This window comes from Nuphar pumila, chromosome 11, assembly GCF_984573655.1.
Source record: "Nuphar pumila chromosome 11, dmNupPumi1.hap1.1, whole genome shotgun sequence".
In the NCBI taxonomy this organism is placed as follows: Eukaryota; Viridiplantae; Streptophyta; class Magnoliopsida; order Nymphaeales; family Nymphaeaceae; genus Nuphar; species Nuphar pumila.
The window spans coordinates 8162525-8234613 of NC_143259.1; the positions used below are offsets into that span (position 1 = coordinate 8162525).

General features: G+C 34.1%; 2 protein-coding genes and 2 long non-coding RNA genes across 5 annotated transcripts; 3 read left to right on the forward strand and 1 right to left on the reverse strand.

Moving 5' to 3' along the window:
* Positions 1-4043: 4043 nt before the first annotated feature.
* LOC149821834 (uncharacterized) lies at positions 4044-6510 on the forward strand. Its single transcript, XR_016425978.1, has 2 exons — positions 4044-5670; positions 5813-6510. It is a non-coding gene; the product is annotated as an uncharacterized LOC149821834 (long non-coding RNA).
* LOC149821835 (uncharacterized) lies at positions 5141-7111 on the reverse strand. Its single transcript, XR_016425979.1, has 2 exons — positions 7036-7111; positions 5141-6670 (listed from the first exon to the last, which is right to left on the reverse strand). It is a non-coding gene; the product is annotated as an uncharacterized LOC149821835 (long non-coding RNA).
* A 7811-nt stretch (positions 7112-14922) lies between these two features.
* LOC149821836 (WD repeat-containing protein VIP3-like) lies at positions 14923-31973 on the forward strand. Its single transcript, XM_089980887.1, has 2 exons — positions 14923-15533; positions 31199-31973. The coding sequence occupies exons 1-2, from the start codon at positions 15195-15197 to the stop codon at positions 31820-31822; spliced, it is 963 nt and encodes a 320-aa protein (XP_089837013.1). The 5' UTR covers positions 14923-15194; the 3' UTR covers positions 31823-31973.
* A 28439-nt stretch (positions 31974-60412) lies between these two features.
* On the forward strand, positions 60413-67974 carry LOC149821837 (bifunctional riboflavin kinase/FMN phosphatase-like). 2 transcript variants are annotated; one of them, XR_016425914.1, is made up of 11 exons: positions 60413-60523; positions 61864-61986; positions 62182-62368; positions 62620-62750; positions 62907-62976; positions 63114-63179; positions 65597-65751; positions 65839-65934; positions 66952-67103; positions 67515-67608; positions 67715-67974. XR_016425914.1 is itself a non-coding variant. In XM_089980645.1 (11 exons), the coding sequence occupies exons 2-11, from the start codon at positions 61917-61919 to the stop codon at positions 67856-67858; spliced, it is 1155 nt and encodes a 384-aa protein (XP_089836771.1). In that variant the 5' UTR covers positions 60413-60523; positions 61864-61916; the 3' UTR covers positions 67859-67974. The 2 variants fall into 2 exon arrangements, 1 of the variants encoding a protein (XP_089836771.1); XM_089980645.1 differs by having other exon boundaries at positions 67525-67608.
* Positions 67975-72089: the final 4115 nt, after the last annotated feature.

The window sequence follows — 72089 nt, forward strand, 5'->3', positions numbered from 1 at the left end:
GTTTCCTCCCACTGCACCAAGTATTTCTTCGCTTGTCCCAAGTAGTTGACCTTGTGGCGAAGGATCTGACTGAGGTGCTTCTCGGCCCGTTGTGATGCCGGGGCCCTCTGCATGATGGGAGCGCGTTGCGGCACATTGCGTTCCGGGTCTCCATCATCTGGATGGAACTGCTTGAGGTTGCACACGTGGAACACCGGGTGCACCTTGAAGTCTGGGGGCAACTCCAGCTTATATGCCAGCTTGCCCACCTTCTTTGTGATGGTGAAGGGTCCCTCATACTTTCTGAGTAGTCCGCGGTGCCGCCCGCGGAAGATGCCTGTGCGACCAGGATATAACTTCACCAACACTTGGTCCCCAACTTGGAACCCTGCGGGCCGACGGTGTTTGTCCGCCCACTTCTTCATTCTCTTCGCCGCTTTGTGTAAGAATGCCTTCGCCAACTCATTCTGCTCGTGTCAGTCGCGAACAAACTGATAGGCGAAGGATGACCTTCCTTTTTCTTGTGCGGCAAGAGTGTGCGGGGTCAGTGGCTGCTGCCCCGTGGCTATCTCAAACGGGCTGTGGCCTGAAGATTCGCTCTTCTGCAGATTATAACAAAACTGTGCCACATCAAGAAGCTTCACCCATTTTTTCTGATTGGCACTAACAAAGTGCCTAAGGTACTGCTCCAGTATCCCGTTGATGCGCTCTGTCTGCCCATCTGTCTGCGGATAGAAGCTTGTTGAAAACAACAAATCAGAGCCAAGTAACCGAAATACTTCACGCCAGAACTTGCCCGTGAAGCGAGCATCGCGATCGCTCACAATGCTCTTTGGTATGCCCCAGTGCTTCACCACATGCTTTACGAACAACTCTGCAGTCTTCTCTGCAGGGCACTCCTTGGAAGCTGAGATGAAGGTGGCATACTTTGAGAAACGATCTACCACGACTAAAATAGAACTGAGGCCCTCTACCTTTGGCAGACTAACGATGAAGTCCATAGAGATGCTTTCCCAAGGACGTTCTGGAATTGGTAGAGGCTCAAGGAGACCGGCAGCCTTCTGGTTTGTCCCCTTATCTTGCTGGCAGATGAGGCATGTCCGCACATACCCCTTAACATCGTCTCTCATCTGCGGCCAATAGTAGCCGCGCTCAAGGAGTGCTAAGGTCCGCTCCTGACCAGGATGGCCGGCCCATAGTGTATCATGGCACTCCTTGAGTAGCTCTCGGCGAAGGCTTCCCCACCGTGGTACAAAGATGCGTCCCCCTTTTGTTACCAGGATGCCATCCTGTAGCCAAAATCGTCGAGTCTTCCCTGCCTGCGTCAGAGAAACAAGGTGTTGTGCGGTCGGATCCTGCTGTGTACCCTCGCGGATGCGAATCAGCAATGCACCCTCCAAATGCACTTCAGAAGGCTCTGCGCGCGCAACAGCTAATTCAGCCCTACGGCTCAAAGCATCCGCCACAACATTGGTTTTTCCAACCTTATACTCTAAGGCAAAGTCGAACTCAGCCAAAAACATCTGCCATCGAGCTTGCTTGGGCGTCAACTTCTTTTGCGTCTGAAAATAGCTCGTGGCCACATTGTCCGTCTTGACGACGAACTCGGCACCCAAAAGGTAGTGCCGCCAGGTCCTGAGGCAATACACAATGGCGGTCATCTCACGTTCGTGCACTGTGTACCGCCTCTCTGCATCCTTCAGCTTACGACTCTCATATGCGATCGGATGCCCGTCTTGCATAATAACCCCGCAAATTTATTATATCATATAAGCCTTTTAGCAATAATAAAATTACTATCAACCCACAACCTTGTATAATTGCTCATTGAAGAATAATAATTGAATCCTATGAAACTTTTTTATAGAAAATTTGATAAAAAAAATAAATTTAATAAAACACTTTAAAAAAATTATTTAGCAAATTATCAAGCTTGAATTTTTGTTTAATCTGAATTATACTTTTCTTCAGTATTAGATATTCTCCAAAAATGGTTTTGGATCCCTTTTCAGATACTCATCATTGTTCAAGTATCTCACTATCCAACCTACACCCTTTAATAAATTTTATTACAACTTATTTAGGTGTAATAAAAATAATTAGATAATTTACTCCTCAGGCGTTTATTCTGAACTATTTTTGTATATGAAAAATTAACTATTGATAGTAAATGATTTTTTCAAGAAAAAATTCATGCACAATCAGTTAGTGTATAATTAAGCACCCATATGCTAACCAGGATGACAGTATTACCTAATCATGCTTTTAACCCTATGAAAGAGGATACTTATGCTCCACTAGCACAATTTATGTTCTGCACCATTAACCAAAATGACATTTCAATATGGGAAACACGTGGAACCCGTACAGTTTTCTCACTGTATTTCTCAACATTATTATTATTATTATCATCATTTTTTAAGAAATGAAAGGGAATTATGGCACACACAAAGGGCAAAAGCTTTTCCTGTGAATATTGAGCATGCCCTTTGTATTAGGTAAATCATTGATAGCAAATCACAAAAAGCAGCCCTCTGTTAAACAACTACTCCATTATGGTATGGCATTGGTGCCACTTGGTTTGTCTCATGGCCCACCAATGTTTTGGCTCTTGGGCATGGTATGGCATCATAATGGATGGACACACGGACACTTGGCCCCTACCATTATGCACTTTCTCTATTGATGTACAGTGGGCTACCGAGAATCAAGGACAACATTTTCCCACTAATCAAAAGAATCAGTTGACTTGAGAAAGAAGAAATCTGCCTTTGGATTAGAACCACCCTCATGCAAAACCCTTCCCCAAAGTTAAAAAGAAGCAATCCAATACTGTGTAAAGAATTGATTCAAAAGAGTCTTGGTAGTTGAGATGCAAGTTATTTTCTTTAACAGAAATGCTTTTGATGCAGTAACACTGTCTTAAAAGAATTATATCCTACACTGAGCAGCGACATTTGCATGAAAAGCATCTCTAATCACTTTTCATCTTCTCATCATTATTATCCTCATGGAGATCCTAGTGACCTTTTAGGCAAAGGACATCCTTCTTCTTCTTCTTCTTCTTCTTCTTCTTCTTCTTCTTCTTCTTCTTCTTCTTCCACCAGCTATAGTAAAAAAGTTACATGAAAGAAGAGGATGATTGTGAATTTTCCAGAAAAACTAGTAATGCAGAGGTTGGTGCAATGCCAATATAAAGTTGGAAAAGATACTTTCCATGTGTCGGTAGTATTGCCATTGTTTATTAGAGTACCCTCCATTATTGTGTGTGGTCCATGATTTGGAAAGAAAAAATGTGCTTTATGTGGTGGGAACTCCATAAAGAGCTTATGTCACCAATACAGGTGTTCTTATTGGATGGAACTGCAACATGACAATTCCATCAATCACACATGCCTAATGCCTTTCATGGGAAATGCATGGCCAATCCAGATGGAGGTAACATCACTATTGCTGTGTGTTTCTCTTATTCCTTGTGCAGTGATACTACTGTAGTTGCATGTTATTTTTATGTTCGTCATCATCGCCAATAACATTATTTAATTGTTTTTTATAAGAAAATGAGAAAACTATCCTTGGAATTAGAGACCTAGTTACACTGGCTAAGCCTGCTATACTGACGGTCACTTTCTCGATTGTGTAAACCTGTCGCTTACCCCTTATTCCAAGGGAAGGGCTTGGCAGGAGCAATGGTCATAATGCCCTTGTACCTTCGTATAAGCAAAGAGCTGATGCCCGGAATGGAACCCTACCCTAACCACTCATAGAGTGGCCAAGCCCCCCCCCCCCCACCCACCCACCCACCCACCCACCCACCACCCACCACCACCACCAACAACAACAACACACACACTACGCCACGCCAAACTCCTTGAGCTAACATCATTTAAAAGTTAAAGCACCCTATGTCACGTTAACATCACTTAAAAGTGAAAACACCCTGTGTCACTAAAATTTGCAAAGCAAGAAGGTAAATGTATAAAATAAGAATGATCTTTTATTTTCTGTTTTGATAGACAGCTCATGTTTAATATCGTGCGGTTGCTTGATCTGCAGCTTCTCTCTCTCTCTCTCTCTCTCTCTATATATATATATATATATATATATATATATATATATATATCAGGAATTCTGAAAATTTTAAATTTTCCATGACAGCAGAAAATTGTGGAACCATTCTTTCCAACATGACCATGCAAATTTTCTTTTAATCATTTTATTTATCATTCCAGCAACCCTAGTTTTTAGACTTCATTTGTAGGGATAGAAATCAAGCCCGGACTGATATGAGGCTTGATATAGGCTGGACGGGCCTGAACCCGGTCTACCCAGCTGAGCCTGGTCCTAGGACTGAGTTCTCATTTAATACTATATATGTGTGCGTATGGAGATAGATGTTTGAATCAGAGCCAGACTATTCTGAATCTGCATCTGGCTTGCTTGGCCATTGGAAAAAAAAAAAGAAAATGGCAAGAAGCACCTTGAATCTTTTGGGGGGAGAAATCATAACATCTGCTCAAACAATTTAGTCATATTGAATACGAAAAGGCGCATCTAATCAACAAATTGGTAGGTGTACAATTTTTATTTGTTTGCAGGTGAGTAAAAGATATTTTAGCTCTAAAAAATGATAGTGATCCAGATCAAAATTAGCCTAACCAAATTCCGTTTTAAACCATTAATATAAAAATTAATTTTATACGATCACTTAAGATTTGTTTTTGTTTAAGGTCGATCCAGGGCCTCAAAGTTTTGAATCCAATCAAAAGTTGCCACACCTATGTGCCATGTTCAATTCAAGCACTGATGTAGGAGGGATACCATATCTTTGATCACCATTATTGTCATAAGGCTGCTTAATTGATCGAAAACAACAGGTGAAGGAGATATTGGGGTGAAATTTTCCATAAGTTTACAGTTGGCAGCCAACTTTTGGGGACATAATTCTTCAAACTCAAACTGGGGACCTGATGTCCTTTTATAATATCACTGTTTTTTAGGAATAAGTATAATTTCACTGTTAATTAAAGATTATATAAGGGACCACATAATGAAGAATATAGTTAACGTATGCACGACTCTCTCTCTCTCTCTCATTGGCTTGAGGTTGATCATCATCAAACCTATGGCTCTTAAGGAGGATCCACACGATGCTTTTGTTGGTTTCAGGTTGGCTGGTTTTCATGGAAGACATATGAGATTCAGATCAATCGGATGCTCAAATTCATTGGTTTTGGGGTCGACTGAATATAAGATTATCTGGAAAGTTCCACCTGCTGAAAACTCATTTTGCAGTTCCAAAGTTCAGGTTTTAACCTAGTGAGGTGAAGATATGGGTGCAAGGTATTCAAAGGAAAAATTAAAAGATACAGAAGGAAACAGCACCAATATAGGCAAGTCTGAATCTTGGCTTTCTTTTGGGCAAGTCCCATCTCTCAGTTTCGTTTTTAAGTCGGTTTCACTTTGTGCTTTCTGTGGTAGAGAATGAAAGAGAATGATTTTTTTTGTAATTCTATGATTAAGTGTTGCTCGAGTGTAGTTCCTCGTATTGTAGAGTTATGGTAACTGTATAATCAGGGTTCTGGGTTCAAGTTTGAACCTAGCGAAGTGAGGATACTGAATATACAGGGTATTATAAAGAAAAAAGATGCAGGCAAGTCGGTTTATACTGAAGTGAAGATGCAGGCCAAGGTATTATACGACACCAATATAGGCAAGTCGGTTTCTTGGCTTTCTAAGTCAGTCTTATTTTGGGGTTTCTGTGGTAGAGGAGGAAAATTTTGTGATTCTATGATATAATGTTGTTTTCATAGTTCCTCCTATTGTTGTGAAGTTGTGGTAGGTATTGTCATGATTCCTAAGGTTCAGGCTGCAGTACAAGTGCTGAGGCATCTTCAACAACTAGCAGATCTGTCTGTTACTCTTTTGATTCAAGAATGAGTAGTACAAAGATATTCATGATATTGTCTGCAAAGCATGAAACAACAACCCTTCTTGAACTGTTATTGCTTCTCAGGGTCTCATAGTTCAAAGACAAGAAGGAAAGGAGAAGGAAAAAAAAAAACATGGAGAGTATAATTTGCAGTGAAGAATAGGTTCATCTTGGGGAACAGAATTATCGAATAACTTTGTTCTTTGCATTCACGGAATCAATGATTTCTTTGTGGGCTTGATGAATTCTCAATTGGCCGAAAGCTCGTTTTGGAATGTCCAAAATCGAGGTTTCCACATGGTGATGGCATTGAAACATAAGATGATTGAAAGAAAAAGGAAAAAGGAAGCAAAGGAAAGAAAAAAACCACCATAGGCAAGTCTGATCCTTGTCCCTCTTATAGTTCCTTTTTTTTCTCTTATTTTTTCTCCTTTGTTGCTTGAGGGTTTTTAGTGGCGGAGGGGAGGGCATGAAGCCATGAACTTTATGAATGAGAATTTGTGTATTTTCCTTTCTTTTTTTACGATGTTAGCTTCTTTGAGTATTTGAGTGTTACCATTCTCTTTTACATTTAAATGCTGTAAAATTCAGATGTTTTAGTGTTCTTGGTGTCATTGTACTCCCTTGGAAGTGCACTTGGTCCATCTTTCACAGCTTCTGAAACGACGGTACAGATCCGTTTCTCCTTCCAGAGAGAGAGAGAAAGAGAGCTGGTATAAATCTGCTTATCATCCACTTCTTCCATTTTTTCATCTTCATCTGCACTCATCATTTCAAACCATGAAAGATAATGAAAATGATATAAAAACATAAACAAACCATTAAATATGAGATAAAAAGCATTGAGGCATAAATTAGAATCGATTTTGCCTTTTGAATGTGAGAAATCCCAATTCTAAATGGCTAAAATGAAAATACATAAAGTAAATACCAATTTGAATGGATAAAAACGTAAAAAGTAGGAATTACCATAGAATTAAGATATATCTACATTGCTATTACATGATATTGAAAAGAAAATGTAGGAAAAAAGAGAAGAAAGGGGGGAGGGGGGGGATTTGAGAAATTAGAAGAAAAGAGAAAGAAAAGAGAAAAATTAGAAAGAAAGGAGAGAAAGGGCCTACCTTGGCTTCCTTCTTATTTACTCTAGCCACCAAGAGAGGAGAGGAGAATGAGCACTTGAGAGAGGAGGGTTTCTACTTGTTTCTTTTTGAATAACTCGCCCCCATGGGGGCTTTTTATAACCAAGGTGGGGGCATAATGGAAATAGCCCATTATGAGATATTTTCTAGCCCCTAGGGCTGACATGGCAAGGCTCACATGGGGGAGGGTTTGGAACCAACCCCATGTGTGTTTTGTGCTTTGTTGCATGGGCAAGAATGCCCTTTTGTGAAATAATTTGACACATGGCACCCTCTTGCAAAAGGGTGCCCATGTGAGTCATTTTTTGATTTTGTAGATGGGTAAAATGACTACTTATTTGAAAATTTGACACATGGCATTACCTTGTGGGTGATGCTCATGTGGGTTTTTAAAATCAAGAAGGTTCTTAAAGGTTTGTGAAAAAAATAATTTTGATTTTGATTTTGAAAATACCAAGTGGCACCCCTCTTTGAAAATAACATTTTTGATTTTTTATTTTGATAATTAAGATAAAAGGAAAATGGAATATGAACAATAAAAAGATGATTTTGGAAATGATTGGATTTCAAAAATCCAGTCTTGATTTATAAAATCTAATTTGGGCAAAAACTGGATCCAGATTGAATTTTGAGAGATTTTACAAAAATACTATTTTTTGGATTTTGAAATTCAAAGATTATTTTGAAATTGGGGATAAAAATTAGATTTTGAATTTGAAATCCCCAATTTGGCTTTAAATAAAAATTGGATTTTGATACCGGATCTGAATCCATTTTGATATTCCAAAATCTAAACTGAATTTTGAACTGAATCTGGGGTATTTTTCGAAGGATTTTTGAAATTCAGAGATTATCTTTGAATTTGGGGATAAAAATTGGATTTTGATTTTGAATTTTAAATCTCCAAATTGATTTTGAATAAAAATTGAATTTTGAAACTGGATCTGGATCCATTTTGATATTTCAAAATCCAAACTGAATTTTAAACTGGATCCAGGGTAATTTTTAAAAGTTTTTTGCAAAATGATAGATTTGAATTTAAAATTTAAGGACTAATTCTGAATTTAGGATAAAAATTAAGTTTTTTAAAAGGATTTGGATCCAAAGTTTTGAAAAAGATTGGATCTGGATCTCGATTTAAAGAAAAATGGTTTAAAATGGAAATCAAACTTTAAATATGGATTTCTAAAGAATTGAAAATGAAAAAGCCCCAAATTCATAATGAAAATTGGGAATTTTTATTTTGGATCTTGGATTCAGTTCAGAGAAATGAAATTGGATCTTGGATTTGAATCAAAATCCAAAAAGTGAAATTGAATCTCAGCTATTATATTAATTTGAGTTTAGAAATTGAATTAAACTTTTGAACGGATCAGAAGGTGGATCCAGACTGAAATAGATCCAAAATGGTTTAATTAGATCCTGAATATTCGATGGAATATTCCAGGTTAAAATGAATAAATTGGACTCTGGATATGGATTTTTGAATGCATCAGATGAAAAATCCAGGTCTGGGTAGAAATTAGACACCAGATCCAGCATTAGATCCAACATCCGAATTGAAATGGATTGGATCTCATATATTGATAAGATATTAGATGAAGGAATTGATCCGAGTCTGAATTGGGACTTGTCTCAGTTCAGAAAAATATCAAAAACACTGTTATGGAGAAATTTGTAGTTTTTTGTTTTCGCCCTGCAGAGGGTAGAAACACAGTACATAACTGGTCTGAACTAATTTGAATTAGATATGATTGGAATGAACTAAATCTGAAGCCAGTTATACTCAAGTGAACTAAACTAAGAGTTAAAACACTAGCTCAACCAGCTGTAGTCAGTTCAGTTTGGACTGAAGTGAGCTCAAATGAGCTAAAAATGAGCTCAAACGAGCTGAAACGAAGGTTTGAGTGAGTTCGAACTGAAATTGAGCCATTCAAACTCCTGGTGAACTTAGATTAAACTCACTGGGATGGGATTTAATGGATTTGATTAACTTAGAGACAATTTGGTTAAAGTTTGAGCTAAAATAAGTTTATTTCACCTGAAATAAGCAAATTTAACTAAAATAATCAGAAATGATCAGGATTTGCTCATCGTGAGCTCAGAGGAGCTAGAAATGACAGTCATTCTAACTTTTCTAAACTTGAGATAAGTTTGGTTAAACCTAACTGACGAAAAATCTAAGGGTGACTCAGGGTGAAAAGGTAATTTTATTGGTCGAACGAGGTAGGCTGACCTCTAGACTAGAGTAGACCTGGGGGGGACTCTATATCGCTCTTCAGAAGACTGATATCTATGAAATGAGGGTGTCTAGAATGGACTTCAAAAATTTGAGGTGTTTACAACAAGACAGATTTGTGGTATATACAGATGCTTCCGAAACAGGTCTGGGTTGTGTATTGATGCAACACGAAAAAGTTATTACTTATGCATCAAGACAATAAAAAAACATGAGAAAAATTATCCTGAAAAGGCAAATATTGTTCAATTAATTTATATAGAGAATAATTTATATAAAGAATAATTATAAGTGCTTAGCAATCACAAACACCTCAAATATTTGTTCTCACAAAAAGAATTGAATATGTGATAACAATGTTGATTAAAATTCATTGAAGACTATGAATTCACACTTTTCTATTATCCTGGAAAGGCAAATATTGTAGCTAATGCTCTTAGTCGCAAAATTAGAAGTACCTTGGCTAGTCTCATAGACAAACAGTGAAAACTTGTTGAAGACTTCATCAATTGGAAACCCTTTGCAACAGAACCAGGAAGGATTAAATTATCTAATCTAATAATTCGACCTAAAATCCTCACCCAGAATCGTTGTTGAACAACATAAAGATCCTCAATACGAAGAACTTCTAGCTAGAGCCTGACATAAAGATGTTATTTCTTTTCGACTTAAAGAAGATGGGAGCATTTTGATGCAAGATCAAATATGGGTACCAAATAACCCTGAATTGAGAAATAAAATACTTGAAGAGGCTTATAAAAGTAAATATGCTATCCACCCAGGAAGTACAAAAACATTTAAAGAATTGCATAAAAAAAGTATTGGTGGAATGGTATGAAAAGAGATATGGCAACTGTCTCAAAGTGCTTGATTTTCCAGCAAGTAAAAGTCGAACATCAGAAACCCGGTGAAATGATGCAACAAATTGAAATTTCACAATAGAAATAAGAAGAAATTACTATAGATTTCATGGTAGGTTTGCCCAAGTCTCGAAAGCAACATAATGCAATTTGAGTTATTATTGATTGATTAACTAAATTAACCCATTTTTTGCCCATTCGTATAAATAAATTATTGGAAAGTTTGACATATTTATATATTCGAGAAATTATAAGGATGCATAGAATACCAATTTCAATTATCTCTGATCGTGATCCAAGATTTACTTATCCATTTTGGAACCAACTTCAATAGGCCTTAGGAACAAAATTAAAGTTTAGTTTTGTGTTTTATCCCCAAGCTGATGGACAATCAGAGCGTACCATACAAACTCTGAAAGATATGCTATGCGCCTTTATGCTAGAATGAAAAGGAGGTTGGGATGTTCATATTATACTAGCTGAATTCACTTATAATAATAGTTATCTTACCAGTATTGGAATGACGCCATACAAAGCTTTATATGAAAGACTTTGTCAATCACCACTCTATTGGAATAAAATTGGTGAACATAAGCTAGAGTCACCAATGATATTACAACATTATACTCAACAAGTAAATATGATTCGAGATAGATTATGTATTGCTCATAACCGACAAAAGGGTTATGCTGATCAAAGACGAAAGAAACTCGCTTTTGAAGTTGATGATATGGTCTTTGTTAAAGTATCTCCAACCAAGAGTATGTTCAGATTCAAAAAGAAAGGAAAGTTAAGCCCCAGATTTGTTGGACCTTTTAAGATTCTGGAAATGATCGGCAAAACAATATACAAATTTGAATTATCTCCTCAATATGCACAGATTCATAACGTATTTCATGTTTCAATGTTACAAAAATACGTTTATGATCCATCCCATATTATTCAACATCAGAATATAGTGATTCGAGAAGATATGACTATCGAGGAAAAGCTAGTAGAAATCATGGGAACCAACTTCAACAGGCCTTGGGAATAAAATTAAAGTTTAGTTCTACATTTCATCCCCAAATTGATGGACAATCAGAGCGTACCATACAAACTCTAAAAGATATGATACACGCCTGTATGCTAAAATGGAAAAGAGATTGGGATGTTCATATTATACTAGTTGAATTCACTTATAATAACAGTTATCATACTAGTATTAGAATATCATCATACGAAGCTTTATATGAAAGACCTTGTCGATCACCACTCTATTGGAATAAAATTGGTGAACGAAAGCTAGAGTTACCAATGATATTACAACATTATACTCATCAAGTAAATATGATTCGAGATAGATTGCGTGTTACCTAGAACCGACAAAAGGGTTATGCTGATCAAAGACGAAAGAAACTCGCTTTTGAAGTTGATGATATGGTCTTTGTTAAAGTATCCCCAACCAAGAGTGTGTTCAAATTTGAAAAAAAAGAAAAGTTAAGCACTAGATTTGTTGGACATTTTAAGATTCTGGAAAGGATTAACGAAATAACATACTGAATTGAATTGCCTCCTCAATATGCACAGATTCATAACATATTTTATGTTTCAATATTACGAAAATACATTTATGATCTATCCCATATTATTCAACATCAGGATATAGCGATTCGAGAAGATATGACTATCAATAAAAAACCACTATAAATCATTGATAGAAGGGATCAAATATTGAGAATGAAGACTATTCATCTAGTCAAAGTCAGATGGCAGCATCGTGGAATCGAGGAATATACATGGGAGCCTGAAAACAACATCAGAGACAAGCATCCAGAATTGTTCGATTAATTTGTACAATAAATTTTGAGGCCGATTTTTTTTTAAAGAGAGTATAATGTAATATCTGAAAATTTCAATAAGTAATAAAATTCTGAAGAAAAGTCAAGTTTTTTATTCTAATTTATTTTAAATATGAGTTATAGTCTAAGAACATGGATTTCTGAGGTAAATATTGATCAAAATGAAGACTTGAACTTATATTTGAAATCTTGATAAAATCAAGTAGAGAATTGCTCAAAATACAGAATTCAGGGACATTTTTATAATTAATTAAGTTGGCATTGGTGAAATAGTAATTTGCCAATCCAATGGCAACCTTCGATAAAATCCCCAACTATATAAGGGTAAAATTGTAAAAAAAAATTAGGAAATTAATAAATTTGTAAGGGTTAAAGCGGTAATTTGCTACCCCCAATGGTAGGTCCAGTAGTTTTCTAAACTGTAGAAGGGTAAAAGAGTAACTTCTAAATTTCCATATGGCATTTCTGAAAGATGAAATTTGAACAAGGGTAGACTAGGTATAAAAAAATCAAAATCAAAATATAATATAATATAATATAAAATTAATATTTTATTCAAAATCTATGGTTTTGGAAAACCAAAGGTCCAAAACCATGGGTTGTCGTGTGTCACCTCACAGTGAGGAGGTGACACCCAACCCCCTTCTTTTTTTGACAAATGTTGGAAGAAATGACAAGTGTCAAAGAAAAATAATTTTTTATTTTAAAAAGTGACAAATGTTATTTGAAGTGGGGCTCACGGGGGGAGGGGGCACCTCCTATCTCCCCAATAAATACCCCCTCAACCCCTCTCTCTCCCCAAGTTCTGAATTTCCTCTTCTCTCTAACATCTCTCTAGGCTTTCTCTCTCCTATTTTTCTCTCTAATCCTAAGCTCTCTCTAGATTTCAAACTCAAACCTCTGTCAACTTTGATTTTTTTTTGACAAACCCCTTTTAGCCCCTTCCCTCTCTTTCCAGGCGAGATCCATTTCTTTATAGAAGCCCTAATGAGTTAGAATTAACCTCGAAAGTGTTGCGTGCAGGAGTTTTGCTAAATTTAGCAGGAATATCAAATTTGGATCGCGGAAGCACTACCTAAATTTTTCTAAATCAGGTTAGTACCCAAACCCTTCTTCTAGATTCAAATTTATAATTGTAGGACCTCATATTCTCCTCCTGAACCCTAAGACTTTTCTTTCTGGATTCAAATTTTAGCAATTTTGACAAAATTTAATCCAACCCTACCTCTACGCAAAGACAATTTTGTTAATTTTTTTTTTTAAGTATTCAGAACTACTATAGCAATAGTTTTGTCAAAAATTTTCTAAAAGATTTTCAAAAAATAGAACTATGATAGCAGAAGTTCTGGAAAAATCTTTTTAAAAAGATTTCTGAAAAATAGCATTAGTATAGTAGTAATTTTGATAAATTTTTTTAAAAAGGATTTTGAATTTTCAAATTACTTTAATCAGAACTCTGACAACAACTTTTTTGATATTTCAGAAATTTTGAATTAATTTAGTAGGAATTATGAATAAAAATTTCTCGATATTTCAAGAAAAATCAATTTCTATAAAGGAGACTCTTTCAAAAAATTTCAAAATCCTTTTTAGATATTCGAGTCAATTTTTTTGAAAAACCTTTATAAAAATATTTGTAACGCAAAGTCATGTTCAAATTTTTACAACTCAAATTCAAGTTTGAACCCTTTTTGGAATGTTTGAGTTATTACAGAGGAAACTCTTTGAAAATCTCTATAAAATTTTTAAGATCATTTTTAAATAAATTTTTTAAATTTTTAGTAATTCTTTAAAAAGAACTTTCTTTATTTTTATAGGGCAAATACTGCCCAAAATTCAATAGAAAAACATAATCTAATATAATAAATTTTACCGGAATAAATCAAAGCACAAGTGCTTTATTTTGTTCTACCTCATTCTATTAGAAATCAACGTAAGTTATTCTATCAAAATCTTATAATTTTTATATTAGATATGTTTATGATGCATGCATGAGTATTTAAAATTTTATTTATGATCATATGCATATTTTAATATCTGTTTGAGCAATTGCTTGTTTTGAATGATAAGATTTTAAATTTTTATAAGTATTATGATCAAGGCTTAGGCAATTTTCAATTTTTGATAAAAAGAGTGATTATGGTGTAGCATGTTGATTTTTGAAAGATTTTACTGTACGGGCTTTCTAAACTCAAGAGGTGCAATAATACGCCCATTTGTTGTATGAGTCATGTTTACACATAAACTTAAATAGTTTTGCCTTCATAGGTGAGTTCTCGTTTTCACAAAGCAATATTGAATGGGCTGGGTACACATGACCCTAGTGTTTATTTTAAAAGAGTAATTGGGCTATTAAGCCTAGTTTAAAAAATGTAAAGTCATATAAAAGGATCCTTTGGGCCCATTTAGGTCTTAGCGTACCTTGGAAGGAGTAGTGGTGCACTTATCGGGGCGGGGCGGGGGAACGTGCCAATCCATCCCCGCACAGGGATGAATTTTAACCTTCATCCCCGCCTCCATCCCTAGTCCAAACGGGGCGAGGCGGGGCCCCGCTTTCCCCCGGTCCACTGCCATCCGTGTCGCCGCTCAGCCAGGTGAGAGAGAGAGAGATGAGGAATGAGGTGGAGTCAGGGGCATACCCCCTCGTCCCAACAGTTTTGTGCGTCTGCGGCGTCCTGCGATGTGTGGAATGCACAATCAAACACCCTCTCAAGTATTAAGTATCCTTATGACATAGTTCTATAGGAAAAGATCCAATCCTTTGACCTAGAGCTAGGATCCGTACACATCAAGTTAAAAATGTGGATCAATCCTAGCCGTAGCCGTAGATTCGACGGCTATGATTGAACGCAGGATGAAACCTATCCTACGACAAACTATGAGATCCGTACTCTAGTTCTGTACAACTCATCGCACTTGGAACTTGGGCGGCAGGCTCCTGTTTGCCGTAACAGAAGCCTGCAAAACCAGAAATCATTTTCCTCTTTTCAAGATTCCGTGGAAATTGAAAAACCAGAGTGTGTTTTCCTTGATTCAAACGTCCGTGGAATTTTAAGAATCCTTTTCGGACATTACCCACAGCCCCTCCGCCGACGCTCCGTTAGGGTTTAAGGCCTCTCCGTCTGTGCAGACGTTGTTAGGGTTTTAGGGTTTCTGGTGATTCTCTCGGGTTTTTAGGGTTTCGGAGGAGGGTTGTTTGGGATGAAGCTGGCGGGGTTGAAGTCGGTGGAGAACGCCCACGAGGAGTCGATCTGGGCGGCCGCATGGGTGCCGGCCACCGACGATCGGCCGGCCCTCCTCCTCACCGGATCGCTCGACGAGACCGTCAAGCTGTGGCGCCCCGACGAGCTCGTCTGCGAGGCCACGAGCACGGGTCACTGCCTCGGCGTCGTCTCCGTCTCCGCCCACCCCTCAGGTGCCGTCGCCGCCTCCGCCTCCATGGACAGCTTCATCCGCGTCTTCGACGTCGAGAGCAACTCGACGATCGCGACGCTCGAAGCGCCACCTTCGGAAGTCTGGAACATGCAGTTCGATCCCAAGGTGAATCTTTCCCCTCTCGAAATTTCCAGATTTGCGCTCAATTATAAGTTTTTTATGGAACTTCAGGGTTTCCAATTCCCTGTAATTGAAAGAACAAATCGAGTTCTCGAAACCATTGGTCTTTGTTACGTGCGGATTTGGGAATCTGTTCGTCTGTTTGTTGATTCATCTACTTGTTTTTTGAATCTGTGATTGTGCCCCTGACGTTCCGTTTGGTTATTGCGTAAATGAATTCATTATTTGCTTTGTTCACATTGGAAAGGCATCTCTTTCCCCCCCTTATTTACAAGCTAGGGTTTGAGTAATGTAGTCTACTTTAATGCTGGTCTCTTTTTGTCGAAATAGTCTATCTTCTTTTTCTTTTTCTGTGAGAGTGGGCAATGACGAAATATGCATTGAGGGCTAGAGTTTGATCCCATGGTTGATCCACAGTTATATGCATATACACCTTTTATTTCTGTTTGAGATGTTTGGGTTGTGGGCGGAGTGAACCCTTGAACAAAAGGTTTTAAAAAACACCTCCTGTTCGAACATCTTGAGCTTAATTATTTTGACTGACCCTGTACAAACTTCAACCCAATGTACTCCACAGGGAAATGCACTTGAGAAGCACATGGGTAAAGCTCTAAGGAATCGTGCTTTAGTTGACATGGCAAGTTCATGGGAAGTGTGCTTCTTGTCCATCAGAAGTCACTTTCCTTGGTTGAGAAAATATGCTTCTTGTTAGAGGGAAAGAGTGATGGCTTGTTTGCAACGAAAAAACAAAGTTTGACGATTTTGGTTTGAAAAAATGAAATGGAAATTTTATACAAAATTTGGTGGGAGTGTTTAAGAATTGAGAAGAAATATATGTTGTGGTTATACTCATATTCATACTGTTCTAAATGGGGCAGATGAACCACAATTTAACTTATGAATGATTCTCCTTTTGCCTTTACCTCTTAAAAAATTTAATTAGGGAAAGATGTTATAACTCATGTCAATCTGTTGCAATCTGGAAAAACAGTGGGTATCCAGTATCCAATTCTTTGAGATGGTAGCCCTACTGACTATGTAGTCAAAAGCCCCGACTAGGCTAAGTAAAACACCTAGGCTTTGCAATTTCCAGGTGGGTACCTTAAAAGGTACCAATTTTGCTGACTAGGCACCAACTAAGGCGCCTAGTCAGCGACTAAGCTGCCTCCGTCTAGGCATGAGGGCAGTTTAGTTATTTATTATTCATGTATATATATTGTTATTTTTTTATATATATAATTACATGTATATGTGTGTGTGTGATTTGTTCTGTGAAACCATGAAAACATGCTTAGTTATTATATTTATATACGTGTGTGTGCTACTTTTCTTTTGGGATTTTTTCTGTGAAACATTGAAAGCATGCACAATTAATTTTAATTGATTATGTTTTTTATATATGTGTGTGTGCTACTTTTCTTTTGGGATTTTTTGTGTGAAACATTGAAAGCATGCACAGTTAATTTTAATTGATTATGTTTTTTATATATGTGTGTGTTACTTTGTTTATGATATAAAAGCTTGAAAGCATGTTTAGCATTATGAATTATGTAATATGTTATTTATATGTGTGTTATTGTGCTTCTATGAAAGGTTGAAAGCATATTTTGTTGATTATACTGAATATGTTATGAATAATTGAATATATATATTTGTGTGTGTGTACAATTATATATATGTATATTAATATATTTTATGAAAGCATGTGTAATTTTGTACTTGTGTAATGAAATCATCTTATTAGTAAAAGAATTAAACATATTTTTATGTATATTTTGTGTACTTTTTTTTATATATTTAATTGGGGTACCGACTAGTCCTCGACTAGTCTTTTTAAGGGTCTACCGACTAGGCACTGCCTAGCGCTTTTGACTACATAGCCTAATGATAGCATTGTATAGGAAATCTATAACTGTTTATCCTAGTTTTATCAAAGAGAAAGCCTTCAGCTCTAAGCATGTCTGGGAGAAAGAGCCCTTAGGATCCTTCATAGAGCTTCAAAATAAAGCCAAACCTACTACCTTGTCAAAACAAAATGTGCTTGTGACTTGTGAGATATATAGAGAAGACAAGAGAAATGCCAAGAGGTTTTCTGCTCCTGCATCAACCTCCTTCATTCCTATTGTTGGTGATGGATTTGAACTATTCTTGATTTGCTCACTTGGGGTGAACATCAAGAATCCAGTAAAGTGATTGATTTCAGTTAGCATTTGAGTGAGGAATACATGGCGAGTTGGAAATTATTGGAAAAACAACTTAGTGGATGATTCACAAACAAAAAAATCTTGTTGACCACTCCATCCACTGCTGAAGGATTCCACAAACATGGCATGCAATATTGATGTGCTAGAACATGGGCACAACGATGACTGGTCTATTCTCGGAAAAAAAGGGGTAACCTTATTATCCTTACAAATGAATAGTTTTGATTGAACATTCTGTCCAACAAAGTTTCAGTTGGTAATTGTGTTCAGTGAAGAATTCCATATGGTGAGTTGAAAAGTATTGGAAAAACAACTCAGTGGATGCTTCACAAAAGTAAGCAGTTGTTGACTCGCTCCATCTACTAAAGCATTCCACAAACATGGCATGTGCTATGATGTTTTGTAACATGGATGCAACAATGGCTGATCTTATTATCCTCACACACGAGTAGTTTTGATTAAACATTCTCTCTAACAAGGATTTTATAGAGATAACAAACGAAAAAAACGTGAGCTGAAAGATGAAGTGTTTAAAGGACCAATGTTGTAATTTTCGTGTCGTTACTATAGGCAACAATGATACGATACACCACTCGTATCACGATATGAGTGTGTATCTTATCAATATCGGGTATATCGTACGATACACCCCTGTATGGCTGTATCATACGATATAGGGTGTATCATACAATACACCTTCAACATACTTTAAAAATGGCTGAAACTTTTTTATTTTATTTTTTGGGTTGTAAAGACTTCTTGAGGACCGACTTTCTCATTTGTGTAGAGGCCATTAGAGGGGTATCCACGCACCTTAGGAGTCGTGAGAGCGATTTGGGGGCCGATCCGTTTACGAGGGAGAGTGTGTTTGTGGTTTGCTCAAGTAAGAGTGCATTTCCACAAATTTTTCACTGAAGGAAGTGGGTTAAGGTAAAAAAATCTCTATTATAAGTAAAACTACAAAACTGCCATCCGAAAAAAGAAAATTAGGGATTGATATCACGGTAAATCAGGCTCTACATTTTCCAACAAAGATGACATCAGATGATCTGACATGGCAATGAGGCACTCAAATAATGAGTGAAAACCGATTGAAAATCGAGTGCAACTATTGCCATAATATTTTTGTTTATGTAATATGAAAGTATGAGTCTTGTGGCATGTTCTTAATTGCAAAATATTTAATATTTTTGCATTGTTTTTGTGAGATAGTTGATGTTTGATGATGTCTTATCTATCTCATAAAGATAGAAATGCTTCATATGTGAGTTTATGGTTGTATTTTGTGCAATTCAACATTGTTTCATGTGTTATGGTTTTTTAGAAGATTTTCTTATTTTTTATAATTTAATTTTTTTGATTTTTTAAAAAATGTTATTAAAAAATTACTATTTTTAATGATACAATTAAATATGTATCTTATTTTGGGCCTGACCGATACAAGTAACGATACAATACTTACAACCTTGTAAAGGACAACTTAGTGCATGATTCACATGAATAAACTATTCTTTATCACCATTCCATCTAACAAAGGATCCCACAATAATGGTGTTCTGAAGAATGGCTGATCGTATGAGCCTCATGAATGAACACTTGAACAGTTTTGATTAAACATTCCATCAAACAAGGATTTTATAAATGTTAAAATGAAGAAAGAAAAGGAAAAGATGAGTTCAAAAGTTGCTCTTAAATAAGGAACTGCGTCAATGATTCTTTTGTTAATATATATATATATATATATATATATATATATATATATATATATATATATATATATATATATATATATATATATATATATATAGTCATACCCTCGAGCATTTTTTGTCTTTTTGGTCCTATGTAATTGGTAGAGTTCATTAGGGACTTTTCTTTCTTTTTTTTTTCTACTTTTTCATCTTTTAACCATGGACAAACTGGTCAGGTAATAGGACTGTTGGGATCCTCTCCAACGGTCACAAATATGACCATTGGGGAGCTCCCAACAGCTCTATGGAGCTCCCTTTTGTTGTATAAATAGGAGACCTTGTCCCCTCTAATTAAATTTTGTCTTTGAGCATTTCTTCAATAAAATAATATTATTTATTTTATGTTCTCATGTGCTATTGTGCTTATGCACCTTGTGACTTTATGAATTGTTGCCTATTAGTGGCCTCATTATTGTGTGTGATGGGATATTTCTTGTGATCCATCATTTCATTACATGGTATCAGAGCCCATTGGGTTCCTTTTGATCTTGAAAGACTTGCTTGTGGAGATTGAAGATCATGACTAAGGTGTGTTGCCTTCTCTTCCTCTTTACTTCTCTCCTTTTTGTCATGGAGCATGAATCAAGAGTGAAGCTCTCCCTCAAACTCAATGGATCCAACTACTTAATGGGGGCTTCGGCTATGAAAAATCATCTCAGAAGAAAGAAACTTTTGGGGCTTTGTGATGGGTACTACTCTTGAACAATCATTAAAGCTCAACAAAGTTGAAGAAAGTGTTGAGAAAACTCTTGTTGATGATGATCGTAATAAATCCATCAAAGAACATCAAATAAAGGTAGAGGATTGGGGAAGTAACCATGCAAAATTTTTGGCATGGTTTATGAACAATGTTGATATAAAGTGCCAACATCGCCAAATTTAGAAGAGCCGATGAAGCTTGGTTCTTTCTTAAACGTATGTATACCCAAAATGATCTTGCTAGGCAATATTTTTGTCAAGACAATATTAGATTTACTAAGCAAGGGGACATGTGTGTTCGGAACTATTTTAGTATTTTATCTCCTCTTTGGGATGAATTAGTACTTCTTGAGTCAAAATGGGTGGCTCCTAAAGATGTTGACATTAGAAGAGAACAAATTGAGAACACTTTTTTCAACTATTTTATGGTCTAAGATTGGAATTTGAACAAGTGAGGTGTTTTCTTTTTCATAGAACCAAGGCTATGCCTCTTGAAGATACTCTTGTTGAGGTATGTCAAGAAGAAACTCGCCTTGGCATGACAAATAATACTGATGATGTTTTGGCCGTTACCAGGCTGGGTTCCAATGTAAGGGCCTATAAGTTCCCTCACTTTGTAAAACAAAATAACTATAATGGTGGATCCAACTATAATAATGGATATAGGAAGAGTGCTATTTGCCATTATTGTAATGAACCAAAACACATTAAACCGGTATGTCCAAAGCTTAAAGGCAAAGTTGTTTCCATTGGAGAAATCACACTCAAGAAAAGAAGAATCAAGCAACAATAGAGGAGATATTAAAGACACACTTAGTCAAATATCGAAGGCACTTCAAAAACTTCTCAAATCATCTCCTAGGTCTGGTGTCGCCATTGCATCTTCTTCATCTCCTCCAGGTATGTGGATTCTTGACTCGAATGCTTCCTTCCATACGACCTCTCATGAGAATGCCCTCTCCGAAGTTTTCACTAATTCTTCTTCATCTTATGTTTGAATGGCTGACAGAACTTCTTTAAAAATAAATAGTATTGGAACACTTGACTCAAATTCTCAAGAATTTCTTGTTAAAAAATAAGGGTTATTCTAAGGCTAAATTTAAATCTTTTTTCCGTCTCTCAAATTTTAGATCATAGTTGTAAAATTTCTTTCTCATCTAAAGATTGCACCGTACATGATCTCCAGTCAGAGAAGCTGATTGGGTAAGGTCATAGGAGAGGTGATCTTTACTTTATGGATTTTTTATCCCTTCCACCTAAGTCATTTTGTAATCATGTACAAGATAAAAGTATTGATACTTGTCATAAGAGACTTGAGCATCATAATTTTTCCAAGATGTATCTATTTTCTTTTTTGGAAAATGTTTGCAATGAAAAAGATATACCTTGTAAAGATTGCATTTTTGAAAAAATAAAAGCTATTCTCTTTCCTGATAAAACTTTTATTTCTACTCGACCCTTTTAATTAGTGCATTCAGATGTATAGGGTCCCTCACTGGTCATATCAAAAGGAGGTTACTCTATTATGTTATTTTCATCGATGATTTTACTAGATACACATGGATTTATTTTCTAAATCTAAAATCCAATATGTTCTTTTACTTTAAGGAATTTCATTCAATGATTAAAAATCAATTTCTTAGCAACATATCTATTTTTAGATCAGATTCGGGAGGGGAGTACATGTCAAATAATTTTCAAAGCTACTTGAAACAAAATATAATTTGTCATCAAAGATCTTGTCCTAGAACTCCACAACAAAATGGGTTAGTGAAAAGAAAGCATAGATATATAATAGAAACCACTAAGACTCTTTTAATCTAAAGGGACATTCCAAATTTTTTTTTGGTCGAAGTTGTTTTAACTTCAATCTACTTAATAAATAGAACCCCTTTGTCTTCATTATAAAATGTCACTTCATTTGAAAAACTTTTTAAAATGACTCTCGATTTTAAAAGACTAAGAACCTTTGGTTGTAAGTGTTATGTGCTTACTCACAGAAATGATAAACTATTTCCAAAAGCAATGATTGTGTTTTCTTGGGATATGGTGAAAATAAAAAAGGGTACTGATGTTTTGACTCAATAGATAACAAGCTCTATGTTTCAAAAGATGTCACCTTTCATGAAAATAAAAATGGGTTTGATAGCAAAGGACCTAAAGAAAAAATTGATTATTCATTCTATTTGATCTATTGCCATGAATCTAACTCTATTGAGGTATTTGATTTTTTGGACAATAACTCTAGTGTTGATCATCCAATTGTTGATGAAGCTAGTCCTCAACATGAAAGTTTGAATAAAAATGTATCAAATGGTATGCATGTGTATACTCGATAGGGGGAGGTAATCACCCATGTGCCCTTGACAAGTTACCTCAAAGCATACCCTTAGAAGAATCCCAACTTAGGTGATCAAATCGAATCTCTAGTGCTCCAAGTAGATGCGTATCATATCATTTTCTCTAAACTTTAGAGTATGATTAATAATTCTTCATTCTTATTATGAACCATCTCATTATAATGATGTCAAATAATACCTTCATTGGAATGAAGCAATGAAAATAGAACTTAATGCTCTTAGGAAAGTGAGAAATAATTGATCTTCTTTTAAGCAAGAAACCTATAGGATATAGATGAGTGTTTAAAGTTAAAACCAAAAGTGATAAATCATTAGAAAGATATAAAACACGGTTAGTCGCCAAAGGGTACACACAAGAATATGAAATAGATTATGAGAAGACCTTTGCTCTCGTCACACAAATGACTAGTGTTCTAACTCTCATTGTTATTGCTTCTATTAAAAAATGACCCATTTTTAATTATATGTTAAAAATGCCTTCTTAAATGGAGAACTTGGTGAAAAAGTTTACATGAAACCTCCTCCGGGGTTAATTTAAATAAAAAAAATTAAAACTTAAAAAAGCCTTGTATGTTCTTAAATGGTATCAGAGTTCTTTTCCAAGATATGAGAGTTTCCATCTCCAAATCCTCGAAGATATGTTGCGACAACAAAAGTGCAATCTACATAGCAAGTCATCACACTTTCTATGAAAGAACTAAACATATTGAGATGGACTGTCGCGATGAATATTTAAAAGGAACTATTGAGTTGCCATATGTCACATCGGAGTACCAACTTGCGGATTTCTTCACCAAATCTCTTTCCACTCCTCGTTTCATTACATCTTTCGTGCTCTCAATTTTTTCCAGTCATCCACAATGTCATGTTCATGTCAAGCCTTTTTCATTAAAATGCTGAGACTTATCTATTGAATCTTTCAGCCTTGTATCTAATGATTGCTCATAATGCGATGAGCACTTCATGCATGGGCTAGACCTTTTTCAGGACCTGATTGTTTGATTCCATTTTGATGCTAATAGTATCCAGTAGGGTTGCTATGCTATGAAACTTCACTTATGTTTAATGAGATGGTTGGAATCCCATTGGGGATATCCCCAGCTTGCCTCTAAATTTAACAAAAAAGTGATTACTAGCCATGAGATACATGACTCAATACTTTTAATAAGGTTGTAATTTAATCCTTGTGCAATGAAGATAATGGCTGGAGAAAAAGTATATTCACTTAGCTGTTAAAACCTGGGATTAAATTTCTGTCTTGGTGGACTATCATTCTTGGCTTTGGGCTTCATTTTGACTTTATCAGTCTTTTGCTGGGTGAGAGAAATAATTATATTCAGTTGTACCTTGGGAGATTTTTCAGGGGTTGAGATTTTGATATAGGAGTCCTGATTGACTGAAGGGCCCTATACCACAATTATGATATTTACTATTATATACATGTCACACAATGGACCTGGGTGCATCACATGTAATTCATACACAAGTATTTTCATTGTGCAAAATGAACAGGGTAACTAGGTTTAGCATACCCTCTATTGAGATGCACCAGTACACAACCTGCATGCCTTTAATGAGAGCAGAGTTTGTAAAAACGTCTATTTGTAGAAGGTTTGCTTTATCAGTGTAATTTGTTGATTTGCAGTCAGTTTGGGCTTGGTTCAAATGCTAGGATGAGGATGAGTGATGAATCTGGTTTAAATTTCTTTGGTGTAGGCATGTAGGGTGTGACTTTAGATCTCCAGTCGCGTGCAGGTAGGGTATGGGTATGACAAATATTGCTCCATGATTGCTTTAGTTGAGACTGTTTTTCTGTTTTCTTTTTCTTTTTCATGGGTTGACTTAAAATGACTGTTTTTTCTGTTATTTTTGCACAATATTTCTGTATTTATCATAGCTTCTTTTTGTCAATAAATGTCTTTGCGCCAATTGTTGCTAATGGTTTATTGATGTCTCAAGTTAACAAAATTTTTTCCTCAATCTGATTATAATCATGTATTTGTTTATCTTCAGAGTATTGTAGCTATATTGTATATATCCTTTTGATACTTGATGCACATTACAAGACCTTTTTGATGCTTGTGACCTGCAGTGGGTAGGTTTCTACTTGCTGACATTCCCATGTGTCCTCCTTTGTTGTGAAATGTTCTCTCATAGAGGTGGCTTCTTCTTGTGGAGATCTGATGATATTGCACCGTTGTAATACATGGTGCTAGGGACCATGAACGGTTGTCACTCTTTACGATAATAAAACAACCTTTCTACTTGCTGACATTCCCAAATGTCCTCCATTGTTGTGAGATGTTCTCACTCATAGAGGTGGCTTCTTCCTGTGGAGATAGGATGATATTTCCCCTTTGTAATACATGGTGCTGGAGACCATGAGCGGTTATCACTCTTTACAATAATAAAACCACCACATTTTGTGAAAGCCCACAGCTAGGCCATGTCCATACATTTTTCAGACCACATTATAAGCGGGTTAAAAGCATGTTGCTTTGCATGGCAATTATAGCCCAATTCACAGGGAGGTGATACTTTTACAAAAATTGTTTGGACCCATGAGCCATCTCCATGAGACTTAGCTACTCATACATGTCCCATAAGTAACCATAAGAATTATTTGCTGTAGGTTATATGTGTAAGAATTTACCACAGTTTGCATTCAGCTCTCAAGAAATAAGAGGAAGAAGGAGAGAGAGAGAGGAGATGCTAAAAAACGTCAGCCAAGCATAAGATGGCATGCCCTAATTCTCTTATTATGAACAAATAAAATAATGGGTTTAAAATACATTCAAATAATGGAAATGCCATTACATAAAGAGAACCGTCTAAGAAAGATAGACGCACGGATCTAGATTCGATCTAGATCTAATGACGTCGAATCACATTTTATCACCCTCCCTCAAGTTGTGCATGGTCATGGACCATGGACAACTTGTTCTTTAAGAACCAAAATTGATGCTTTGTTAGGCCTTTGGTGAACAAATTTGCAACTTGGCTTTATGTACGAATGTGACGAGGCTCAATCTCTTTGTCTTCAACTTTTTGTCTGATTAAATGTTGATCTATCTCAATATGTTTTGTACGATCATACCGTATAGGATTATGAGCAATGTTAATAGCACTCGGATTATCAGACAACAGAAATGATTATGAGATTCCTTTTCCAAGATCAACAAGAAGATGTCTGACCCATGTAGCTTCAGCGGTTCCAGCTGCCATAGACTTATATCCAGCTTCAGTACTGGATCTAGCAATGGCTCTTTTTTTTTGCCACTCCATAACACTAATTTTTTTTCAATGAATATACAATATCTAGAAACAGATCGCCTTTCATCCAAATCCCCAATCCAATTCGCATATGTATAAGTAATGATCTCATGTCCATTGTTGTAAATCCAATTTCTTTGATAAAGAAGACCATCACCAATAGTTCCTTTCAAAATTCTTAAAATTCTTTTTACGACTTCAACATGACCAGTTTTTGGCTCATGCATGAATTGAGAAACCTGATTAACAGAATATACGATGTCTGGCCGGGTAAAAGTGAGATACTGAAGCATTCCAACAATACTCCGATATTTGGTCGGATCACTATATAAGTCTTCATCATTTGAGCTCAGCTTTTGATGCAGAATACAAGAAGTGCTTAGAGGCTTACAATCTGACATCTCTGCCTTGCTCAAAAGATAAAGAGTATATTTATGTTGAGTAAGAGTTAAAACATCATCTCTTCTATCCACCTCAACCTCGAGAAAATACCTTAAGTCACCAAGATCTTTCATCTTGAAATTTTGCATCAATAATTCCTTCACAATCTGTATATGACTGTTAGAATTGCCTGTGAGAATTATGTCATCAACATATATAAGTAATAATGTAGTAACATCCTTATTCTTGAAAATAAAAAGAGAATGATCAAGAGAGCATCTTAAAAACCATAGTTTTGAATTTTGAGAGAAAAACTCTCAAACCAAGAACGAGAGACTTGCTTTAATCCATAAAGAGCTCTTTTTAGTTTACAGTCATAATCCTTGGGTTATCTTTCGACATATCCAGAAGATTGCTCCATGAAGACTTCCTCCTTCAAATCTTCATGCAAGAAGGCATTTTTTACATCAAGCTGACTTAACTGTCAACCGTAATCAACAACCAATGATATAACAACCTGTATTGTTCCCATCTTAACAACAAGACTAAAAGTTTCATCATAGTTTTGCCTATATTCTTGTGTGAAACCACGTGCCACAAGTCTTGCTTTATATCTTTCAATACATCCATCAAGTTTATACTTAATCTTATAAACCCATTGGCACCCAACAACATTTTTCTTCTCAAGTCTAGGAACAATTTCTCGGGGTTGACATTCACGAAGAGCTTCCATTTCCTCATTCGTAGCCTCTATCCATTTATGCGATTTAATGTCTTGATGAAAATTAACAGGTTTATCATGCTTCTCTACTTGAGACATGAACAACTGAAAATCCATGAAAAAGTTATCATAGTTGACCCATCTTTGAATAGGATGTCGCATCCTTTCCGATCTTCTCAAAGAAGATTGACTCATATCCTCCTTAACATTGTCTATGACATGATCTCTTGCCCTTTTGACATAAACTTGACCAGAGAATCTTTGAAATTCTCTGGGCATTTCGTTTTCTGAAGAGTGAGAAGGTTCGAGATATTGTTCATTTGAATTCAATTCTTCACAGGATGGCTGACAAGATCTCTTTTCACTCTCAAACAATTCAATACTTAATAATCATCAATATATCCAACAAATCTGCACTTCACAGTTTTATCCTGAAATTTATTCCTTCGAGATTTGTCAATATGAACATAACAAATACAACCAAAGGTGCACAAGTTATTATAATCAGGATGTTTTCCAATAAGGGTAAAATATTGAGACTTGTTTTCTAAAATTCCCATGGGTAGATGATTAATCAGATGTACTGCGGTATGAAAGGCTTCTATCCAAAGATTAATAAAATGTTACTATCATGAAGCATACTCATGGCACTTTCAACGATACGTCGGTGCTTTCGTTCAACCACTTTATTCTATTGAGGAGTATGTGGACATGGCACACACCTACTTATCCCGTTATTTTGAAGAAAATCAAGAAAGTCATTTGAAGAATATTCACCTCCACCATCACATTGTAAATGCACAACATTGTAAGAGATGATTTTTGACAAGGGCACAAAAGTCTTGAAACAATATAAAAACTTCGGCCTTGTGTTTCATGAAGTATATTCAGGTGAAACAAGAATAACTGTCAATGAATAAAATATAATATCGATTTTTAGATGAAGAACATACAGGAGCTGGCCCCATACATCAAAATACACAATTTCAGAAGCTTTTGAGGCTCTTTCATTAGCAAGATTAAAAGAAAGAACATGACTCTTACGTAACTGATAGCTTGAACCTTTTTTGACATCTAAGTCAGAATGAAGACAAGACTGTAGAATCAAATTTTCTTACACAAGTTTCTTAATAAAACCATGACTACAATGACCCAATCGACTCTGCCACAAATTTGGCTTATTACATTGAGAAAGACTAAAAACATCTATATAACAAGACTTAAGACTCTGAGATGTTTGCTCAAAAAAAGGTGACTTTAAGGTATAAGAAGAATGAGAAGTTGGATCCTCCTTGAAGATGTGCATGTTTCCTCGTCGCTCCCCTTCAACGAACGTCTCTTTCGTTTGAAGATCCTTAACATACATAGAAGAATTTGTACCATCAACAAGTTTAGATATATAAACGATATTCTTTTTAATATTGGGAGCGAAAAGAACATTGGATAGGTTAAGAGAAGTACTAGACAAAGGAGTTTGTGCACTTCCAACATGAGAAATGTGATGATGTGATCCATCTCCAGTGACTATACTACCTTTTCCGAAATAAAAGATAAATTCGAAAGCTTACCAGCATTACCAGTGACATGAGTGGCTGCTCCAGAATCTACATACCATTCTCCTTGATCATTTTGCTTAAAACTCATCTGTGATAAAGCTGCAAACCAAAGTTGTTGCATATCTCTAGAAGATCTCTGTCCATCTGATTCTTTTTTGTTCCCTGATTTATTACTCTTTCCTTTGTTTTGAGGATTAAACCAATTGTCAGCTTTCACATGTCCTTTCTTATTACACTGAAAACATGTAGGCATTCTTTTTTTATTTCCTACATTGAAAAATCCTGGCATGCTAGGAGTTGAGAGAATACCACGACCTCTTTGACCAAAGCGACCTCGACCTCGACCTCTACCACTTTGAAGATTGCTACTTCCACGTCCAAAACCATGAGATATATCTGATGTCAGAACATTATGAGTATCTGCATGTTCACTACCTTCCGTCAAATGTTTTATGCTCATTTCATACTGAGTAAGTTTAGTTTGAAAATCCTCAAAGCTGGTAACACAGGTAGAACCGATAAAGAAGTGGAAAAAACATGATATTCTGGACCCAGTCTATTGAGAGTTTGCTTCACTTTTTCCTTGTTAGAAACAACACATCCAACAATAGCAAACTGATATGTAACTGATTTCATTTTGTTTAAAAATTCTATGACTGACATTGAACCCTTTTTAAGAGTCTGAAACTCCCTTTTAAGAAATAAAACCCTTGTCTCTGAAATCTGAGAATAGGTTTGCGCAAGTCTGGTCTATAATTGTCTAGCAGTACAATCATCCGGAATAGATATCAATACTTCCTGAGATGGATTAGAAGTAATATATACAACTAATGCCTGATCGCGCTTCATCCATACAGTGAATTCAGGATTTAAAATAAGGTTAACCGAAGCATCTTCTTTATCATCCTTTGATTCCTGTGGTGGAACCGGAATCTATCCATCCAAATGCCCAAACAGATCTTGGCTCATTGTAAAAGGAACAATTTGTTTCTTCCAGGTCAGAAAATTAGAATGATTAAGATTTTCGGAAAGAAGCTTACTCAAAAAATTTGAAGAGAGACCAACATAGGTAGAGGAATCCATTAAAAATAGATGAAAAGATAAGAAGAGGATAAAAAGAACATAATAAAAATTCAGCCAAGAGCAGTTATGCAGCAGATTAGGCAAAATGCAGGAAATATGACATAAATATAAAACATGCCCCTTTTTTTAAAGGCACCGTTCCGGACTCAGTCCGATTCCTGCACCAGACCTGATGTTCACAAAAAGATGCTGCTAATATGAATATGCTGGCTGGAAATATGGAAAATAATGGGAAAGAGATCAAAACTGATTTACGATAATCAATCACGATTTCCATAAATTAAATCTGGACAAAAATGAACCCAGAAATTTCAGATTGGGATATATAACAGCCAGAAATATTCAGATTAAGATAAAGAAGCAAAACAATCACTATTTTGACGTCAAAATGTTTCACCTCCCTTTTTTTTGTTTGTTTGAGATTGACATAAAAAATGAAGATCATGAAAATGAGTGAATATAACCAAAGAAGAACCAGCTGTCAGTAAAGAAATAACAGATAATAGAAGAAAAAGAGGAGAAGAAAGAAAGATTGGAGGAGAAAAGAAGAAAAGGGAAGATTCGGACCGGAAGAAGCCAAGATTCAATCTAAATGGGCATACCTTTTGGAAGAAAACCGGAATCCTGCTCTGATACCATGTAAGAATTTACCACAGTTTGCATTCAGCAGTCAAGAAATAAGAGGAAGGAGAGAGAGAGAGGAGATGCTAAAAAACTGCAGCCAAGCATAAGATGGCATGCCCTAATTCTCTTATTATGAACAAATAAAACAACGGGTTTAAAATACATTCAAATAACGGAAATGCCATTACATAAAGAGAACAGTCTAAGAAAGATAGACGCACGGATCTGGATCCGACGTTGAATCACATTTTATCAATATGTTCAAGTCTATGCTTCTATTTGAATATAGTTTTATGTATTCCAGTTATGTCCTTAAATGCTTTAACTGCATGTCAGCATGTGATGTTAAGTGTTCACATGTCACGGTAATGAACAGAGTAGTGTGTCAATGGACACTTGCAGACATCATGTATTGTCATGCGTAGTCTCATTCCATGCATGAATTGGGGATTGCATGCGAAATGTTGTATATGTCTTAAGTACATTGATGTCCTTAGATAATACTTTTACAATCATTTAAAAAATAATGTGATGTATCGTTGCTACATCGTGTTAAGGCAGATGAGATAAAGTTATAATACGATGTTTTTGCCCAAACTTCTGTGAGTGAATTCGTTGTTGACATTGTGTGTGTGTGCGTGTGTGTTCAGGATTTCTGTTGGACAACTTTATGAGATGGACCTGAGAAACTTTCATGATTTTTGTCACAGCTTATATAGTTCTGGAACTTATGATGCCTTTGCACATATTCATACCTTTGAAATTTTGGCGGAGAGTTTCTTCTATAGTCACGACTCATGATTTAAGGAGTAGGCTTGTCCTTTCTAATCCATGAAATAGATGATTCTCAACATAGAGGTGGTTTGAGTGTCATAAGGTTAACTATGTTGAATGGTAGGACACAATGCATGCTTCTACAAGCCGTGTTTCCCTGAGGGCCCAAACTTTATGGAAATCCGATTGCTTGTCTCAGCTCATGTGGTTATTCTTGTTTTCAGGGTGAAACATTAGCTGTTGCAGGTGGAGGTAGTTCCACAGTGAAGCTATGGGATACTTCTACTTGGCAGTTGATCGCCACATTGGCAGTCCCCCGTCCAGAAGCAAGCAAACAATCAGATAAGAGTGGTGGCAAGTTTGTGCTTTCTGTTGCTTGGAGTCCAGATGGTAAACGGCTCGCATGCAGCACCATGGATGGTGTGATCTCTGTGTTTGATGTGGCACGTGCAAAGTTCATGCACCATCTTGAAGGTCACTTCATGCCGGTTCGGTCACTCGTGTTCTCTCCGGTAGACCCGCGGGTGCTGTTTTCTGCATCAGATGATATGCATGTTCACATGTATGACGCTGAGGGCAAAAGCCTTGTCGCTGCCATGTCAGGACATGCAAGTTGGGTGTTGAGCATTGATGCCAGCCCTGATGGTGCAGCAGTGGCTACTGGCTCAAGTGATAGGACGGTGCGGCTGTGGGATTTGTCTATGAGAGCTTCCACACAGACGATGACCAACCACACGGACCAGGTCTGGGGTGTTGCTTTTCGACCTCCAGGTGGGACCGGTGTGCGTGCAGGCAGGCTGGCAAGTGTATCTGATGACAAGAGCATATCCTTGTATGACTATTCATGAATTTGTATATTTTTGTTTCCATTCCGAGATCTTTAGAAATTGTTTAGATTCTTAAGATACTTGCTGATTAGTTGAAGACTTTCAGATGAGTGGGACAAAGAGTGAGCTTTCTTTTTTAGCCTTGAAAGAGTTTCAAAAAGCATTATAAGGAGCTGAGTTTGGACGCTTGTTTAATTAAGCTTGCCAAGTTTGACCTTGATTGCCAACAAGGGCTTCACTCATCTGGTTGAGCCGTAAGGGTGACTTGTGAATGTCACCAAAGTTGACGGAACGTCACAAGTTTGAAACCCACGGCTGGTATCCCTTGCTGCAAGGTCGAAGCTTGGTGTACTCCTCGATGGACAGGGGGAGCTCGAGGGTTTAACTAATTGGAGGGTCGGTCAATGTGTGGTTGGTGATGGGTTTTTGTTTTCCCTTGGACTATCAAGAAAAGAAAATGTTGACCTTGATCCAATAAAAATTCAACTACCTCTTTGAACTTTTGAGAAGAAAATTAGTGAGTGACTGTTCCAAGATTGATGGACGGAGAAGAATATCGTTCTCAAGAAAAGTATGTGTAAGGCGAATCTTGCAATGTATTTAACATTTTTTTGTTCTAGGTATATAACAATAAAATATATAAAGATAGAAAAAAATGGCATCATAATTCATAAAAAAGTAGAAACATACAAAGTTGTTAAAATTTTCGATTCTATCGTAAATGCCTGACGGCTCTCAAAACACGTGATATTGTTGAAATTTTTATGTTTTCTTGGGTATGTATTGATGCGGTATTTTCAAAATATTAACATTTGCGACAAGGAGGAGCTTCTGCTTGGTGAACTTATGCTGCCTGTGTGGTGCGGCTGTTGAATCAACCCCACTTGCTTTGGTACTGCCCTTTCTTTTTCAAACTCTGTCCTTGGCTTCATGGCGGCAGCTACACAATTCAGTTGGCCAAGAGTCATTTGCTAGAAGACCTCCTTCTCCATCCGCTTCTACCATCTCAGGGAAGAAGATGGTATTTCGTGTGTGGTGATGGTTCCAGGGTTGGAGTTGTTTCTTCATTGTTCATCCATGTCCTATCTAATGCATTTTCATATATGGTCATTCTTAAGTGGCTGGCGACGGATCTACATTGGATTTGTCCCCTTTTCGTTGGTTGCGCTGTTCTTGTAAAGCTGGGGGTTGATTCTTCATTGTCTTGATTTTTTTTTTCTGATTTTTGTTTCTAATAAAAATTAAGTTTGTTTCCCCTAAAAATAAAAAACATTTGCGACCAAGCTTTCAATAGATCCTTGTTCATGAGACATGATGACCAACCAAACCGGACCTTAGACCAAATTGTCGCAAAAAACAGCACTCTCTCCCTTTTTCTTTGCTTTGGGGTACCGGAAATCCGTTACCCGCCTCTCAAATTTAGGGGCCATGGATGGTGGTGCTGCTGCTGACCATAATGGGGCTGGAGCCTCTTGAGAGATTTCCGATGGTCAGCCTCAACTTAGTCCGCCTTCATCTCATTTCATCTGGTGTTGATTGGTGTTTTCTGTCAAAAGTAACACATTGCATCTTTCACAATATGCGATATTGATATATGATCACACTTGGCAGTTTGCTCTTGTCCTATGGATGCGATGTTGCTAAATGGAGGTGGTGGTGGCGTAGGGGTGGCAAAATCTGGCCTGACCCGCCAACCCGCTTCTTAGCCAGGTTAGGGTTTGGCTTAAACGTGTTCGTGGGTCAACCCTCCTAACCCGTTTAGTCGTGTTCTTGTTAGGGGTATGCCTAACCTGTTTGACCCGTTTAATAAACGGGTTAGGCACTGAGAAAAGTTTAATTATTTATATTATCTTGATGATTGTAAGACAACTTGTTATATATGTTTGTAGTATGGTTGTAACTTATAAGACAATTATGTTGACGTTGTCTTTATGTTTATGACTTTACCTGATGTTTTATGTTAATGTTGGTAGTACAATTTCATATTGAGATTTGCATAAAAAAAGTATAATATGTATTTTTTTTGTGTTTCTAATTGTGTTACTCGGGTTACTCGGGTCGGTTATCGTGTCTATGTTATCGGGTCAACCCGTTTAATAAACGGGTCACCGTGTCATGTAATCGTGTCGTGTCGACTTGACTCATTTATTAAACGGGTTAACCGTGTCGTGTCGGGTTACCCGTTTAATAAATGGGTCGTGTTTGTGTTTGCCACATTCGACCCGTTTAATAAACGAGTCGTGTTCGTGTTGAGGTATTCTGACCTACCAACCCGACCCGATTGCCACCCCTATGGTGGTGGATACCCTAGCAGATATTGCATCCATTATATACTTAATATTGTGACTTATTAGATTATAGGTGTAGAATGCTATATATTCTATCTAATTAAATAACATATAAATTGTAATATAATCAAGTATTTTTTTGTCAAAATATAAAAATAAAATTTAAATTTAACCTTTTTTACTGACTAAAAACTTGATTGGTCAAAACAAATCGGTGTTAGATCTGTGCTTTTCTCAATTACAAAATACAGTTTTATTATCTAAAAATAAGTCATTGTTTAATCTCACACTTTTCTCCCTTAAAATATAAAAAAGTACTTTTCAGTTCATCGGTAGTCTACGTTTCCAACGATTCCACAAGAATCAAAGACGTTCACACTAATTTTTTATACAAATAATCTTTAGGACTTTTTGGTATATGACACAAGTGTATGCATAAATATAATTATTGACGGAGAATGTAGGTGATTTATTTTATTTGAATACTGAAAACAAAATTATAAGTGCAAATGTTACATAGATATGAAACCAAGTTTAAACATATCAAATTTATGTTTCAGTCTACGTTTAACTGTTACTGCTAATAAAAATCATCTACTAATATAATGCAAAATCGACAATCCATTTTCTTGTTTGAAACATTATCGGTTGATCGATAATCTTTTTTGAAGCTAAATAATCTATCAATATTCTATTTAAGGCAGAAATCATGTATCAATATTCTTGTTTAAAGCTAAATGATCTATCGATATTCTGTTTAAAACAAAAATAGTATACCACTGATTATCTTCTTTGAAGCTAAACGATCAGTCAATATTCTACCTAAAGCAGAACGATAGCTATCAACATTCTTATTTGAAGCTTTATCGGTTGACGGTAATCTTCTTTAAAGAAAAATCAGTTGTCGATAGTCTTCTTTTAAGTTAAATGATTTACTAATATTTTATTTAAAGCATAGCGTTATTCTTTCTTAAAGTAAAATTAATTGTTGATATTCTTGTTTGAAGCATTATCAGTTAATGATAATCTTCTTTAATCTACCGATGTTCTACTTGAAGTAAAACATTCTTTCTTAAAGTAAAATCGACTATTGATATTCTTGTTCGAAGCATTATCAATTTATGCTATTTTTTAAGTTAAATGATCGATCTATATTTTATTGAAAGCAAAATTCATGCATTGATATTCTTCTTTAAAGCAAAATCAGTTGCCATAATCTTGTTAAAGCTAAATGATCTACCAATATTCTACTTAAAGCATAACAATATTATTCCTTAAAGCAAAATCTCTATCGATATTTTTATTTGAGGCATTGTTAGTTGACAATAATCTTTTTTTAAGCTAAATGATCAACCGATATTCTACCTAAAGCAAAATCAGCTATCAATATTCTGATTTGAAACATTAACGGTTGACGATAATTTTCTTTAAAACAAAATGATCTACAAATTTTTTATTTACTTATAGTCAATGCATAAAACAATTATTTTAAAAGCATTTAGAGAAATTATATACATCTATAATATAAACATCTTAAACAATGATTTGATTAGGATTTTTTAGATTTATAGGGGTTAAGGCATGCATGGCTTTTTAAAGGCATGTTAAACCAACTTACAATATAGGCGTGCTATACAATGTTTTTTAAAATTGAGTGGTGTTCAAACACAATAACACAACTATCTTAAAAGTGTATCTTGCTACACAATGTTTTTTTAAAATAAAAAAGTGTTCAAACACACTATGAAATACAAATAACTTAAAGGCATGTTTACACTTTAAAACAAACTTACACCGTAAGCATATCATGCAGTGTGTTGTAAAATCGAAGAGTGTTCAAATATAATATAGTAAGACAACGTTTTTAAAGGCATGCTCAGAGAGTAAACTCACTTACAATATAAGCAGGTTGCATACATTTTTTTTTAACTTAGAGGTGTTTTTAACATGGCTATCTTAAAGGCGTATTTACACTATACATGTGACTACACTATAGGCATGTTACACAATATTCTTTAAAATCGAGAAGTGTTCAAACACAATATAGTAACATAATTTTTTTAAAGGCATGTACACATAGTAAACTCACTAATAATATAGACGTGTTGCACAATGTTTTTTAAAACCCAAGAGTGTTCAAATACAATAAGTAACACAACTATCCTAAAGGCGTGTTACACAATATTTTTTAAAATTGAGAGGTGTTAAAACATAATATAATAACATACAATAATCTTGCCTATAATATAGGCATGCTGCATAGTACTTTTTAAAACCCAAAAGTATTCAAACACAATAAGTAATAACACAACTATCTTAAATGTGTTTTTACATTATAAACACGTTTATACTATAGGTACACTGCACAATATTTTTTAAAACTGAGAGGTGTTCAAACACAATACAATAACATGACTTTTTTAAAAGCATGTACACATAATAAACCCACCTATAATATAGGCATGCTACACTATATTTTTTAAAATTGAGAGATGTTCAAACATAACAAGTAATACGACTATCTTAAAGACATGTTTATACTACAAATACACATAAACTATAGGGGTGTTGCATAGTATTTTTTAAAATAAAGAGATGTTCAAACATAATATAGTAACATGACTATTTTAAAGATGCTTATACTATATGTATTCAAGACAATGTTTTTTAAAACCGAGAGTTACTCAAATACAATAAGTCACATGACTATCTTAAAGTTGTATTTACACAGTTAATGTGCCTACACTATAGTTTTTTTCATAATATTTTTTAAAATCAAGAGATGTTCAAATACAATATAGTAACACATGTTTCTTAAAGGTGTGAACACATAGTAAATGCTCCTACACTGTGGGCATACTATACAGTGTCTTTTAAAACCGAAATGTATTCAAACATAATAAGTCACACGAGTATCTTAAATGTGTGTTTACATTGTAAACACACCTACACTATAGGTGTGTTGCACAATATTTTTTAAAACCGAGAGGCATTCAAATGGAATATAATAACATGACTTTTTAAAAGACAGTTACATAAAGTAAACAAGTTTATAAAGTCCCAATTCTAAACAAGAATTTAATACATAATTTTTTAAAGGCATTTACACATATTAAACATGCCTATAATGTGATTGTTCTGAACAAGATTCTATAATGGTTTGGGACACTTTATAAAATGACTTTAATTAGGCATGAATGTTCAAATCTAATTGCTTTTAGTACCTTTACATTTTTATTCCATAATATCTTCAAATTGACATTTTATTTTTCAGTATCTTTATATTGTTACCATCGTATATATGATATATGGTATTCCTATCATATATATAATATTTGAAAACCCATGTAGACTAAATATTATATTTTGTTGACAAAAACCTTTCTTCACTTGCTTAAATAAATTTTTGCTAGTTGGATTCTTTTTATTATGCTTTGGGTCATCAATTATTATTATTTTATATGAAATGAACAAACTTAATAATGTCACATCCGTGCTTGCTTCTTAATGGTCACATAATTTTTAATTAATAGACTACTTATTATAAGGAATAAAGTCATTAATTAGACATTTTCAAATAAAGAATCAATAACCTCATTAATTTTTTTAAACAATATTATAAACACTATTGAGATTTGTATTTGCTTTTTAATGATTACATAAGTTTCAACCAATAGAACCCTTATTATAAGGAATGTGGTCATGAATTAAGAATTTTTAAGTAAATATTTAACAACCTCATCAATTTTTTTAAATAATATTATGAACATCACTGATTCATGCTTGCTTCTTAATGATCACATAAGTTCTAGCTAATAAACTCTTATTATAAAGAATATGGTCGTGAATAAGCATTTTCAAACAAAAAAATAACAACCTCGTTAGTTTTTCAAACAATATTATAAATACCACAAATTTATGTTTGCTTCTTAATGATCATATAAGTTTCAACCAATAGACCCCTTATTATAGAGAACGAGGTCGTGAATTAGACATTTTCAAACAAGGACTTAACAACCTCATCGACTTTTTAAACATTATTATGAATATCAATAATTTATGTTTACTTCATAATAATCACATAAATTCTAACAAATAGAACTCTTATTACTTTTCAAATAGGGAATCCATAACCATGTCTATTTTTTTCAACAATATTACCACTAATTTGTGCTTGATGCATATCACTCTCACAAACTTATTGTTTATAAAATTTTAAACAAATGCATTTTCAACTACTTTCAATTGCATTAGTTGTGTCTATACAAAATTTAACAAAATTTCAAAATTAATATGAGTAAACAATAATGTTACTTTTTTTTCAATAATATTATAACATCATTAATTTATGTTTAATGCATATCACTCTCACAAACTTACTGTTTATAAAATTTTAAACAAATGGATTTTCAATTACTTTCAATTGCATTAGTTGTGTCAATACCAAATTCAACAAAATTTACAAAATTAATAAGAGTCAATAACAATGTTACTTTTTTCAACAATATTATGAATATCACTAATTTGTGCTTGCTACATATTACTTTCACAAACTCATTGTTTATAAAATTTTAAACAAATGCATTTTCAACTACTTTCAATTGCATTAGTTGTGTTTATACAAAATTTACAAAATTAATGCTACAATAATTAGGCATTTCTCTACATGTAAACACAATGACTATGCTTGCATAATTTTTTCATATTCTTCAACTCCTGTACAAAAAACTTCCAAAATAAACTATTCCTACATAAAACTTTCAAAATCAAATAAAATTCATAGACATCACAGTCCTCTTCATGTGCCTACAATTCATCATTTTCATGCAGGTATTTAACCTCTTTGTTGTTAATGGTTTTTGATATATCCTTGAATGCAAAAAATAATACATGTATGAAACATTTCAAAAGGTTATGTAACTGCAAACTAAACATGCATATTATATATTATTTTTCATAATATATATTGTTAAACCTGAAAAACTGAAGGTCTCATGGTATTCTTAATAAATATTGTATGAAAGTATATCTACATTTTGACATGGAATGTTCATAGGTTCCTATGTATAATCAAACTACATATCACTATTACAACATGTAATAATTGATAGACAACATGTAATTTGGTGCTTCATAAACAGTTCAACAAATACAAAATAAAAAATGCATACCTTTCTAATTGCTTTATGACAAGACTAGACAATGAGATGATCACTAATGCTTATTCATATATTTCTAAAATTTGATATGCAAGTACTTCTATAATTTTATTCCATAATGTGATATAATATATATTTGATATTTGAATAGCTTAAGACGCTTTTTGCTAGCAAAAATCTTGCTCCACCATGTCATTTAAGTTTTAGCTAATGAAACTCTTTTTATAAGGATTGAGATTATAATTTAGTATTTTTTAAATAGGGAATCAACAACACAATGTCTTGGTTATATTTTTCTATGATTTTCTTTCTAACACTAATTCATGTTTATCATAAGTTTCAACGGGCGAAATCCCTTTTATAAGGATTGGTGTCATAAATTAGTATTAGTATTTTTTGAATAGAGAATCAACAAGCCTGTAATTATTTTTTTTCAACATTATTATTTTAAACACTAATGTTTACTTGGTTCATAATGGTCACATAAGTTTTAACTGATAAAACCCTTTTTATAAGGATTGAGTTCATGAATTAGTATTTTTCAAATAGAATCAATAACACAATGTCTTTTGATTAGTTTTTCTAAAGTTACTGTTTCCCATGCCAATTCTTGCTTGCTTCATAATGATCACACACATTTTAACCAATAAAATCTCTTTTTATACGAACTTGGTCATGAATTATTATATTGCGAATAATGAGTCAATATCACAATGTCTTTTAGTTATTTTTTTCAACATTAATTCATGCTTGCTTCATATAGTTACATAAATTCAATAATGAGTCATAAATTACTATTTTTCAAATAAGGTATCAACAACACAATTTTTGAAAGTTGAGTAATTTGCATTTATATGATGCCCATGTCTTCCATAGCTGCCCATTATCAACAAACTTGATGTCTTGTACACAATTTCAAACAATCAGTGCGTGAGTAAAAGAAAATTATTGCTCAAGTAATGATCTTTTATATTTTGTTAGAAATTTGTTGTACATACGGTGTTTTTTATATATGACAAAAATATGCTGCACAAGCAACAATTTGATGTATTTTGATGGAAATTCGGTGCACAAGCATTGATTTTTTTATATTTTCACATAATATTATTGTACAACTACCAATTTTCTGTATATAAACAGGAAATTGGTGCAGTCAGTGTCATTTTGTATTGTCATGGCAATATTAAATTCCTACAATTATCATGCTAAAATCACTAGGAGTTAGAAGTGGCGAACATATAAGGCCAAGTTAAAAGTAGATTGGTAGACGAGCTTAAAATAGGCAAACTCATTCCAAAAAGGTCTTAAATATATATTTACAGAAGATTATCTTTCAAATATAAATTGATGACAAATCCTCTTTTAAAGTGTGGGGAGGTCTATTAAGATATACTAATCTCATTTATTAGTTTACTCTTAACTTGAAAAAAAAAAAAATTAAGACCACGATTATGTGTACACGTCCTTATCCAAAACATGGACCAACAAAAAGGAACCAACAAAAGAACAAGATTACCAAAAGTTATGCCACCGACAACGGCCAATGGAAGATTGTAAAATCCCACCAATTTCATACAGAAGCTGCTACGCTTACCAAAATAACCCTCATCTTAATTTTGAACAGCCCTCTCTCTCATTGTTTTATTCTTCTTCTTTCTTCCTGTCAGTTGCGGCAAAAGGTACAGACGGGGTTCTATTTTTATGCTCCCCAGGAAGTCTAATGAGTTTCTCTGTTCTGTTTATCTACGGGATTTATGATCATTGGATCAATTAATTAATGAGATGTTATTCTACTCAATCATGTTTAGATCGTATTTTTAATTTTGGTCTAATTTTTATTTCATTATTTCACATATAATTAGACCTTATTTTGATCTGATTTTTTACTGCATCTTCATTAATGTGTTCAGAATCTCCACTAAAAATCAGATTGATCTGAGTTGGTTTGATTCCTCAAAAAAATCGAGATTCAGACCCTGCCATTTGGCCTCATCTGAATTTGGCCTCAAATTAAACCAACTTGTTAAGGTGATTTCTCCCTAACCAAAGATGATCTTTCAAATCTGTAAAAAGGGATATCTCCAGCATTGAGTCTAGTTTGTTAACACCAAATTTCATCAATTTTTATTGTGTTTTCATGCTTTATTTTGGTTAAAAACCACACCCCTGTTATACTGTATCACTTTTTGAATATGATTTTTAATTCATTTTGTTAGAGTCATATCTCCCTAATGGGAGATCATTTTTGAAATCTATAAAAAAGATCCTCTTCATCTGCATGTCTAGTTCATCTCAAGAATTTTTAATCCATTTATATAGAGTATTTTTATTTCTTTTGCATTTTAAGCCAAGACACTGTCTATTTGCAATTTCAGGCATTACTCAAACTTAAAACCGATTTGTTGTGTTCATATTTCCTCAATGAGATATCATTTTTTAAATCTATAAAAAGGGAATTCTTTTTTAGAATGTCTAGTTTATGAATACCAATTTTCATCAATTTTTATTTCTTTTTCATTATCCATTCAGATAAAAAACCAGGAACCTATTGATTTTTTTTCACAGGCTTTTCATAGGTTTTGACCCGATTTTTTTGTGGATCTCCTTCAATGTAAGATCATTTTCTAAATCTATAAATCAGAAATTTTTTATCTCAATGTCTAGTTTGTCTTTATAAATTTTCAGAAACTTTCATGGATTTTTCATATCTGATTCTGGTTGAAAACCATAACCCTATCATTTTGCCTCATTTAGCATTTCTTAAATTTTATCTCAACTTGATTGGATATGATCTCTCTAATGAAAAAACATTTTTGAAATTTGTAAAAATGGTTCTTCTCCATTTTTTGTGTAATTTTTCCATATCAAAATTTTTAAACTTTTATGCTTTTTTGGTATTTCAAATCTGCCAAAAACCAGAACAGGTTACAAAATTTCAATTTCTATAAGAGGTTTAATTCTTGAAATGGAACAATGACTTCCCAAAGTCACCATTTCCAAACCAAGAATCATTTTCCAATTATGTAAATTGAAAATGTTTCATGGCTGAACTGAGCAACTTCTCCTCTAAATTTAGGATAAATTAAATCAATTTGTTCTCTAAAACTCTTGTCTCTCAAAACCCAATTTCCTGATTTCAAACTTTATTTCTAAATGTTTTAATCATATCTCGAGTTTTAATAATGCTTTTTAAGATATGTAAAAGGAAAATGTTCCCTTCATGAGTTAGGAATTCATTTAATCATTGTGAGTTTAATTTAAGTTGTTTTAGGCTTTCATTCGTTTAAAATCCTCTGATAGGGTTGATTTGCATATCTTGATTTTGAAATATCTTATTTTAATTAGATAAGAAAAACCCAAATTCAAGTTTTTCTTCAAACATTTTCTGCATTTTTCGATTTTAGGACACTTCTAAGGTTATTAGGAACCTTTACATCAAATTTTATCAATTTTTAACATGTTTATGGATTTTTCCTTTATTTTTTGGGACATAAAAAGGTGAAATTATGGATTTTTCTCAATTTTTTCATAATTGAAGAAAATTCATAAATGCCTACATTTATTTCTAACATGTTTGCTCATTTTTTAGGAGTTCCCTTTCTTTTCTTTTCAATTATTGTAATTCATTCAAGGGTTGTAATAATTGTATTAATGAAAATTTTATTTTTATGCTTAGTTTAGAATGAATGAGCATATAGATTAATTCCATAATTAATTTCTTGCATTTTATTTTCTTTTATTTTTAAAAAACACTATAAAAAATATGAATGACATGTGCACCATTTAATAAAGGACAATTAAAGCTAAATAAAGTTTGTATTTTTGGCCCTAATCGAAATACGAATAATACCTAGAGTTATTATTGTTTATTAAATAAAAAGTTTGATCTACACTTTATATCATTTTTAAAAATCATCATTTCTTTCATAATTTCCTTTTTCCCTTTATTTGAATTAAAAAAAAAATTAATTCAAAATATATTTGTAGCCCTAGTCATGAATATGTTAAAAAATTATTATTGTTTTAATTCTATAAAGGCACAAAATCTTTTTCTTTATTATAATTTTAAATAAAGATTAAATTAAAGTATATTTGTGGCCCTAGTCATGAATATATGGAAATTAATATTGTTTTAATTCTATAAAGTATTCTTTAAAATTCAAATTATTTTTCAAAGAAATAACATATTTGTCATTTAAGATAGAATTGCATCATTTTTTTCAAATTATTTCAAGTTATTTTTGAATTTCCAAGTGATTTTTGAAATGATTTTCAAAAAAATAATTTTTATTTAGAAATTCAAAGTCATTTTTTATTTCCATTATTAAATTCAAAGTTATTTTTCAATTTCATTTCATTCAATTTAAAATCCTAATTCAAATACCTCTTTTCAAAATCCAATTTTCAATTTTTCTTCTAATTTTCCATTTTTGAATTTCAAATTTTCAATTTTGAATTTCATTTTCAAATATCAAATTTATTTCTTTATTTTTTTCAAATTCCAAACTTTGAATTCTATTTTCAATTCAAATTCAATTTCAAGTTTTCCATTCTAAAACTTCAATTCTTAATTTTGAATTTCATTTCAATTCTCAAATTTAATTCCAAAACAAATTTCGAATTTCATTTTGAATTTTAAATTCCAATTTAATTTCCAAAAACTTTGATTTCAATTTTAGTTTTCAATTTAAAATTTCTAAATTCAATTACATTTTTTGTTTCAAAATTTTAAAAGTCTTCAATTTCAGATCAAAGTTCAATTTCAAAATTCAAATCTAATTTTGGCTTTCAATTTCAAATCTAAAAATTCCAAATAGAATTTAAAACTTTCAAAGTTTGATTTCTGAATTCAATTCTAAATTAAAAAACCAAATTTCGATTTTCAATTTGACTTTGAATTCAATTTTGGAATCTTCAATTCCATGTTCATCCTTTTCAATTCAGAATTCAATTTCAAAGTTGAATTCAATTTTCGAATTCATACTCATATTAACTTCAATTCTTTCAATTCAAGTCAAATTCAACTTTAAGTTTTCAAATCAAACTCAATTTCAATTTTCTAATTCAAGTTCAAATTCTTCCATTTCCTAAATGATGTTTTAAAATCCACTTCAAAAATCACTTGAAAAATCAGATCTCTAAAAAAATCTTTTTCAAAATCATGCATGTTTCTTTCAAAACTCAAAATCATAGCACAAGCATGATTCAATGTGAATTTAGGACTTAGAATAATTTCTTAGATAAATTTAGGCAATACAAAGGCATAAATTCGACCATTGGTTCAATTACCTCTGGTAAAGGTGTCAGGAATAGTTGAACCTCGTACCGACGAGCGAATCCCGTCTCTCTATTTTCCCGCATATTTCTAAAAATGAAGGCGAGTAAATTTTCAAAATCTTTTTCAAAAGGTCAAGTGGACCTTGCGAGAGTTCTTCTCTTTCTCCTAAAAAGGAAAAAGGAAAATTTTTACTATGATCATACTTGCCCTGAGGGTAGAGTTAGCACTGGGGTTGTAGTGAGCCTTTCTTTCAAAATTTGAAAACTTTCTTTGCATTTAGTATCCCAATCAAATTTAACACCCTTTTTCAGAAGTCTGGTCATCGGTGATGCTATATGAGAGAAATCTTGAATGAATTTTTGGTAGTATCCCGCAAGTCCGAGGAAACTTCAAATATCTGTAATATTCTTAAATTGTTTCCATTTTAACACAGCTTTCATTTCAGCAGGAACCACAAAGGTTCCATCTTTTGATATTACATGGCCAAAAAGCATAACTTTCTCTAGCCAAAATTCGTAATTAGAGAATTTGGCATATAACTGATTCTTTTGCAAAGTATCCAGAACAATTCTTAAATATTTCCGGTGTTGTTCTTTATTCTTAGAATATATTAAAATATTATCAATAAAAACAATCACAAATGTATCAACAAATGGCCTGAACACACAATTAATAAGATCCATGAAGGTTGTTGGTGCATTTGTAAGCCCAAAAGGCATGACTATAAATTCATAGTGTCCATACCTTGTTCGGAAGGTTGTTTTAGAAATATCTTTTTATTTGATTCTGAGTTGATGATATCCGGACCTAAGATCAATCTTCAAGAATACCTTAGCCTTTTGTAATTGATCAAATAAATCTTCAATACGTGGCAATGGATATTTATTATTTATTGTGACTTGATTAAGCAATCTATAATCTATACATAGTCTTAATGACCCATCTTTTTTCTTTACAAATAATATTGTCGCTCCACAGGGAGACATACTTGGTCTAATAAATCCCAACTCCATTAATTCCAGTAATTGCTTTTTCAATTTTGTAAGTTTTGTTGGTGCCATTCTATAAGAAGCTTTAGAGATCAGTGTAGTTCCTAGCAGTAACTCAATATCAAATTCGATCTCTCTATGCAGAGAGAGTCCTGGTAATTCATCATGAAAAACATCTAAAATTCATGGACAACATCCAAACTTTCAATGAAAATTTTTGCCAGCTTGGCAAGAGTGATGTTTACTAGAAAGGGCATACATACCTTCCTCAAATATCTCTGGGCCTTTAATGAAGAAATAACTCAGTTCTTAAGAGCATGACTAGATGGCTTAAACTCCACCTTAGAAATTCCTAGTTGGGTAAATATCACTTTTTCTTCCTGACATAATATTTTTGCATGGTGTTGATGTATTCAATCCATGCTCAGTATAACATCATAATCTGATATATCTAGTAAAATCGGATTGGCAGGTAATTTCTGTCCTTCAATATTTACTTCTAAATTCGGCAAGCATGATCCACAAAAAGTTTTACATCTTACCAGGTTGACCACTTCAAGTGCACAATTTAATGACTTGATAGGTATATGCAGTAAAGTAGCAAACGTTTCAGAAATAAAAAAAATGTGTTGAACCACAATCAAATAGAATAAGTGCAGTTTGTCTAGCAATAGTTAAAGTACTCGAATCAGGTCACCTTTGGTGAGTTGATCAGCAGTAGTGGCATAAACGCACCTGATGCCTTTTTATTTTGTTGTTGTTGTTGTTGCTGCTGATATGAGTATTGGAGTTGTTACTGAAGATGAAGTCTATTATTGCCCCTAGTATGCTCATCAACCTCCTTTTTGTAGCAGTCTTTGATAAAATGGCCCGACTTACTTCAATATAAACAACCACCTATCACCCGAGGATAGGGATGTCCTGGATAGGATCGATAGCATCTCTGACACATTCCAGTTGGTAGTTGTGGTTGTCTGGCTTGAAACTGCTATTGTGGCTTCTTTGCAGGAGGGACAAATCGTCTTCCTTCTAAATTTCTTTTAGGCCAACTCCTTTGGCCTCTAAATTGAGAAACTGATCTGCCAGATTGACACTTCTTAATTTTCTCCCAGTCTTCTTGTAGCAATGTAGCTACTTTCACTACCTTGTCTAAAGTTTCTGGCCTACTAGTAAGAATCTTGGTTTGTAAGGCCGACTTCAGTTCTTTAGTAAATTTCATTGCCCTCTCGTCTTTCGTATTATAGACATGTGGGCAGTATTTCTCTAAATTTCTGAATTTAGCGATATATTCTGACAAAGTGAGTCCTCCTTGTTGTAATTCAAGGAATTTCCTCATCTTTCGACTTCGTTCATGCTTAGAAAAATACGCAGCATAGAAATCTTCAATAAATTGTTCACAAGTAACGAGTCCATTGTCAAATTTAATTTCTAAGGTGGATGCCCACCACCTTTCTACATCTTCTTTCAAATGGTATACTTTATAATCGACTTTATGATCCTCAAGCACTGCCAGAACACAAAAATTCTTTTTTATTTCTCGAATTTAAACCTATGCAGCTTCTAGATCCATCTTTCTGGAGAATATAGGTTGATTTAATCAAAGAAATTTTGCATAGGAGACTTTACTATAATTGTGACAAGCTTCTAAAGATATAGCTGGATCTTGCCTACACTGGGTTTGATCTCTTATGACAATTGCTAGATTATTTAGTATTTTCATAACAATTTTTTGTTGATCATTCTGCTCTTTTGCTCGTTTCTTTTGTGCTTGACTAGACATCTTTTAATCAATCATTAAAGAGTAATCAGGCTTGAATTAAGATAAAAAGAACATTTATTCATATAAACAAATATACATCAAGGCTCATATTTACAAAAAATTATATATTCATAAAAGACTAACAAAAATAAATCCTATGAAAATTTAAGAAATTGACCTCAATAATCCCTTTTGTTTCCAGTCCACCTTGGTCGATGAGAAGACCTCAAAATGTCTGGATCCGCAAGATGAACTTCTCTAGTAGGGATTCTTAAATGTAAGTTATAGTCTTCCTTGGGTTTCATTGGGTTATAGTTTATGGGTTCTGGTGGTTGAACAAAAAGGATAAAGTCCAAAGGGTTTAAAGTTGGTACAAAGTCTATAGGAACTGGTGCAGTGGCTATAGGTGAGTCAGAAGAGATAATTATCAGTTCAATTTCTGAAAGAAGAATCCCTACATAAGATCATTGATCAAGTAAATTCTTTGTTGTTTGTTGTTTCTTAATGCATCCTTGCCTTATCTGACATTCTCTATCTACATGTCTATTCTCTCCACAAAATAGATATTCTTCCAATTCTAAAGGAAATAGTTGTGATGGATGGAACTGTGAACACCTATGTCATTTTTCTGATTGTTCTTTTTTGGATAAAAGTTATTGTACTTGACTATCCAGGTTTTCTGTGATTCTGTGTTGTGCTCAGTAGGTTCTTTCTAATTTTTCTATAGTCTTGGCCAGTTCTTTAATAGTTTTGGCCAATTCTTCAGGAGTCATCTATAAGGAGAATAATTTATTAATTAAAAAAGAATGAAAATAAATATTTACAATGTGATGTAGGGACATGATGGATCTTAAACCAGATTTTTCAAAACTCTGCTATGATACCAACTGTTATGCCTTGACATTTAAAAACCTTTAAAAATACATAAAAATTAAAATATTTTCTTTTCTTTTATTTTCAAATAAACAACAAAAATGATTTTTAGCTTTCGGTTTTAAACCTCGGGCACATTACATTTCATAAATGACAACATAAATAAAAAGAAACAAAATTTAATTTACACAAACATTATATACATAGTCTTTGACGCAAGGTTCAAAAAATAAAATAATTAGGATTAAATTTAAAATAAATCCTAAATTATTCCTGAGATCTTGGGAATCTGGTTCTTCGATAACACTCCTGTCCAATATCCACTGTTTTAAAATCTACTCCACATCTGAATATGTAATCCCCATAAAATAGGGTCATACTTATGACAACCAGGTAAGCTATTAATCAAAATCAAATAATTTAAATATTAAGCATGATTCCAGTAATTTAAATTCAAATAAAAATGCATGCTTCAATAATACAATTTAAAGCATAATTAGGTATGATATTATCAGAGTATATTTTCATAGCAATTTCTATAAAAGATAAGGTCTTTGTTTCGATATTTATCGTCCCCCTAATACGATAGGGGACCACTCACATTTTAGAGTAAGCATTCCAAGGGTATATTATTCTAATGTGAATTACCCGAATACCTGATTGAAACAGACTCTCAAGCAAGCAATCAATAACTGGGAAGAGTCTTGTAATGACGAGTAAAAAAGAGAAACAAATGCATCAACTTATTGCAACAGTCTGAAGCCTATCACCTAGGACATGTCCATAGCCTCGACCTCCTCAACTCGAGTGACATGCGGACCCGGGGAATCTATCGCTCTCAAAATCATCATCATAACAATGTTACTCCTGGCTGTACCACTACCCCTTCCAAGGTAGGCTAAGACATGAATGGGCCTGAAGGGTTCTTTTATATAGCTTAACATTTTTGAAACTAGACTCAATAACCCAATCACTCTTTTAAAATAAACTCTAAGGTCATATGTACTCAGTCTATTCAACATTGCTTTGTGAAAATGAGCACTCGCTTGTGAAGGCAACACTATTTAAGTATATGTGTAAACATGACTCATATAATAAATAGGCGTCTTATTGTGCCTCTTGAGTTTAGAAAGCCCGTACAATAAAATCTTTCAAAAATTAACATGCTACACCACAATCACTCTTTTTATCAAAAATTAAAAACCATCTAAGCCTTGATCATGATACTTATAAAAATTTGAAATCTTATAATTTAAAACAGGCAATTGCTCATATAGATGCTAAAATGTGCATATGATCATAAATAAAATTTTAAATACTCATGCATGCTCCAAAAATATATCTAATATAAAAATTATAAGATTTTGATAGAATAACTTACCTTGATTTCTGATGGGACGAGGTAGAACAGGATAAAGCACTTGTGCTTTCATTTATTCTGGTAAAATTTATTATATTAGATTATGTTTTTCTAATGAATTGTGGGTAGTATCTGCCCTATAAAATTAAGGGAAGTCCTTTTTAAAGAGTTACTAAAAATTTTAAAAATTTATTCAAATTTGATCTTAAAGATTTTATAGAGATTTTCACAGAATTTTCTCTGTAATAACTTAAACATTCAAAAAAGGGTTTGAACTTGAATTCAAGTTGTAAAAATTCGAACATGACTTTGCGTCATAAATATTTTTATAAAGTTTTTTCAAAAAATTTGACTAGAATATCTCAAGGGGATTTTGAAATTTTTTGAAAGAGTCTCCTTTAAAAAAATCACATTTTCTTGAAATATCGAGATTTTTTTTGTCATAATTCCTACTTAATTAATTCAAAATTTCTAAAATATTAGAAAAGTTTTTGCCAGAGTTCTAATTAAAATAATTCAAAAATTCAAAAACCTTTTTGAAAAATTTTGTCAGAACTACTACTATACTAATGTTATTTTTCAAAAATCTTTTTAAAAAGATTTTGCCAGAACTTCTGTTATCATAGTTTAATTTTTTTGAAAATCTTTTTGAAAATTTTTGCCAGAACTACTACTATAATAGTTCTGAGTACTTAAAAATATTTAAAGAAAATTTAACAAACCCTTCCCTACGTAGAGGCAGGGCTGGATTAAATTTTTTCAAAATTGCTAAAATTTGAATCTAGAAAGAGAAGTCCTAGGGTTGGAAGAGAATAGGAGGTCCTACAATTATAAATTTGAATCTAGAAAAAGGGTTTGGGTACTAACATGATTTTAAAAAATTTAGGCAGTGCTTCCGTGATCCAAATTTGATATTCCTGCTAAATTTAGCAAAACTCCTACACGCAGCACTTTCAAGGTTAATTCTAACTCATCAGGGCTTCTATGAAGAGATGGATCTTGACTGGGAAGAGAAAAAAGATGCTAGAAGGGGTTTGTCAGAAAAAATTTAAAGTTTGACAGAGGTTTGGGTTTAAAATCTAGAGAGAGAGAGACTAGGGTAAGAGAGAGAAATAGGAGAGGGAGAGAGGTTAGAGAGAGAAGAGGGAATTCAGAACTTGGGGAGAGAGAGGGGGTATTCATAGGGGAGAGAGGAGGTGCCCAACCCGTGGGCCCCACTTCAAGTGACATTTGTCACTTTTTAAAATAAAAAACTATGTTTCTTTGACACTTGTCATTTCTTCTAACATTTATCAGAAAAAGAAGGGGGTTGGGTGTCACCTCCTTAATGTGAGGTGACACACGACAGGCCATGGTTTTGGGAAACATGGTTGCCCATGGTTTTGGGCCTGTTGTTTTCCAAAACCATGAATTTTGAACAAAATATTAATTTTATATTATATTATATCTTGATTCCGATTTCTTTTATACCTTGTCTACCCTTGTTCAAATCCCATCCTTTAGAAATGCCATATAGGAATTTAGAAGTTACTCTTTTACCCTTTTACGGTAAATTATTGGGCCTGCTATTGGTGTGGCAAATTATCATTTTGCCCCTAACAAATTTATTAATTTCTTACAAATATCCCTAAAAATTACCATTTTACCCTTATATAGTTGAGGATTTTATCAAAGGATGCCACTAGATTGGAAAATTATTATTTTACCCATGATAACTCAAGTAATTACAGAAATGTCTCAGAATTCTAGATTTTGAGCAACTCTCTACTTGATTTTATCAAGATTTCAAATATAAGTTCAAATGTTCATTTTGATCAATAATTACCTCAGAAATCCAGGTTCTTAGATTATAACTCATATCAAGAATAGATTAGAATCAAAAACTTATTTTTTTTTAAATTTTTTATTAATTGTTGAAATTTTTAGATATTATAAAAAGGATCGAGAACCCTCTTCTTCTGATATTTTCTTCTTTTTTTAAACAAAAAAATATATTTAAGTCCATATATTTTTTGTTAATTCCATTAAGGACCCTCCTAAAAATTCTGCACAAAGGGTTTGTTTTCTGGAAATTCCAGAAAGAGGCTTACTTATTGTTTTTTTCCAAAATAAGTCTTTGCTTATCATTTTTTTTTGCAGAAACAGACTTTGTATTTTATGAATTTATAGAAAGAGTGTTGAAACTTTCTGTTTATCTCAAAAAGTTTTCAGTTTGAGGTTTCTGCTTTGTTGTTTGCTTAGAGAGGCTTCTGCTTTTCTGAAAAAGGTGGTTCTTTTTTTCTAATAAACTCAAAATTTTTAGAAAGTGTTCTGCTTTATTGATTTTTTGCAGAACAAGGCATCTAATCTTTTATGATATTGCAAAAAGAGGGTCAAAACTTTTTGTTTAACTCAGAAAGTTGTAGAAAGAGGTTTATGTGTTTTTGCTTACACAAAACCTCTTATTTTGTTTTCTGAAATTGCAGAAGAGTAGTCTTGAGTTTCTGAAAACCACCTAGTGCTTGTTTTTGTCAAAAGTGCTTGAAGATTTAGTTTTTTGTGTATTTCTTGCATATTCAAGTATCTTGTTGCATGCTAAATTAGTTTAGAAGGATTAAAACTAGTTACATTCATAAATATTAGTTGAAATAGTTTTATTAATTTTAATATTTATTTATAATTAGGATAATAGCAAATCGAATAGTCATGGTTGAGTTGTCCAAAATTGAAAAACTCAATAGAAAAAAATTTGGAATATGGATAAGGAAAATAGAGTACTTATTAACATATGACAAGACCCTACATGTGTTGAATAATGTGAAACCTTCACTAACTGATAAATCTAGTGAAGAAGAGAAGAAAGTTTATAATAAGTTTATTGAGGTCGATCAACTTGCTCGAGCAACTCTTCTAACATTCATGCAAGATGACCTCATCTGAGTATTTGAAGACTTTGACACTGTAAAGAAAATGATGAAAGAAGTAAAACAAAGGTTTGATATGACTTCAGCAACTCATATTAAACTTCTTCTAGAACAATACAACTCATGCATGATGAAAGAGTGAGAAAATGTAGTCGATCATGTTAATCGAATACTGGTAATGGCTAAGAACTTAGCCATAACTGAAAATAATATTCCTAAGCGAATTTAAATCTCCACCATACTAAAAAACCTTTCTCCAACTTGATAGATGGTGTGTCAATTGCCATGAGATTAAACTAAAAAAGTCTATCGCTAACTGAGTTTCCTTTGCAATTAGCTCTTGAGCAAGAGCACATGTCAAACGACAGAAAGGGAGAAATCATGAATACCCAAGAATCCTTCTCAACAACCTCTCATACATTCAAGCCTAAAGGTGCATTCTTCAAGAAATTTAAGAAGAATAAATTCAACAAAAAGCGTCCATTACAAACCAAAAACTCTAAGACTGCAACCAATGGAGCATGTTTTTCTTGCGAAAAGGTTAGGTATTTCAAGAATAATTGCCCAAATAGAACCAAGAAAGAGAATCTAGGAAAACAAGTAACTGAAGAACATGAAATAGTCTGCATTGTGTCTGAATTATTGATCATGGATGGTGATCTCCCAGGATGGTAGATTGATTTAAGGCCAATGCAATATTTGTCTAAGTCAAAGGAATGACTTGTAGAGATAAAGGAGCTGAAGCCTGGATATCACAAGGTGTATATGAGAAATAATACCTATAGTGATGTGGTCGGGATAGGGACCTACATGCTTTAAATAGAAGACATTAGTCTAAAAATGAAAAGTGTACTTTATGTACCTTCCATAAGAAAAAATCTTTTAGCAGTAGGAGACTTTCCTAAAAAGAGCTTCACAATCCATTTTCAGGGTGACAAGGTCACTATTGAGAAAGATAAAAAAGTGAAGCTTAGGGGTTTCTATGATGCTGACCATGGTCTCTTTCGTTTAAATGTAACTCCTTCTATAAATAATGCAATGAATATTTCTGGTTATATTGATTGTGCATTTAATGTTGATGCATATTTATGACACTTAAGGTTATGACATAAATGCCAATAAAATAAAAATAATAATTCACATAGGATTATTATTTTCTCTTAAAAATGTAGAATTTGAAAGATGTAAACCATGCATATCAAGTAAAATAACTAGAAAACCTTTTTTTAAGGAAAGTAGGTCATGTGACTTACTAATTTTAGTATACACAGATATATGTGGACCCTTAACGACAGAAACAAACCAAAAGAAATTATATTTCATCATATTTATACATGACTACTCAATGTATGGATACATATACCTAATCTCTAAGAAATTTGAAGCTCTAAAAAAGTTTAAGGCATATAAACATGAAGTTGAAGGATTACTAGGAAGGAAAATTCAAGTTATTAGATTTGATAGAGGAGGTGAATATAACTTTGTTGAGTTTAAAGTATTTTGCAATGATAATAATATAACTCTTCACACAACTATGCCTTGTACTCCTCAACAAAATGGTATAGTAGAAAGAAGAAATAGAATTCTAATAAATATGACAAGGTCTATATTGGCACATGCAAATCTTTCCAAGAAATTCTGGAGAGAAGCAATATGCACTGCCTTGTATATTCTAAATAAGGTTCATTCTAAAGTTGTAGATCTTACACATCATGAGTTATGGACTAGTAGAAAGTCATATTTGAGTCATTTGCAAAAGTGGGGGTCACCTGCTCATGTGTTGATTCTTAGTCAAATAAAAGACAAGTTAAATAGCAAGACTATCAAATGCATTTTCATAGGATACCTAAAAGGATCAATGGGATATCGTCTATATAATCTTGAGAAAGAATTTATAGAGTAGGAAGGTAGAATTTTTGAAAACCAAAGAAGGCAATTTTGATCTTGAAGATGATGGTGTCCTAGATATCATAAATGATTTTGGGGTACCTATTCAAGAGTTAAAGCATAATGATTTAGTTATCAATAATGAGTAAACTTCACAACCAGTAATTGGACAGAAAAGAATAAGAACCCCTCCATTTTATTTGAATGATTATTATACATCATTGAGTGAGGAATTATGTTATTCCATGAACTTGAATGAAACTCTTGACAACTTGAGTTTTGAAGATGTAGTTGCTTTTAATGAATCTGAACTATGGAAGGAAGCAATGAAAGATGAGTTGGACTCTATAGAAAAAAATAAAATTTGAGAACTAGCCACATTGCCTAATGGATATAGGGCAATTGGTAGCAAGTGGGTTTTCAAGAAAAAACTCAAGGCAAATGGATTTATTGATAGATTCAAGACAAAATTAGTAGCAAAATGTTATACTCAACAAGAATGGATTGATTATGAAGAAACTTACTCTCCTATACCCAAACTAACATCTATTCACATTATTTTGGCATTGATAGCTTATTTTGATCTTGACCTATATCAAATGGATATGAAAATGACCTTCTTAAATGGTGAATTAAATGAAATTATTTTTATGCAGCAACCATAAGGTTTTGAATTTAAAGGTCAAGAAGATAAAGTATACAAGTTAAATAAATCCTTGTATGAACTTGAGCAGTCACTAAGATAGTGGCATCTGACTTTTCATAATGCTATAACCAAATTGGTAGTAAGTGGGTTCTAAAAAAAAACTTAAGGCAAATAGTTATATTGATAAATTCAAGGCAAGATTAGTAGCAAAAGGCTATTCTCAACGAGAAGGGATTGATTATTAAGAAACTTATTCTTCTGTAGACAAATTAGCATTTATTCGTATTATGTTGGCATTGACATCTTATTTTGATCTTGATCTATATCAAATGGATGTGAAAACAACCTTCTTAAATGGTGAACTAAATGAAATTATTTTCATGCAACAATTGAAAGGTTTTAAAATTGAAGGTCAAGAGGATAAAGTAAAGTTGAATAAATCTTTGTATAGACTTAAGCAATAACCAAGACAGTGATATTTGACTTTTTATAATGCTATAACTGAGTTGGGTTATGAGGCAAATAGTCTGGACCACTGTGTACATGTCAAGAATAGTGATAGTAAGTTGACTGTGTTATCTCTCTATGTTAATGACATATTAATTGCAAAAAATAACATAGACATGATAAATATGATTAAATCATGGTTAAGTTATCAATTTGAAATGAAGGATATGGGTGAAGCTTCATATATCTTTGAAATTAAAATATAAAAGAATAAAAAATTGAGATTGCCATGTCTAAGTTAAGAAAAATATCTTGACCACATTCTAAAGAAATTTAGAATGAAAAGTACTAAGGCAAAGGATACTCATATAGTAAAAAGTCTAAAACTAAGTAAGAATGATTGTCCAAAAGATGGACAAGAAAAGTTGAATGTTTCTTGATCATGCATATATTTTGCATTTTATTCATCCATATTTATGCATGATCTATGAAAAAATCGTGTTAAAAACTCATTTTATCGTTGCATTAGTGGAAGTGTTTTAAATTGAATTTTTGAGAAAAATCACATTTTCTAGTTCGGCCCTGCATTTTTTTCAATGTTTTAGCTAGTTTATAATTTTTCTAATTCATAGTTTAATTAGGTTAGGAGGTATTTATTAATTTTTAATTAGTTTAGAAAAAAAAATCCTTTTTGAAAAACACGTTTTGAGGAAGACCTGTTTTAGAATTTTTAAAAATATTTTGGACTTCTATAGAAAACATGTTTTTAACCTCATATTTTTTATAAATAGAAATTTTCCAGCCATGGAGGCTGTTTTTTCCTCTTGAGATCTGCGCCCCTCTCTCTCTCTCTCTCTCCTCTCTGCCTCTTATTCTTCCCCTTTCTCCCTTTTCTCTTCTCACGCCGGTTCTCTTCCCTGTTCTTCTTTCTTCTTTCTCTTCCTCGTTCTTTCTTCTAAACCCCGTCGTCACCGGTGTTTCTTGCCCTTATCGTCGAAGAGATATTGGAGCTGCGTATGATTGCAACGAAAATACCACCTTCTTCTTCTCAACCCCTCCGTCGGAGACGGACCGTGAGGTTTCCCTCTTCTCCCTCCTCTCTTTACGTTAGGTGCACATATTAGATATTTTTGTTTTATTCATTGAGTGCATACACTATCATATTTATTTTCTTTCATTGCATACATCACATTGTTTATTTTTATTTGCATAGCATATAGGATAGGTTGCTTGTGATTTACGTTCCTGCATTTAGGTCATATATATTCTTGAGCCGTTGCATCCCTATAATCATGTTTAGACTCACATGTAGCATATTGTAATTTTTTTGTTTGTTGCATCATTACAAGTAGCATAGCGTAAAAGTAGTGAATAGTTCTTTTTATTGGGTAAGGTAGATCATTTTATTAATTTTTAGGATACACGATGTTGTAGTATCATCTGTGTGAAACGGGCAATCAGCCCTGCTATTGTGACATAACTGATTCAACGATTCCTTGAGTGCCTATCACGGTTTTACCCGTCATATTGATTTGTACAACCAATAACTTCATACCAATGCTGGAGGCTCGGGTGTAAAGAAGTCAACACAGTTGTGGTTCAGAAAATTTTTATGCTGAATATATTTCCTCTAGCCGATTGTCAACTGCTCACACAGATTGTGCATTTTCAAATAGTTCATGCACTACCGTGTGTGAATAATTCAAGATAATTAAAATTCTAAGACTACAACAATACATGGTAGCTAGTGAGTTCCTTTTAGAATTTAATTTATTAGTGCAGCCCCCTTAGATTAGCCGTATTTTGTTGTTTTACATTATAGGTTAGTTACTTTGTTTTAATGATTTGCGTAGGCAGCAATTAAGTTCATAGTTATAATCAGGTAGTATAAATCATATTTTCTTTACATTTGTTTTAAGAAGTTAGTTAATTAGAGTTAGTTTGATTTGATTTGCAACTTAGTTAGATTCAATTATGTTATTAAAGTAGTTAGTTTCTTCTGGTTCACGTTTTTATTGGCTGTGCATTTTTTTGTTTTGTTGAAATGCATAATCTAACATTTTACCAATTCGTTAGTTTGTTAATGTCGACTGGTAGTTAGTTCAATTTATTCCTTGCAATTTGGTTAGTTAAAAGTATTTCAATCTGTTAGTCATTTAGAATTAGATTTTTTAGATAGATTGGGATTTAATGTTATCACTGTCAACTAGTTAGATTTGGCTATTTGAATCCTTATAAGTGGTAGTTAAATGAAGTTCATGTTTTTCTTAAATTAGAATTATTAAGTTGTTTTAGTTTATGATATGCTCAATTAGATTAGTGCTGATCATGTTTTCTTTGTTTTATAGTTAATTGTTTTTGTTTGATTCAAGATTTGTTAGTTAGTTTTATATTTGTTTCAAGTTAGTTAAGTTGTTACATAGTTTTTACATGTCAGTTAGCAATTTTTTATATGTTAGTTTAGTTTGTTCTTAATTTGTTACAAGTTTGTTAGTTTGTTTGATTTTTGTCTTTTTCTTGTTTTCATTCAACTAACATTAGATTTTGGTATAGTTCCGTTGTTCGCTTGTTTGTTTTGTCTTTTTGTGTTACAGAGAAATAGTCAAACGTGCGGTGAGCCCTCGAAAGTACCCTCGAAGAGCCCTCTGAGGCCCCTAAAAGGTCCCTTCAAAAGGCCCTTCAAAGAGCCCCTCAGAAGGACAACAAAGTGATATCCAAAGAAGAAAAGCAAAACATCAAGGGGACTAAAGACTCGAAGTGCTGAAGACTTTTTCCTTTTTTCTAGCTTAGAATTTATTTTATTTCATTAATTGGGTTTGTAACAAGGCATTATTATTTTATTTGTTTCAGCCCTCCACAGAGGGCCGCACTCTTAGATTATTTCATCAATTAATTCTTTTATTTTTTGCAATAAAGAGTAGTTAATTGTTTGCTTGAATACAAAGTATTTTCTCGTTCTCTAAGATTGACCCAAACTCCACCACTCGTGCAAGACGGTTTTTATTCTTTGGTGTCTGGCTTTCACATTGTTTTTACATAAAAATATTGTTTTAAAAATCATTTTCTAAAACTCACACCATTCCTTATGCTCAGGCAATTGGATGCTTGATGTATGCAAAGATTTATACTAGACCTAATTTAAGTTTTGTTGTAAGTCGAGTGAGTAGATATAAAAGTAATCCTAAGCTCTCTTGTTGGGAAGCAGTGAATTTTTTTTTTGATATCTAAAGGGAATGAAAGAACTCAAGCTATGCTATCAGCTAAATAGTTTAAAGTTTGTGGGTTATTCTGATGTTGACTTTGCTGGTGATAGAGATGCGACAAAGTCTACCTCTGGTTATGTATTTATATTAGGAGGTGGGGCAATTGCACGGTCATGCAAGAAACAATGGTGTGGCATAACATAATCAAGAAGCTGAGTATATTGCATGTAATATGGCAACCACTTTTAATGTGTGGATAAATCGCTTCCTAAATGAGTTGAAATAGGATATTCAAAAAGATTCAGTTCAACTTTATTGTAACAATAAAGCTGCTATAAGACTGATACAAATAGGAGCTGATAGCTCTAAAAGTAAGCATATTGAAGTTACATATCAATATATTCATGATATGCTTATGAAAAATGAAATAGCAGCGGATTATATATCTTCAAGTAATATGATAGCAGATCTGCTAACCAAGGGAGTCACTGAGGATATTTTCACTAGACATGTGAATCAAATGAGACTTAAGTATGTCTAAGTGGTGAATGAATAAGTTTACTCAAAAAGTGTGTATGTAAGGTTCCAGATGAGAACAAACATAAAAACACAAGATATCCCTTATAACCAAGTGGAAGATGTAAGGTCATGTGGCCATAAAATGATTGTTGGGAGGCCATCATCAACCGTCACTTTATTTCAACAATCACAATTGTTCATACATGTAATAGTTAAATTACAAACATATTACATATAAAATAATCAAATAATAAAACATGCTTAAAATATAGTTACATGTATGAAACACCAAGAGTTGTGTCTCTTGATGCTGAAGGGATTTCTCTTAGGGATGCATCCCAAGCTTGAACCTCTTATAAGTGTAGTGTATTATATGGAAAGAACGTACAGGAAATCAAGTGTTCAGTTCTCTAAATAGAAAGAGAATTACTATAATCTAAGAGTATTGAATATTGAGGACCTTCCTGGAGATTTCGAGCGTAACAATGCACGCTTCAGTCCGCCAAATTTGTGTTTCTGCATTTGTAGATTCCTAGAGGGGCTAAAATAACTCAGATTCTTTCGTTGCATTTTTGGGTTATTGACATTTTTTTTATCTTTTATATTGCATTAGTAATTTTTCCCAACATCAAACTCTACTCTTTGTACTTGGGTTTTTTTTAGCAGAAATCCTTTCTTTCGGAACTTGTAATAGAATGGTGAATTATTACTCTCTTTCATTCTCAAATTTTTAAAGGAGTTGCATATGTTAGGTGAGAATAATCTATTTTTATGGGTAAAATAGACATTTGATGGGCATTTACTAGTTGGCATGAGAGGGTAGGGGCGATCCTTAACCTGTGGATGAATTTGCAAGGGTTAAACGAAAGGCGGGGACTTATTTGCAAAACAGCAAAATGCTGTAAGGCTGGGACAAGATTTCCAACATCAAACTCTACTCTTTGTACTTGGGTTTCGGAACTGGAACAAAAGATATGCTGGGACATAAATAGGATTTACTGCTTGTCTATCTCACTAAAATCCGAGCCATCGACGTTTTCCCGCGGTCCACTGCCATTCCTAAGAGAGAGAGTGAGTGGTTGCTTTGAATATATCCCTCGGTTGCTTTTAAATCCTATTTATGTCCCAGCATATCTTTTGTTCCAAATTCTCAATTTAATCGTTTCCGTATTCATCGACGACGATTCCATGAACTCCGGAGACGTTTCTATCGTGGTAAATTTCTGTGCTTCTTTTCACTTTTCCGTCTTCATCCCTAAGAGAGAGAGTGAGTGGTTGCTTTGAATATATCCCTCGGTTGCTTTTAAATCCTATTTATATCCCAGCATATCTTTTGTTCCAAATTCTCAATTTAATCGTTTCCGTATTCATCGACGACGATTCCATGAACTCCGGAGACGTTTCTATCGTGGTAAATTTCTGTGCTTCTTTTCACTTTTCCGTCTTCATCTTCGTTTTCTGATTCTTATTTGATGCGTTGGCATTACACATTTTCCTTCGTGGGGTGTATTTTCCATCGTTGTTTGTCACTTAGGGGTCTCTCTCTCTCTCTCTCTCTCTCTTGGGTTTTCTTCTTACTTAGCAACGGGTGCTAATTTTTTCCTACAACATAAGTTTTGTTGGGAGTTTGCGTTAAAGGTTGGGTTTTTTAACTGAATTGGCAAGAACAGGTTGTTCCGTAGTCGTTGACCAATCTTAGGTACACCCATGGATGATTTCATGATTAACTATGCGATTTTGGGTGGAATTGGTTTTCTTTTTTGTTCTGCTTTATGGTCAGTTGTGTGAGAGTTTTCCTGCAATTGAATTGGGTACGTAAGATTTTGATTCGCAATTTGTGATGTCTTTTCTTTAATCACGTGTTTGGATGGTTGATGTGTTGGCTTTTACGAAGATGCGTTCTTCATTCATTGGTTAATATTGGGTGCATTTCTCAGTTGTGTCAAACTAACGACTTGGGTCGTCATCTACACTGGTGCATTTTTTGGAGGTATTTTGGAAAATATGAAGTTCTTGAAAAGGGATTGCGGGATTCTAATTGGGAATAGGTTGTCTTTCTTTTTCTCCTCCGTTTGCTGGAATTTTGGTTCTTGCTGTTTTTTTCATTCTTGCTAGCCAAATTGGAGATTTCTTATGGGCATTAAATGTCAGCAGTGGTTGCACCGATTCAGTGGCCCAGGTGATATTCTCAGGCTAAATTGATCAGAGGAATAAATTTAAAAGACTGGTGCATCAATACCATGTTCATTTACAAGGTTAAATATTGCATTGTATTTAGATAGCAGCTGTTTAGGTGGAATTGAAATGGATCACGAGAAAGTTTGGAATGTTTTGTAAACAGTATGTTGCTCTATGGTTAAGTTAATTGAATGCTACTGTGGAGTTTTAGGCAGTGAAAGGAAACTATCTCCAGCTAATTCTAAAAAGTATTCAACTTTCCTCAGAACTATATGCACATGCATGTGTGTGTGCGTGTGTGTGGATGATGCAAACACGTCAATGACATTGTAGTATCCTGTTTGATTTCCCTGAAGTAGCACTTAAATTGTTTCCAAATCATCAAGCCTAGGTTCTTGGGATATTGTGCGAGACTCAGGGTGGTTTAGTTCCTTTGCATCCATGGCATGATTGGTTTGGCAGGATAAACTTGAGTTATGCCCAAACTGTTTGAGTTGTATCAGCATGATCTGAATATATTTACTGAAAAGTAATTCTTTGCGTGAGCTTATTTTTAGTAATTGTTATTTTCAGGTGGCATGAGTGCTCCTTCCAAATAACTTTCTGAACCTGCAAACGTGACAGCAATGACGCCTTCACTTAGAAGACTCGTTTCATGTGTAATTCTTGATTTAGATGGAACACTCATAAACACAGGTATTTCACTGTTTCTTCTTTTCTGTAATGCCACTACCATGACTATTTCTGTAGATCTGCTGCTGCTGTTGCTAGTACTAATTCATTTTTTTGCAATTTTGTCTACTATATGTTTGCAATATATTTGCGCAATTGCTTGAAGCATGTCTATCTATACACAATTACACATGTTTCATTTCATTTTTCCCTTTGCAGAAGGAATTGTGGATGATGTGTTGAAAGTATTTTTGGGTAAGTATGGCAAGCAATGGGATGGAAGAGGAGCACTAAATAGAATAGGAAAAACACCAATAGAAGCTGCAGCCACCATCATAGAAGATTATGGGCTTCCCTGCACTACAGAACAATTCATGGCCGAAATTGCACCATTTTTTTCTGATTGGTAGGATTCACTCATTGCATTGCTTGCATTACACCTTCTCTTTTTCCTAGGTTGGGGTCATTTAAAAGGTTGGACAGAAAATGTTGAGTGATCATAGAAATCATGTCATGTACTTCTAGTGTTCTACATGAGGCGGAATGGAATTTGAAATAATTTTCAATGTCACATCCCTTATTGTTATATTTTGAGTTAGAATTCATTTTGAAATTATTGCTTGTTTTAATGGCTCACTTGGCATTTGATTGTTTCAGTTGGTCCAAGATGAATGCACTTCCTGGTGCTGACAGGTTTATCAAACATTTGCATAATCATGGTGTGCAGATTGCACTAGCTTCAAACTCTCCCAAGGCTAGTATAGAAAAGAAGATATCATATCATCACGGTATCAATCATTTACATAACCATAGTTAATATTTTAATTGGAATTGCCAATGACACTTTCCAAACTGTGGCATTTTCAATATGTCCCAGTTCATTTCCAAAAGGAAAAAGAAATCCTAGTTCAAATCTTTGTTCTTTAATATTTGTACACATGCAGGATGGAGAGAATCCTTTTCTGTTATCATTGGTGGTGATGAAGTGCGAGAGGGGAAACCATCATCTGAAATGTGAGGCTTCCTTTACAAAGGACCAATCATTTTATTAATGTTTGTGTGGATCATATATATATATATATATATAAACCAATATTTTTTGCAGTGTTACCTGATGGCATCTAACTTCCAAGTTTATTTTGCTTTCATAGATTTCTTGAAGCTAGTAAGAAATTGAATGCTGATCCTTCCAGCTGCCTCGTTGTTGAGGATTCACTGTAAGAGAGCACTTATCCTTTATTCTGATGTTTGAAACCTGCTTTATTGTCAGAAGGAACAGGAATCCATATGGGAGAAAATTATGCATTCTTCTGAGGGGGGATATTCGTCTACCCACATGCTGCTATTAAAATTCGTACTCCACATTTTTTCATTATACATTTGTCAACAGCAATAGCAAATTGATGTTCAGTAGCATAGTTATCATTCTATAACCATGTTGATACTGTTTTTCCATATTTTAGTTATAAGGTTCTTTTAAGTGATGTGATAACAAAAAACAATGCTACTATATAGTAAGTTTTATTGTTTATACTTGTCAGCAGTACTTAGTCATTTGTCCATGTTGCAAGCACATGTATGTATATAGAATAAGTGTAGCTATTTCCTCCATTACTTTCCATGGTTAAATTGGCAAGGAAGCAAGATTTACAGGTTCATTGTTCAAATCATCACTGCTTTTGACAAAAAATTCCAATGTGCTACATTCTCAAAGTTGTATCAGAAATCTTTTGTTCATGTGTGCTTTTTCATTATTTCTATTATGGCCTTCCATGCATTCCATCATATGCATTGGTTTGTAAACTATCAATTATCATGAATGGACACATGGGAAAAAGCAACCAGTCAAGGCATGATGCACTGACATAAAAATTGATCTACTTTTGATATGTACTATCAGCTCTTTCAAAGTTGTAATACAGGGTTCAGATTTTTCTTTTTCTATTTCAACATCATGTGGACTAGTAATTACGTGAAATTTTTGCTGGAAACTTTTACACACTTTTTTTTATTGCATTTGGGTTCTCAGTTCTCACAATCCGTGTCCGGGAAATAATTTTAATCATCAGGCGTTGACATTGAGCATGGGCTTGTGTGCAGACCGAACAAGAGGAATCTATTGCTAGGCATTGCTAGAATAAGCATGAGCTCATATATGAGATGCATTGTTACCAGCATCTTCATCATATGGGCCTATTTACTATGGTGCTCAATACAGCAACATGCGAGCACAATATAAGTGCCGCTCTTGGCTTCCAAGGCTGGCCACTGTGAATAGGCATGGATTTCTTGCTGGTTTGTTGGATTGACCCTTAAAGCATGCAAGGACCAATTTGATTTATCAATTCAAATTGACACTTGTATGGTTATTTTATTCTTAGTACTAGGTAGGACGGCTGTACATTACCGTGTTAAGAAAGCCAGTAGAGAACACCTACAAATGGGCTGTAGCAGCCAGAGCCTGTTGGACTTGATGTGGTGTCATGGTTTTAATATTCTTCCACTCCCTCCTCAATGTCTTGGAGGACGGTATTTAGGTGTGGCACTGCTGTTAACCAAAGTTGTTGGCTTAAGATTATCGCACCCTGGCACCCTTGGGGACCAGTTTTTTCATGGTGGGTGCTTTGGTTGAGTAGTGGATAAAAAATAAAGGCTACAGTCAGTGCAGTAGCAAATTCTTAATCCTGGCTTTTAGCAAATACAGAGTTCTGTATCACCCATATACATGAATAAGCTGTCTCAATCACTTTTGATATCCATGGAAATGCAAATTATGCATTTATGAAGACAATAACCTGAGTCTTCAAGTTCTGTCACAAGAACAGTTTAAGCTTTGAATACTCTTATCTTCATAATTTGGGTACAAGGATTTGGTTTTGATTGATTTCAAGGGTGGTTTGCAGGATTCCAGGATGGTCCCAGTTAAGCTCCTTAGGAACGTCTTTGTCATTTTCAGCCAGGTTGTCCCTTAGGCGTAGTTGTTGTTGTTGTCCCTTAGGCGCATCTATAATGAATTGTATAATTTATTCGGAGAACATATCTGTAAATTGGTATAATGATTTGTGAAAATTATTCCATAATCTTATATTGTGGTGACAATTGCTTTTATGAGATGATAAATCGAGTCTTAACAACTGAGAAACTGTTGCTTATAACATTTCCAGGAAGAACCCAGCTTTTTGCTCATGGATCCATTCATTTGATAAAGTGATTTGGTTTCATTCTAACATCAATTCCGATATTGCTGAGTTCTATCACATGTATATTGCGGTGTATGTAGGCCACTTTAGGAACAGTTGTTAACTTGTTATTTTCATTGATTCGCCCAATTATTATGAGAGCTGACAGTTTTGTGCAAATGACCATTGTGAGTTTGATATTTTGAGTAAATGTCAGAAGCATTATGTCCAGCCCAAAGAACTTGTACCATTTCCCTCTAGACTTGGGAAATTCAAAAAGTTTGGATGAGTCAACTGTTAAATCTTTTGAATGAGAACCTCCATGAAAGTTTCTACTTAATAATCACTAAGTAATTATCTTCTATATCATTAGCTGCTATATCCTTGTTTGGGCATTCTTTTTATGTTATTGCAATGTGAAATGAGAGTTGAGTCCTGATCAATACTTTCATCAGGCCAGGTGTCACAGCTGGTAAGGCTGCTGGAATGGCAGTAGTTGCTGTACCTTCTGTTCCAAAGCAAACCCATCTTTACAGCTCCGCAGATGAGGTCATTAATTCTCTACTGGATTTGCACCTTGAGAAGTGGGGTTTACCACCATTTGAAGATTGTATGCATTCAATACTTTCTGGAAAGTCTTTTGGTTCCCTTTGCTTCCACCTGGTCGGTTGTTACATCTGATGGATTTCAAACACAGGGATTGAAGGTACTTTACCTATCGAGCCTTGGTACATTGGAGGCCCTGTTATTAAAGGCTTTGGTCGTGGCTCAAAAGTTCTTGGAATTCCTACAGGTATGTTAAAAAGATATTTCAGAATAATGATCTAATTTGTACATATTTATTCTTCTGAACCTTTTGTTCCTTTTATCTTTTAATAAGGCCAAATATATTATGGTCAGGTTGAACATAGTAGTTACATCTTGCCAGTGAGAATGATGATTACATTCTGCGCCATTGTTAGGTGCAGGACAGAATAATGTATATCTTGATGATAGTAGCATATATTTTTTTTTACGATTGTTTTATCAGGCCACTATGCTCACAAAATCCATTAAAGATTATATATTTTCAGAAACGTAAGAGAACCATAGTTATTGCTATCTCAATATAGTTTTACTTTCATTGGACTAAGAAATTAATTTCAAATGTGTCAGGTGATATAGAAAATTTTACCTTTATAGATGTATGTAATTCTTACTAGGTCAAATTTATCAACAAAAACTTAAACCCTGGCAAAAAAATTCATTTGTGGCACTTTTATTACCTTTCAATAATTTTATAGTGTATAGATATCATTTTGTTGGAAAAGTTGTACATTCATGTAGACAAAACACTTGATTGAGGATCCACCCCTTTTTTGCTCTCAGAAAAAGCCTTTACAAATTTATAAGTTTCATTTATTCATTTGTGGAAGTTCTTCATAAATTTTTGAAAAGTGTATATTCATATTACATTGACTGAGTTTTTTGAGCTTGTAACCTTCCAAAATATTTAGGTTGGTCCATTATGTTTGGACTTGTGTTATTCTAGAAGCATGCTGGTTGTTGAACCGATATGTCATTTGCAGAAAGCTCAAGATGCATGAGGGTGGTAAATGGAGACTTGCACAGCATCTATAATGCATGAAATTATTGCATGCATATATGATTCATCGACAGGGCCATAATAAAATGTTTTATAATTTGCTATAACAGAACCATTATAACGTTCTGGGACAATTGAAGCATGTTGATTGTAGTCTCATCAAGGGTATTTTGTTTGAAATGAAGTTGCACAAATGTGCTTATGGACTTCTTACTGGTTCTGCAGCTAATATATCACCAGATGGCTTTGCGGATATACTTTCAGTGAGAGCCTCAGGGGTGTACTTTGGTTGGGCTGGGCTCTCAACTCGGGGTGTCTATAAGATGGTGATGAGCATTGGTTGGAATCCATACTTCAATAATGCTGAAAAGACTATTGTAAGTATTTGGTTGGTTTGATCCCATTCATAATGATAATTACTTTTCATTGAACGAGTAAATGTAATCTCATGATAGTTGCACTTAAGAAACACTCATGGCTTGTCTCAACTATGGGAAGTTAATATGGCTCTGGTAGCTATTTGGATTGAAAAGAATCTTCAATAGTCTCTATGTGGTTTAACCCTAAGTGTCGTGATTCCAGCTACTTAACCAATCCATGTCCGTGCTATGTATTTTTCACTGTTCTGTAGATTGTTAACCGGTAGTATTGCATCAATGATTGTTACTACTTGCTATATTATCACCCGAGCTTTAATTGTAAACTAAACTACTGAATTATTCTTGAAAGTGATATTGAACATCCATCTAAACTGCAAGAAATGTCAATCTTACTGTGACTGAGCATAGACTATTTCAGGAACCCTGGTTGCTTCATGATTTTAACGAGGATTTCTATGGTGAAGAGCTTTGTCTTGCTATCGTTGGCTACATCAGACCTGAGGTAGTGCTGTTCAATTCTGAATCTCCATTGCAGAATGGCGGATTACACATTCTTCTTGAATGCCTCCTTGGGATCTTAAATTTTTTTCTTCCATGTTCACTTTCAGGCAAATTTCCCTTCATTGAGTGACCTGATTGAGAGAATTCACGAGGATAGAAGGATCGCAGAGAAAGCCCTTGACCTACCCTTGTATGCAAGCTACAAGGATGCACCATATTTGATAACTCCTCTGGCTGAGCATGATCGATGAATCTATGTGATACAATTCTTTTAAGAAAATTTTGAAGTTTGGTTATCATTTCCAGTGAGACTGGTATCATCTGTTAAAAACGGGTCTTTTTCAACAGAATAAAAAGTTGACAAAAATGGTTGTTTTCCAGAAATCATGTTTGGTTTCAAGCATGACAATCAAAGACATTTTATAGGTGGAGAATTGTTACTCTTGTATAACATTTATTGTTGGCTAGAAGGGATAAGAAGTTCAACAGGAATGGTGAATCATTCATTGAAGCGTCTAAAAGCCAGGTTGTTTAAAAGAGCTCAAAGTTGTTCACAACAGGGACTAATCAGGTGCTTAAATTTGGGAATCTGATGCCGCGATGCAGTCAATCAGAATCCAATATGCATGCCAACCCTATGCTAAAAAGATATGGAGCCACATCATGGGGTCCAACTGTTGCCTCTGTTGGTATGCATGGTTGCAGGTCGGTTGGTCCGTCTTAAGCACTCAAATACAAGCCCCTTCACCACCCTTCCCATTCAGTAAGCGTACATGTAATATGCAAAAAACAGGAGTTTGTGGCTGATCTTATTCGGATTTACTAGCAAGTTTGGGATGATAATGGATCTCAGAGAGAGAGAGAGAGAGAGAGAGAGAGAGAGAGAGAGAGAGAGAGAGAGAGAGAGAGAGAGAGAGAGAGAGAGAGAGATGTGACTCTGAGTAGGCAATAGTAATGTACATTAAAGAAGAGTCCCTAGGTTTCAGTTTACCAACAAAGTCCCTAGGTTCAAATCAGGTAAAGACAACATTAAAATGGCGTACAAGGGCTCTGTTCATCTGGTAGGAGTGACTTGTGAATGTCACCAAGTTGAGAAGATGTCATGAGTTTGAAAATCATGGGAAGGGTCTTTTGCTGAAAAGTTGAAGCTCGGTATACCAGCTGAGAAGGCCTTTCAAAAGTGCAGTTGGTGATTGTGTGTGTGTGTGTGTGGGTGGGGGGGGGTTGGAGGTGGAGGTGGAGGTTGGTTGCCGCAAGGAATTCCAGAAAATGAAACGGATATGACAAGCGATGCGTGAAGCAGAAATGGGGAAGCAAGTGTTGAAACGTAGTATGAAGCGATTATTCAAGTGCGAGAAAAATGAAAAAAAAAACACAAAAAATAATATGAAGCATGGGTAGAAGCAAATAAGAAATGACCTAAACACAAATATAAAACGATATAAAATCAACATGTAATCTTCTTACAAATTTTTTTTTAATATGAAAAATGTAGAAAGTAAGGAGAAAGCAACTGAAAATTGACAAAAAGCAAGAGGAAACTGTTAAGTGCAAGGCAATCAATTTGTGAAACAAAGAGAAAGCGGCCACTAAGGGTATGTTTGGATTTGGGGAATTGTATAAAACTTAATTCTATGAATTGAATTCCAAGGATTCCAAAAGGAATTGAAATCCCATTCTGTGTTTGGATTTATGTTAAACCACCCGACGAAAGCATTGGGTGGGGGAAGTAAAAAAAAAGAAGAGAAAAATCAGGAAAAGACAGTTCCCCCATTTTTGGGAACCACCTTCCTCATTATCGCATGGGGCGATGAGGATAAGCCTCACCCCCCATGATCGATGGGTGGGGTGAGGTTTATCCTCACCCATCTTGAGGGCCCTATAAAGAGCCCTTACAATGAGCCCTTCACCCCATCGATACATAGAGCAACATAGAGAGAGCGTGAAAAAAAATGAGTGGGAGAGGGGGAGAGGTTTACCAGAGATGTCATCGGCAATACCACAGGTATGCCATCTTTTTTCTCCTTTTCTGGTCGATCAAAGGGCCGCCAACCATGGTTGCTGGCAAGTTGCAGAAAAATCCCTGGACAACAAGTTGACAACCATGGTTGCTGAGAGAGAGAGAGAGGGTTGGCACTGGCTGACGACCCCTTTGCAACAAAGAGGAAAAATCAGAAGGGATTGTGCCCCTTTCGCCCTTTTTTTTAATGACTCACTTGGGTCGGTCTGGGTCAGTGCGACTCAGACCAAAATCGAACCAGGAACCATGATTGAATCAAGTAAAAATTTTGTTGGGTCGCACCTAGACTGAATCAAGTAAAAAAAAAAATTCAAACCGGTCCAACTTAGTGGTACTGAATCAAACCAACTCAGTCAAATCGAACCGGTTTGGGTGTGAACCAGACTGATTCGGTCTGATTGAATCTTGGTTCTCTGTTTGGATCTGGTCTAATTTGGACCTGAGCGAATTTGGGTCAAGATCGATCTAGTCAGTCTGAATCGATCCAAATTGAATTGGATCCAGACAAATCTAGGTTTAGATCTTGTTTAACAGATATGGATCCAGAGCAGAATTCAATCTAGTTCAGGTCAATGTTGGATCCAGAACATAACTGGATCTGGTTTGGATTAGTGTTGAATCCATATCAGAAATGGGTCTGAATCTAGTCTGACAATTCTGGATATGAATCAGAGCTGAATTCAGATCCAACTCATAGCTAGATGGATCAATTCTGGATTCAAATCATAATTGGGTCTAGATCCAGTCTGATTGTTATGAATCCAGATCAGAACTGGGTCTAGATCCAGTCTGACAGTTTTGGATCTAGATCAGAAATGGATCTAGATCCAGTTTGTGATTAGTTGTGAATCTTGAGAATCCAATTGAATTTTTAAAACAAACCTAGATGGGTCGAGACTAGGTTCAGTAAACCTAGTACTCTAGATGCAGACCGAACTCATTTTGACCTAAGATGAGTCAAATCAAATCATAAGAGTTGAAATAACCAAATTACTCTGGTATGTACCCAATATCTGATTAAGGAAAATGAACATAACTTTACACTCCGAACTCATAATTGAGTGAGGTTTTATGCGTTGGACTCGTATCATAGACGGAGGATCTTTTTGTCCTTTGGTTTTGGTCAAATCAGGGCATAAAAATCGAGGTCTAACAAGTTAACTTAAGAAAGGTATTTTGATAATTATGTCAAAATATAAAGAAGGTATGCTTATTAATATAAACATGCTTGTGTGATGATTATATCCTATTGTTAGAGCCTCTTGAGATTTGATTGTGATTAGAGCACAACATTCGTACTCGAGGTAAGAGATATTATAAGTAATATTAATTATGAACAAACCATATTGCATTACATATTCTGATTGATGTTGCATACTTAGAAATATAGCTCTTGAGTGTGAACATGATATGCATAAAATGACCATGCATAATATCATTGTAATGAGATGATTATATGCACATGTTAGTCATGATATGTGATGCATATTATAAAGAGACTACTTTTGTGATAGCATATCTATATTATAATATGCAAATAATATACATTGTGATGAGATTGTGATTAGACTTGAGTTCTTTTATTCTAATCATGTCATGTAAATTTTATAATGAGATTAGAATACATAACCCTTTAAATCCCAAAAGTGGTGACCTACAGAAATGGCTACCTAGTTTGCAGCAAGAATGCAACCACCATGGAGAGTGGGCCACCAGTGATTTAACAATGTAGAGACTCTACTTTGTTGCATGCTTAGTATGATATAAGTGTAAATCCTAAAGCACTATGAGATTGAGAGTGAGATCCATCGTGTTTATTTTAAGATATTACTCATGAGAGAATGAGTGAAGCACGAGCTTGAGGATAAGGTTCAATGTAATGAAATTAAAATATGACTTAAGGTTATATTCACACAATATTTGAGACTCTAGACAACCATGGATGGTTGAAAGCCATCATGGTTCGGATGTAACATGAACCATGTCGAGATCAACATGTATATTGTGTATATGATGACGTGTTTGAGTGTTTTCATAAAGTATAATGTTGTAAATCTGGTTCTTGCCTATATATATGTTTAAAATACGCAAAAATCATTTTGTAAATTAGAAAAAGCAAGATCGATTTTAGAAGATTGGTTTTCTTGTTTGAATCAAATTGTTGTGAGCATGTTAGTGGGTTATGCCATGTTAGAAAAGTGAATAATGATGTTATCATGTCTGCAAAAATCTAGAATACCATGATTTAATTTATTCATCATGTGATTAGTGCTAAATATAAATTGAATATTAGATCTATGTTGTATTATCCTTTACTAATTGAATTTATGAATTTTTAATGGTGGGTTGGAATGAAAAAGGGCTAAAAATTGCTGTGTATTTTCTGTATTCATGTCATAACATCATCTATTGTGGTGAATCATGCTTTAATGCTACATTTAGACTATGGTTTATGATTTTAT

What these genes read in the sequence shown, in the direction of transcription:
- LOC149821836 (XM_089980887.1), top strand. Translation starts at nt 15,195, where the DNA reads ATGAAGCTGGCGGGGTTGAAGTCGGTGGAGAACGCCCACGAGGAGTCG. An exon ending in ACATGCAGTTCGATCCCAAG is followed by an intron (nt 15,534 to 31,198) that starts GTGAATCTTTCC and finishes TCTTGTTTTCAG; the next exon opens with GGTGAAACATTAGCTGTTGC.
- LOC149821837 (XM_089980645.1), top strand. Translation starts at nt 61,917, where the DNA reads ATGACGCCTTCACTTAGAAGACTCGTTTCATGTGTAATTCTTGATTTA. An exon ending in GCACCATTTTTTTCTGATTG is followed by an intron (nt 62,369 to 62,619) that starts GTAGGATTCACT and finishes TGATTGTTTCAG; the next exon opens with TTGGTCCAAGATGAATGCAC. An exon ending in ATAATGCTGAAAAGACTATT is followed by an intron (nt 67,104 to 67,524) that starts GTAAGTATTTGG and finishes AGACTATTTCAG; the next exon opens with GAACCCTGGTTGCTTCATGA.